This window comes from Syngnathus leptorhynchus, chromosome 4 (assembly GCF_054491065.1).
Source record: "Syngnathus leptorhynchus isolate UIUO chromosome 4, UIUO_Slep, whole genome shotgun sequence".
Classification (NCBI taxonomy): domain Eukaryota; kingdom Metazoa; phylum Chordata; class Actinopteri; order Syngnathiformes; family Syngnathidae; genus Syngnathus; species Syngnathus leptorhynchus.
Genome location: NC_141198.1, coordinates 6,580,721 through 6,652,809, shown reverse-complemented (window position 1 = coordinate 6,652,809; position 72,089 = coordinate 6,580,721). Strand labels below are relative to the sequence as shown.

The 72,089-nt window shown below is 40.2% G+C and overlaps 3 protein-coding genes across 9 annotated transcripts in view; 2 read left to right on the top strand and 1 right to left on the bottom strand.

Annotated features, from left to right (window-relative positions):
- Positions 1-4,642, top strand: part of txnrd2.2 (thioredoxin reductase 2, tandem duplicate 2) — an 18,328-nt gene extending 13,686 nt beyond the window's left edge. Inside the window, exons 14-17 of the mRNA XM_085910132.1 lie at positions 1-18; positions 2,522-2,593; positions 2,672-2,769; positions 2,849-4,642. The exon at positions 1-18 is cut by the window's left edge and continues 75 nt beyond it. Coding sequence (XP_085766258.1) covers positions 1-18; positions 2,522-2,593; positions 2,672-2,769; positions 2,849-2,978 — 318 coding nt within the window. The 3' untranslated portion in view covers positions 2,979-4,642. The remainder of the gene's footprint in view (positions 19-2,521; positions 2,594-2,671; positions 2,770-2,848) is intronic.
- Positions 4,643-12,809: 8,167 nt separating this feature from the next.
- On the top strand, positions 12,810-33,912 carry gnb1l (guanine nucleotide binding protein (G protein), beta polypeptide 1-like). Of its 5 annotated transcripts, XM_085910235.1 has the most exons (9): positions 12,810-12,893; positions 14,426-14,527; positions 18,599-18,753; positions 19,569-19,694; positions 19,779-19,986; positions 21,820-21,912; positions 26,839-27,054; positions 32,835-32,930; positions 33,024-33,912. In XM_085910235.1, exons 3-9 carry the CDS (start codon positions 18,644-18,646, stop codon positions 33,111-33,113), a joined length of 939 nt encoding a protein of 312 aa, XP_085766361.1. In that variant the 5' UTR covers positions 12,810-12,893; positions 14,426-14,527; positions 18,599-18,643; the 3' UTR covers positions 33,114-33,912. The 5 variants fall into 5 exon arrangements, with proteins under 5 accessions (XP_085766361.1, XP_085766359.1, XP_085766358.1 ...); XM_085910233.1 differs by having other exon boundaries at positions 18,639-18,753; positions 32,835-33,912; XM_085910232.1 differs by having other exon boundaries at positions 32,835-33,912.
- A 3,512-nt stretch (positions 33,913-37,424) lies between these two features.
- On the bottom strand, positions 37,425-46,043 carry tbx1 (T-box transcription factor 1). 3 transcript variants are annotated; one of them, XM_085909954.1, is made up of 8 exons: positions 45,601-46,043; positions 44,132-44,510; positions 42,327-42,428; positions 41,911-42,082; positions 41,133-41,288; positions 39,964-40,031; positions 39,315-39,415; positions 37,425-38,522 (listed from the first exon to the last, which is right to left on the bottom strand). In XM_085909954.1, exons 1-8 carry the CDS (start codon positions 45,785-45,787, stop codon positions 38,140-38,142), a joined length of 1,548 nt encoding a protein of 515 aa, XP_085766080.1. In that variant the 5' UTR covers positions 45,788-46,043; the 3' UTR covers positions 37,425-38,139. The 3 variants fall into 3 exon arrangements, with proteins under 3 accessions (XP_085766080.1, XP_085766081.1, XP_085766082.1); XM_085909955.1 differs by having other exon boundaries at positions 44,132-44,459; XM_085909956.1 differs by having other exon boundaries at positions 44,132-44,548; positions 45,601-45,720.
- Positions 46,044-72,089: the final 26,046 nt, after the last annotated feature.

Below are 72,089 nucleotides of genomic sequence, written 5' to 3'. Positions count from 1 at the left end.
GGCAAAGACAACATAGAGGTAAGAGCAGAATAGCAGACCTTTGGAACGTCCCAATGTATTTTTGGTTACAATTGCAAGCAACGCACTTAAAGTCCAGTCAGTGAATTACTTGAAATGGTTAAAACTAATCTCAGTGGTTTATTGCCAGGAGTTAAAAAAAAAAACGAACTTCAATTCATAATTATGCAAAAAGAAAAAGCAACATAAAATGTGCAACTCCAGTAAAAAAAAAATTAAAAAAAATGCTTTTTTTAGAGGGGAAGTAAAAATAAAGAACGGCTGAATTAACTTATTTGCATTAGTGTGCACACCATCTTTAAAATGGGGACGTGTCTGTGTTCAGATTTAAGCCATCATTAGGCTGTTCTTGTCAGAATTCCTTTTACCTTAACTAATGCTCCAATTCCAGCTTAAATCATAATGTTGACACCACCATACTGTAGGCATGGTGTTCTTTTGGTGATGAGTTGTGGCCTTCATTGTACTTTATAGCTCTTAGCTGCCTCCCCATGCAATTTTCTTCACGGCTTTTCATCAATTTTGGAAAGTTGTTCACTTGTTGATGAAATGACTATTTTTTCCCAATGGTACAAGTTATAGATCACATGAATAAAAAAAAAAAATCTAAATTATATATCACAAAAACCTAGCATTTGAGCAGGGGTGTGAAGCCTTTTTTTTTTTTTTAATATCTGATGGATATCGTGTATTCCTTTAATGATAAGGTGCACCATTTGCTCATTCTGCCTGGATTTTGCTTCGGTAGGGAAGGTTTGAGTTTCAATATGTTTTACAAATGTGGACCGTTAATTTGTTTTGTTTTGTTTTTCATTGTTGCTATTATTGTTGTTGGATCGATTTGCTTGTGACCTTTTAAATTTAATGTCATACAATGTGAGTGTGTCTAAAATGTACAGTCAAGATAACATTTTGGGCTTGACTCTATTTAGTGTATTTGCAACAGGGATAGGCCAAAAGTCTGGCCCAAAATTATTTGAGCTTGAATAATAGTATCTATACCAAAAGTGCTATACTCATTGTAATCAAAGTCTTTGCACAAGTGGGAGGAAAAAATCTATTTGACTATTTTCTTCTCCAATTCTTTGGCATAAGAAGTGTAATGTAATAGCATGCAGTATTATCTTACTTGGCAAACTACTTAACACATCAGTCAGAGCTTGATCACAATTCAGTCCCCTCCCAACATAGGAGAAATTAAGCAACGCGACACTTGAAAACATGCAACTTAAATGTTTTTGTTTTGTTTTCCCACTTCTTCCTTTACATAATAACATGGAGGTCTTCATATTGTTATCTGTCTTTGTTGTCCACATTGTCTTTTATACTGTAAATTTGATTAGGGGTTTGGGGGGGTGTCTAAAAATCCATCATCCGTGCAAAAGCAACACTTGCCAGGATTGTCAGTTTCTGCTTCCTCCATCCAAGATGGAAAAGAAAAACATAAAAGCCAGAGCGAGAATGTCCCGTAACTCCTAAAAGCACAAGCAGTCCTAAAACAAACAAGTGTGTGTTTTCTGTACTCGCGTACGTGAGCAGGTTGCCAGATGCCGGCCGACACCTGCACAACAGCGTGGATAAATGGTTTAGCCGCTAAGGTGGGGCTCTTGGCAATGAGTGACAGGCGAGCAGGAGGCCTGATTGAGGTGTGTGCGCGGTGATGACAGGCATGCTTAGATCTTAGGAGGAGCTGCTGCGCTGGCCCCCTCTACAGCTGCATGCTCCTTCAAACTTGTGTTGGCACGCTCGCCCATTGAATTAAACGCATTAAACACACATTGTCAGTCCCCGGTTTGAAATCTGTCAACGGAACGAGCAACCGGGATTTGTTTTCCAATGTTGTATTTCTCTTTTCAATATTAGGATCACCTTGTTGAGATGAATTTGTGGACCAACGCAATGTTAAATCTTTTTGTTGCAATACAGTTTTCTTGCTGTACTTACACACGAGACAATATTTACACAAGATGAGATCTTCATCGCAGGGTTTTTTTTTTTTCTCCTTGATTAGCAAGGGAAACAAAAGCATGAATATATAACAAAGATAGTGATTTGTTGTTACATGACAAGAGAAAAGGTGGCATGATGCAGTAATGGCATCCCGTATCACATTTTGCATGTATATGCTTTTTTTATTTTTTATATATTTTATGCACCGGTAAATTTTCATCTGCAATTCTGACTCTCCTCACATACACTGCCCAACAATTATTCTACTCTAGGGTGTGCAAATAGGCTGTAAAAGTATTTTTTTATAACATCACATAAGCCATGGGTTTTATTTTAAGAGCCTCTGATCGAAGGTTGGTATATTGTTTGTTAATTGTCTAATCGTGTACAATAGGTTAATACCAAATTTACAAACCCTTGACCTCATGTGTTTTACAGCTGTCTGACAATTAGTTAATGTTCCCGACACCCTGCATAGGATTGGCAAGCACAGCATTTTAACAATGAGACATTCCGTCCTTCAATTTTTATTTATTTTTTTATGCCTCTACAGGTTTACCATGCCTTCTACAAGCCTCTGGAATTCACTGTGGCAGAGCGTGATGCTACCCAGTGTTACATGAAGGTAGGCTTAAAATACATCAATTGCTTTGGAAAGGAAAATTGTTGACAAAACAACCACTAACATCGCAAATCATCTCAGGTGATATGTGAGCGGCATGGTGACCAGAGAATCTTGGGTCTGCACTTCACGGGTCCAAATGCAGGAGAGGTCACACAGGGCTTTGCCATGGGGCTCCAGTGAGTCACTCAATGCTTTTATTTGTAGAATATGACATCTGATGTAAATGAATAAAGTGACAATGTGTACGTTTCGCAGGTGCGGTGCCACATATTCGCACCTGTCGGAGACAGTGGGGATCCACCCGACCTGCGCCGAGGAGCTAACCAAGATCAACATCACCAAACGTTCTGGACTGGATGCCACAGTCACCGGTTGCTGAGGTTAAAGTCCCGGTCTCTGAACACTGAGCACACAGGCTAGAAATAGGTTAGTTGTGTCCAAATTATAATTCTGGTTCAGCCTGCTCTTTCCTACTCATCCATCTAATTGTAGGTTATGGTATGCCAGTCACTAACTGTTGGTAGTCAAGCGTATATTACAGGGATTTCATTTTTTTAAAGCTCACCAATATCATGTATTGTTGCCAGTTGAATCCGTATATTCATTCTCATGGTGCAAAGTTTCTAAATCAGATTTGCAAAAGCCTCGGCCGCAGAGAGACTTTTGAAGGAAAGACTCATAAATCAGGATTAAACCCTGTTCTCAGGGTGTCGTTGAAATTATGCAAGAAACACAGAGCAGGTTCGCACATTTTTCTTCAAATATATTCTCCAAATATTGTTGTTGCTGTGGCTGTACTTCCTGTCCATTAGTCTTTAAGGTGACACATACCAAAACGCCCCCCTCCCCCCTACACTCCCTCTATGACACTGATGGATGGCCCCTGGCCCGTCGCCGCAGCGACACCGCCCCATTTCCCACAAAAGAATCGCTGGTCAGTTTGGTCAGGCATCCTGGAAAGACTTGACCAGAGAGATGGGCCTCTCGTACGGTTTGGAAGCCTCTCCTTATCATACCAAACTCTCTGACGCGACATAAAACAATACCGCAGAACGGTAAACATCTGCAGGCTGAGAGCATGCAGCAGCACCACCGCTCTGCAAGTGCTGTCTTACTCATTGCTACCCAAAGGTGGCACTATTGCCTGCTAATTTTCATCCGGAGTGGAAAAGAAAGGATAAAGTTGTCAGCAGATAAAACCTAAACTCCACTACATTTGTCTTGTAGGTTTAATTCCCTTAATCCCCCCCACAAGTGATATGCTTTTTGTTGAAGTTGGAGAGTAGACTGGATTGATTGGTGCTCCAACCGCTGAGCCTTATCTCGCGTATTTACATGGATGGAAGGTTCACGCTCAGTAGTCATCACCTTCTGAGATAAGCTAAGTTGTTTATATCAATAGCCGTAATAGCAGATAAAAGAGTTTGCCCGAATGTTTCATCTGCTGACTAAAGTGGAATTTCTCATTGTGGGCTTATTGAGCAGAAGGGGAGGAGTGCCCAAACTGGGTTGCTACACAAATTTGGGGGCTGAAATGGTGGGTGTTAGTTTATTTTTAATCTGCCCGGTCTGATTAATGATTCCGATGAGGGGAGTGACAGCGTGCCTGGCGATGGAAAAAGAGAGAGCAGGCTACCAGGTTTATTTGGACCTGGCCTGGGAGAGAATGAGCTGAGTTTCAGCTGGGTTGGGGAAAGATGGGAAGGGGGGTGGGATTCCTGTGTGCTCTGTTCAGGGCCCGAGTGCTGACAGAAGAACCCTGACCTCCGCTCAGCAGGAACAGCTTGACTCTATCACTCTGAGGACAGAGGGCTCACGTGCTGTGGTGCCGCGAGTCGGTTTTCGATACCGATGACCGCAACACCGAGCTGATAATTGAGTCTATATTCCTTTGCCTAGCAACACGGCGGATCAGGGTTCAACATTTCAGGTAACCAGCTAATGATGACCTGCACTAAAACCCAAAATTGGAGAGTGCTGGGCTGATGTCTTCTGGCTACCAACTTCAACTTCAAATGTTGTTAAAAAAAAAAAAAAAAAGAGAGAAATCTCATTTTCCATGAAAACTGTGTTATGAAATGTATATGTAAAGTAATAACACTGGCTTGCATTGTGGTTATATTAAGTGATGTCCACTGATTATACGTGTACATAGTACATGCATGTACATACAGTGTGCCTTTGTCTAAATTATTGTATAATTAACATATTCCATCAATAAATAAAAGAGTTCAACAGCTCATAGATGACCAAAGAGCATGTGGGAAATTAATAATCATGTATGGTGTAATTTGTGTCTTAGACTTATTTCCCACCCCAAAAAATAAAAAGTCCAAAAAAATTGTGGACAAAAAAAAAGGCCCTTTAGGCAATGAAATCAGCAAATGTGCAAATGTTTTCCATTTCACAAATTTAACAGCTCAACAAGATTCATATGTTGAATCACGAAACCAGAAAGAGCCCTGAAAATACTTAAAATCTGCACGCACAGGGTTACAAAATCACTAAGCATACTCCAAAAAGAATACATTTTTCAGCTGAATTTTTTTTTCTGGAAAAATCCTCTTTACTTCCAAATCTATTTTGTATAAGAGGCTATGTTTCTATTAGTATAGCGCCGGCTGTGTCTTGCCTGAGGGTCAAACCAAATGTGAAAAAATGGCTGATACATGCTGTACCGTTTAGTGATTAGACTTCCAGGAAAGGGCTTTGTAAGAATTATTCCCCCTCATTATTCCCAGTAAAACCACAACTTGGTGTTTTTATGCCTTGATGAGAAATTGTTCAGCAAAACTAATCATAACTTACCAATAATAATGACCCTAAAATGTGCTGTTTGGCAATTTTTAGTTCATAAATTTGCCAATCTTTTTAAATGTATCTTATTTCATGTCATTCTGTAACTTCATAATTACTGCATATTTTGAATTGCGCACAGTCATCACTATGAACGCAAAACATGTTCTCCAAGGGTGAGTACAGGTAATCTCAATTCGCGCTACACGGATTTTCCTTCATATGAAACCGTGTCGCCAGGGGTGGTCACACTTTGACCCCGACTCGTCTCCGCTGACAGGTTCCTCTGCTATGCAGCCCTGTCACTCAACCCCGTGCACCAACAATGGCAGAAATTCCAGTATGTTTGTTTGGTTAAGGATGGCTCTCTGAAACCCCTGAACCTCTTCGGGATCCACAGCGGCCTCCGTCACCCAATGTCAGTCCAAATCCAGTCTGCAGGAGTAAAGTTCACCCCGTGTCTCAAGAATAGGCAAGCCATTTAGCATTTGTATCGCTTATGTTCCTCAACAATGGAGCAAAGCGACTAAATCCACCTTGAAATGCACTTAGTAGAACATGTCAACATGTCAGTCTCTGTTGGCTACTACGTTCCGTCTTAATCCAGCCCCATTGAATGCTGACAGTTGTCTGTGAGTCAGACATTCACGAGGCCTTTGTCACCTCATCTTTTGAGTCGTAGCAGCTCCGATGAAGAGCGGAATCCTCGGACGCACGTTCAAACACACACGCTTGGGTATTAAGCTCCACGACGATGCTAAAGACGAAAGGGGAGGAGAATGCGATACATACCTTATGTAAACAGAAGAGCCAAAATGACGCAGAGAAAGAGAGAGAGTAGAAAAGGCTCAACCGAGGGCGAGGATTATCCTTGAGAAATGAATAGAGGCCAATTATGAGTGCTCTTGTGCTGCCAGTATCTGTCACTCTAAGATCCCTTCAGGGCCCAGACAAGGTATGGTGCCTGAGAACGGGGGTCTTTGGTTTGCTTTGTTTACTGTATTTTTTTTTTTAACTTACATGAAGTCAAAATTTCAAAACTATATACTGACATAATTTAGTAGGCAATATTTTGTGAATATTGTCTTTTTTGCATTTCAGGGCAAAGAAATTGTAGTATATAAAACTAGGTGTTTCCTTGTCTTGTTCCCCAGCATAAAGATATAAAAAAAATAAAAATGAAAAATAAAAAAACAACCACAAATTTCTTTGGAGCCAAACACTTACTTTTTTCATTTTGTTCACTAACATTGTTGCCATAAATGTCAATAATTTACATTTTGAAGTTGTTCCAACTTAAATGAATAAACTAACGGTAATTTTTACGGTGTCAAAATTGTGCTCTTGGGGAGTCTCAGCTTCAAAAAAATCATTTAAAAAAAAATGGTAAAAAAAAGAAAACACTATGAAGTTGAGGAAGAGTAGCTGTCCACAGTCTCCTGAATCCAAGGACACCTTTTCATTTTTGCTATCAATACTTCCTTACAAAAAAAATATGAAGGTTGTCTCGTTTGTGTTTCTCTTATTAGAATGTGCTACAATAGTCGCCTCGAGAAAGATTCAGTCAGCAGAACTTCTCGCCTCTCCTTCAACCAGAAAAGGTCAGCTCTTGTCAGTGGAGAGGAGCCCCATTGGTAGCCCAGTGGAGGTGGTTGAGGGCTTGTGAAATGAGCTTATCTGACCCCTGATAAGAACAGGATACCCTTAGGAACGGCCTAAATTCAATACACATGGCGGCCACTGTGGCTTTTATCAGAGGGGATGTGGCTGTTTGAAAAAGCAGTCCGCTGTTGCACGGTGCTTGCGTTGGGTCTTACGAGAATGGTCCGACACAACACGGCCTGCGGAACACAAACGCCCGTGGCCACTGGCCAACAACAAGAAAAGGGTGTGTTGTGTGACTATTATGTCATACAATGCAAGTTTACTCCTTAGACATTTCTGAAGAAGTAATTATGTTGGCAGACTGATCCAACGACTAAGGTGTTTTCCAACTCGGTTAGGTTTCATTATTTTCCAATACTGAGATTGATTACGGGGACACTAAATAGATCTGCCAAACTTCAGTCCCTATGGTGATTTTATTCTGATTGCAAAAGCTGCTGAACTATTAATTCATTATGTATGTCTGGATTGCCATGTTCCATTTTTGCATGTCATACAATTATGTCAAGATTCTTTCGATGTCACTGTATTTCATTTTTGGAAAGACTTTCTTGAATTATCCTAACAAACATCTAATATTAGAATATTTCCAATTGCTTTAGGGAATGCTTTAAAGTTTGGTGGGGTGGGGGTGGTTCACATGAAATACAATGAAACATTATAGTTAGCCGAGTAACATGCATTCAGCATTTCTATAACTTTGTTGAGTGCAAGTTTTACTTTCATGTACAGTACATCTTTTTATTTTACACTAATCGACAGGTAATCGAACTGTGCTGTCAAAAAAAGTACAATGATACAACTTTTAATAGAAATACATTTTTAAATGTAGGTGTTAGTGTTCAAAAGGTGAATAATGTTGCTATAATGTTTTTTTTTTTAAGTAACTTGGGTTTCTTAGCATTGTATTTTAAAGTTGGTCATTGTGTTGGTACTTTGAGACCTAAGTATATTTTCTGAGTGGTACTTGGTGTTTCAAGTTTGAGGAGCGACCGCTCAGTGAAGGATTTTGCTATCATGTGTCAAGCCTGCGTTTTATGAGCAAAGCATTTGAGAGCTAAGATTTGATGTCACTACAATGTTTTGAAATAAAAATGACACAACGCTGATACTATTATAGAATTTATTGTTTTAAGTTGTACAGGGGACAGCATTAATCATAATATAAAGAAGTCATTTAAATTAGTGGGCTGCCAGAAATTCTGGTATGGTCTGGTAGTGTTTATCACGGTAGCTTTCCATGGAATGCTTCAACAACTGTGGGATAGATGACATTAGGAGCATGCATTATTGGGGATCTTCTAACTTGTCATCCATCACTGTCATCAGTAGGCTGAACGAGATACACTCAGACAGTATTTAATTGTGCTTGTCGAAGAACTTTTAAAGAGAAAATCTTCACAGCATTTACCGTACAGAACTGGAAAATTCTATGGTTGGTATCAAAGAAGCAGAAACAACAACAAACAATGCTTGCAACTGATTCGCTAACGGCTGAGGAAAATTAACAAAAAGAGCAAATACTCAAGAAAGATGACTGATATAGTTAGTGTCCATTATGCTTCCCACGTTTTTGGCATCAAACAGCATTCTGACTGCCAAATATTTTCAGATTTGTTTGCTCTGACCTGTTATGACCAGGGTTAAGTGCAAATTCTCCCACCACTGTCAAGAAGGGGAGATTATTGTTACGCTTACCGCTGGTTTTCTAAGAAAAGACTAAATGTCACGGTAATTGATGCTCTCCACTCACATACGCTGGCTTTTGCTGCTGCCGATTGTGCGTTTGTGAACACGCACGCTAAGGCTGAGCTGAGCTGAAGGGTCGGCTTGTAATGTCACGCAGATCGACTGCATGCAGGATTGGCCCCCTGGCTGCTGTCGATGTCTCCCTGATTGATTCTCTCTCTCTCCTGTTTAGGCAATACAATCTATGTGGTGGGACAAGTGGCTCGTAAATAAATCACACTCACACACAATGCAGTGAGGATCGATGTCTGTGGCTCACAGTTAGGCAGGACTCATTTATTTGTTGAGAGACTGCTTTTATGGTATTTGTTGTTGATGGTGTGCGTTTCGTGTATGAGTGTGTGCGACATGGCAGCAGGCATGAGAGTGTGAAAGTGGAGTTGATGCAGAGTTTGCCCGATTCTCTCTTTCCAACAAAATTCACCATGATGAAAATGTGCCAAAATAGGCTGCTCTGTACGATCTTTTTGTTCGTTTGTTTTGATGTCAGCAAATGTTTGTCATTACGGCGTAGCTCAATGTGAGACTGCATCGCTTGTTCAGAAGACCCTGTATACAATGAATACATCTGTTGTCTGCACATTTTCTCTTGCAAGATATACATAACGAAACAACACTTGTGGCCTGATTTTTACAAATTTGCACGTGTAAAAACAAGATTGTATCCGCCAAATGGGCAATATCACAAAGTAGTGTAAGTGTTGTGGAAGGAGTAGCTACAGTTTATGAATTTAGCACACACAATGTGATTGATCAAAATTGAGGTTTATTTTTGTGGCTGGTTTTACATCAAAAGGTTGATGGGTACAAGTTGACACTACCGGGTAAAATAAGTGGTGATGTGGCGGATGGATATTTTAATCTTTTGTAAATATTTTCCATCCATCCATCCATTTTCTGAACCGCTTTGTCCCCACGGGGGTCGTGGGCGTGCTGGAGCCTATCCCAGCCGTCATCGGGCAGTAAGCGGGGAACACCCTGAACCGATATATATATTAATATTTATATATTATATATATTATTATATTATTATTGATAGATTAATTAATATTTTTCAAATTACAATTATTATTCAGTCGATGTCACCGAATGAGACAGTGAGACACTTGCTGCTTAAGGTTTTGAACAATTTGTGACAAAGGGCAACTTTGGTGCAGTCTAACCCGAGCTTATTAAAGTTAACAAACAAAACAAAAAAAAATGACTAAGGCCATGAAAATTTAAACAAACTCAATTCAAAAGACTAAAGTCAAAACCAAATACAAGCTAATGAAAAATCCAAAACTATCATAAGCTTCACTGGAAAGAATTTGTGCTGTGGACCCAAGTTTGACTCAGTTATACCTACAAAGGGGTCCAGTTCCTCGTACTCGTGGGGCACCCCAACCATAGAGCTCCCTGAGAGACATGATTGAATGCTTTGTCCAAGTCCCAGATGTTCTTGCAATATTGCAGAGGCCTGTCAACCAAGACTGGAGTTGCCTGGTTGGAGGTTGTAAGGCTTTACAACCTCCAACCAGGCAATTCTTGTCCAACCCTGGAGCACCTGTCAACAAGGACCTTTTTCACCACCTGTGCGACCGCAACCCCAAAGATAGACGAGCCACCTCTGTTGCATACTGACATGTCTCAGGCCTCCAAATGATAATCGGAAAGCCATTCGAAAGGTTATTTCTTTGACAAAGCAATTCAAGTATTGTATTCCAGTTGACAAGAATTGGAACTAAATTACTGTAATGTGTGAAAACATGACAGAAAACGGATTTATCACACTTTAATTACTACTGAGAAATGCAGTCTGTAGCCAATTTTATAAGAACAAAATCAAATCATCTGACCATGAGAAAATGCTTCATCTTTAAAAGGGAGGGTTAAAAAAAAAAAAAGAAGCTGATAAGAATATGAACTTAATTCTTTAGGTTACCTCCCTCATTACTATTCCAAGGGAGGATCCTTGAGATAGTGCTGGGCATGAGCTGTCTCCTTCCTTGCGTGATTATTAAACTTGTACGATGGGCAGGCCACTCACTCCTCACTCTCCTCGGCCTCTTCATTCGCACCTAAACGTTTCCCAAGGAAAACAGGAAAGGGAGTGTTTGAAAATCATGAGATGATACAAAGCGCATCCAACACACTCCAATGCACGCTATCCTCTCAAACAGAGGGAGGGAGGAAGAAGGTCCATACAATGTATTTGAGGGAGTTTATCAGTGTAATTTAGAGTTCCCGTTACTAAGATAAATGTGACTTCACATTTATTTTCCCATTCAATTGTGCTCATAAGAATTTCATTCACACACACACAAAAAAAAAGGCAAGCCCAGAGATGCAGAGAGGGCATCTCGTTTCACAAGATTGAAAAAAAAAAAAAAATCTACAGTGTTTCATACCTTAAAGGCAACACGGTAGTAAATTGGGAACTTCTGATTTACAAGAGTTGTTGGAACTCTAGAAGGATGATTGCAAAAAGGCAGAGAATAGAGTATTTCAATTTTACGACTAAAATTGGTCTTGATCCCCATATGCCTCTCTTAAACAGTTTAATGAAATGATAAATGCAATGAAGTCAATAAGGACACCACCCCCCCCCCTTGACTTGTTCCCTCACTGTTGTTTTAATGCTCGAATGCCAAATCTCAATTGCCAATGGTTGAAATGTCACTTGCCCATCTAAATGTATCACACTGTGGTCCGGCTGTTACTCAGCCTTCTAATTCGGTGATGAGCTGTAAAGTGACCTGCGTGTTAGACTGTGTGACTTAGTGGGGAAGAGTGCCGTTCCAGGGATTTCCTTTCACACATTCCCTTGGGTGAATATTTATACACACCCCCAATCCCTAAACTTCAACGTCACTGGCTCCTCGAGGCCTTTAAGGGGGCTCTGTCTCTCAAATGCATTGTTCCAAGTATCATCTTTGGCCTCGAGTAAACTGAGAGGCCAGAAATAATTGATGATGATCTTGGCTAGGCTATCTGTTGGCAGGGCTGCCAACACTTTCTCCTACTTGCTACTCAGAAGGTTTGTTCCTAAAAATTTCATTTGCACTAAACGACTAGAGCTCTAAATTTGCATCTCATTTTATGTGGCATGCTGTGTTGCATGCATTACACTGGAAACCATTCAAACCAATCTCCAACTATACTTAACATCTCTGGAATGATGAACCTGGTGTTAGGTGACGTGAAAATATATGTATTTCAGGCAGTATTTTTTTTGTTATAATGTACCAATTACCCCCTTTTTAATGCCTTCAGATTTAATATAAATATATGTATTTTAAGCAGTATTTTTTTTGTTATGATGTCCATTACCCCCTTTTTAATGCTTCTTAGGGTAATGCCTTCAGGTTTCAAGCTGTCTATGCCTTGCATCATCTCCCACTGATCCAGCCAGACCCTTTATTGTTTCATTTTGGAGCACAGGTATCTGATCACTGACTTTAATCCATGGCCACAGAAGAGGTTTAAAACACTCTGGTTTCATCTAATCTTCAAGCTCAAACCAATCCGAGCTTGAAACCCACCTTTCTCTGTGATTGCAATGGACAAATAAAGGGCTCTCCCAGAACTCTTGTGAAAGAGGTCTGTGTGCTTTGTGGATTAGGCCTGTGCATGTTTTCTCAGTCTCTCGTTCTCAATTAGACTGAAAAGAATGCAAAATGACTCACCTGTTCGTGGAGTGCGATTGTTACCACTCAGCTCATTTCAAGAGCTTCTGTAGTATTATGGATGACAGGTCTGAGAAGGCAGAGATCATTTAATAAGAATGGAAAAAAGGAAATACATACAATATAAACACTTATAAACCTTACACAGTGGAAAGGCGATTTAAAGCATGATCATCTCTCTCTTTCTCTTTCTCTTTCTCTTTCTCGTTCTCTCTCTTTCTTTCTCTCTCTTTCTCTTTCTCTGCACTTGCACTTGCACGCACGCACGCACACGAGCGAGAATACGCAAGAGGCGCGAGAGGGATTTTTGTACAGGCATTGTAAGGACAGCTCACGTGATGTAAACAAAGGTCCTTAGGAAACCGGCGCATGTTTTGTATCGGAGATCTGCACTGTCAAAACAACATTGTCGTCCAGAATTGGTAGTGCCAAAGTTTCTTTGCTACCTACGTATATTTATTTGATCTAAAGACTTTGCCGTGCCCTCTGTGCATTTTTGTTGTTTGCTTCTGCTGCCGATTCTCTTGTAAGATCGTTCGTTCGGTGTGTCTTAGACAAGACAGTATCAAAACAGAATAATATAAATTTATGGCTCACTGAAATGTAATGTGACATCTAATCGACTAAGTGTGGTAATTAATGGTCCTAAAAAAAATAATGAATCGCTCGTTTTCTCATTGCAAACAACGTCTTAAAGGGTTTTACACAGTCCAATGCAAGTCTTATGTTTATTTGTATTTCTTAGTTGTGTGCTTAAAAGTATTCTGCTGGTGTTCATTTGCGTACATAGAAATGCGGGATGGAACATGTCAGACAGAGTTAAAGGGCCTCTCAAACAGTGCAAACCTTCACCTGCATCTGAATGCAAAAACAGCATGGAACCATTAGAACGTTTTATTATTATTTTAAAACTATTTTTACAAACTGACAATCCAAATGTTAGCTATTAATAAAGAATTAGTGGCTCTCAATTGGTGTACCAATCAGTATTGCCTGAAAAGACAGGCAGCAATTGTTTAATAAAAAGATTGATTCTATAGACTGAGGTGTGTCAAAAATGTCGGTGCCCCTATTTGTGTTGGTGCAGCAAAGAGAAATAGTTTTGTGCACAAATGCAACCAGTGTACAAAGTCAGTCTGGAGCCCTGCCTGACTGTGACCTCTCACTTAGTTCCCCTCTATACCTCCATAGCGAAGCCAAAATAAAATAATTTTTAGGGTATTTAATATTTTTAGAATTGATTATTGTATAGATGATTCCATCGATTAATCAAATAATGTGATCCAATTTTATTTGTGTTAAAGTGCATTTAAAACGTTTTCACCCAAATCGTTCATCATCCAATTATTTGTGTTTATTTGGTATTATTTAGTGAAATAACTAAAAACAACTAAACAACAGTTAAGCAATATCACACAAGAAAGATGTATGCTTATTATTTTCCAAAGTAAAAGCAGATATTTGCAAATGTCTTATTTTGATTTATTAATTAAATACAAAAGAGAAAGTCCGCTTTCATGAAGGACGAGAGAATACAGATAATTATTACTTTTGAGCATCTGAAATCAAATTTGAACAATCTTTAGTTATAAAATGGCTCTAAATTATTACTCGTTTATTAAAATACAAGGCAATTAATTTGATTATCGGTTAGTTGTTGATTAATTTATTAATTTTGACACCTCTAATAACAATGACTTACCATCTAGGACGCTGCCATGTCTCTCCTAATGTGTGCCCAATAAAGATGCATTATGTGGCAAGCTAAAATAACCTACACATATAGTATAGGAAGCACCTGTTTCTGCTAAGTGTCTACGTGTAAGCAGTGATGGGCAAAAAAATTATTTGAAGCAATAACTGCAACAAGCCAATATATAATTAATAAATTGAATAATGGGCCTGTTGGTTCACATTGTACAGCACAGTGATTTTTTTTTTTTTTTTTTTACAGGCACATCCCTGCTGATTTTCAGGCGATCGCAGTGAAACAAGTGTTGATGTATGACACTCAAGCTATTGACCCTCTTGTGTTCACCTACCCCGTAGTGTCCAGGTAAATGACTTTATGGAGGAAATGGGTGATAATGCAAACAGATAAGCACTCTGGTACCTGTTGACCACAGACAGGAGCTGCTAAATCAGGACCCTATGACACGGTGCTTCATCAATGCTTGCCTCAATGACACCCACAAGGCATTGAGGTCTTATCTCCTGTGGCCCCTGCTTAGCATTCACGCTATTCACGCAAACAATGCCACCTCTTCCCGTTCAGTGGATCTGTGACTGACAGTGGGTGTTGGTGCACTTGTGTCTGACTTCAGCATCTATCTGACGCGGGGCTGTTTATCCAGTCCAGATCTCCCCACCAAGACACAATAATGGGTGTGTGGCTTCCTAACCATTTCCCATGTTGTTTGTCTAACTGGACTTTAATAATGGACTTGCCTCTCCTTTCTGCAAGTTGGTTTCCTCCTCAGAACTATCTATGGTGGGAGGTCAGGGCACAAAAGTTGTCCAACAACCGATGCAAAAGTGCTTCCAGGTCAGGACAGTCTAAACATTTACATGCGTAAAGAAAACAAAACAAAAAAACGGGATTAGCACTTGTGCCATTGCAGTTTTCTGATGCTGAATAGTAGTGCTCACCCCGTTAGTTCTCATCCTCAAGAAGATTTTGTTGTGGCTAGGCCATATGTCTTCCATAGATGTAGTTGACTCCTTCAAATGTTGTCCATTAGAAGGCCTGTTTTCAATGAATATCTTCTTGTTTCAATTTGTGTGCAATCCACGTTCATTTGTTCATCATTTTTGTCCAGACCAATTTGATTGAACTGAAATCAGGGGAGAGGATCTAGGAATCCGATGCTTTCATAATGATGCCTGTCAAACAGGGCCATAATGAAACTTGTCTATTAAGCTCTTGTGGTCAGCATACCGCTCCTGCCCGCAGTCTTTTTATGAATGGCAGATTTTGACAAGGCAGCAGCTCAGGTGGGGAGCTGCTGATTCTGGCGATGATACCAGCACCAGAGTCAAACGAGGAATGTGGACATGACTCCCCCATCACATCTACCTCCAAAACCCCCAAAGTTGAGTGCCTGGCATCATAACGCTACCTCCTCATGTGGTGAGGAGTAGAAAGGCGCACAGATAGTGGCAATGTTTGATCTGAAGGTCGCCAGCTCCTTTGCTGGCAGTGAGAGATTCTTGGCAGATGAGGCAGGCTCTTATTTAATAACATGAAGGGGAAGCGGACCCTTTTCTCATAATTAGGCCTAATTACACAGAAGGTGTGGACAGACAGCCCAAGAAGAGACAAACTGCCTTTATCCACAGACTTAGACTCAGATTACCTAGAGCTGTCTTATCTGTTACAGGCAGCAGAAGCTTCAACCCTCCTCTACTACCTTCTGCCCCTATCTGACATGTTATTATATGGGCATTTTTAATGAGAGAAGCAGACAAACCATATTATATTGAGAGATTACTATGGGGCTGTAAAATGACGGACATGTTATTACTCAGCTTCTGCTCACAGTTATAACTGTACAGTTACTTTGTTTAACCAAGGTGGTTTCTGGCATTTCTAATCTGTGGCTTTGCAAATAGATCTGAGTGACATCCTGCTGCCTTTTTGTTTACCTTTGAATAGCTCCCCACTAGAGCAGTTTGTATTTAGGTTTGTGGGTGACTGGAGCTGGCACCAAAACAGGGTCATTGTTCAGCAATGCTCAGCAAATGGAAATGCTGACGCCTGGTTAAACACAAGACGCAGTCCACCGGGAAGTCATGACAGGGGAAAGTGGCCATTGTACTCATCTTGCGAACATAGTTTGGTTTGGCAGCTCACGGTCCCTGCACAGTGACACCTCCATCGATGTTGTGTTTTTGTGAAAGGGAGCAGTGGAAAGTTGAAACCCCGCACCCAACCAATCAACCCACCCACCCACCAAATGTCTTTAGACTGAAAACAAGCTACTCAGTTCATGAGTCACACATACACACGGCCCTTCTGCAAGGAAGACAATGAGTAACGCCTAATCCACCTGTTATCACGGTGAGCCTCCTCCTGTCACATACTCACAGTCACAGAAGTCTTGCAGCTTAAGTTAAAGACCCTCACAAAAACCCTGTGTTTGGGTTTTGCCATTTTCTTCGTACCACAGGAAAACAAGTTTGTACAGTTGTTGACCGAACCGTTTCTTGTCAGGGTTCTCTATATTGGATACTTGAGGGAAGTATTCGAAAGGCAGAGGAGCCCTTTGGAATATGGAAAATTATCATGCCGTCACATCAAATGTCAAAATAGGAATTGAAAGCGTATTAAATTAACTAAAGAGCTTGGTTGTGAGGTTTGAAATAGAATCAACAAGCATAACTGGACACTAACTATAACTCTATGACTGTATAACTGTACGTATGTGTAACTATAACTGTAGCACTAAAATAACTGGTGTGTGCATTGCCTGTAAAAAATAAAGGTGGGTCCAATTATTCCTGTCGTAAGTCCAGCTACCAACGCCTGGATAGAGTGAAAAAAAATAAAAAATTTAAAGCTTGACCATACGCCATAATTTCGCTTTGTCCAAATTATGGCAATCAGTAAAAATTGAAGACTTTATATTATTTCAAAGTCTTAGGTGCAGAATTTCCGTGTTTTTTTTTTTTTTTTTCAGGTAGGGAGGTCTACTGGGGTGTGGTTACATGGGGGTTGTTGACAGGTGTGACTGGAGAATGACTGTTGCGCAATAACCGGTCATTCACTGTTTTTGTGGCAACTGACTTTTTTGTGGGCACATAACACAGGGACATTCTTTTGGACAGAGATGTCGGGATGTTTTTGTTAGTGGATGGCAGGTATGCATAGAAGGTTGATTGTCCACTCCCTGATGTCCCTAGGTTTGATTGTGAGTGTGAATGGTTGTTGGTCCATATGTGCCCTGTGATTGGCCGGCATTCAGTTCAGGATGTACCTCCACAATGGGGATAGGCACCAGCCACCTGTGACCCTTGTGAGAAAGATGAATGAACGAATAGCTTCCTTGACTCCGCTCTCAAACCATCGGTCCTCCTTGTTCAGAAATTTAACATTTTAACATTGAATCAAAAATTATGTTCATATACAGTATCGTTGTCGGTTGCTAAAAAATGTGAGGTTCAAAACTTTGTTGATTGGTTCTACTATACAGTGTCTTCCCACTATTAAATACATCATTGTCATTTCTAAGTACGACCATAAGTGCCACTTTCCCCCAAAACAAGCAAGATAAAACTTTGGAGGTTTCTTTTGCATTGATAAAAGGAATCTGCAGCAAATGGAGTAATGTGGATCCATTTATCAACGCTATTAAGTGGAAAACTGAAGTATTTGGAGATGAAACAACATGACAGTGACAGTGTCAATACCTGAGATTTAAATTGTCATACAATAATTTGGTCTGCATGCAGTTACAGTGAATTGATTATCAGCACTCTTAAATAATTATTGAAAGGTGCCCACATAATCCCACAGCAGTTTTCTGGCAGATTACCTGTGGTCGGATGGGTTTCCTCAAATGCCTAGCTGACATAAAAGTCTCACCTCTTACATATGCCTCAAGGAGTGAGAAGCCAGAATCTGTTTACTGTAATTAAGCTGTCACAAGTCGTGATTTATAACGTATTGAGTAAAAGAGGCGTTATACTATCGACTGGAAGGAGGAAGTCGACAAGAACGAGAGCCTCTGCAGAAAATAGCTGCAGGCTTTGTAGCCACTACAAATAGGGAAAATACAGACAGTACATGAAACTGTCTGGTGTGACAAATACTTGTTACATTGTTGTAGCGGTGTCTTCTTTACCTGTTTCCATCCAAATCGCTTCAGTTATTTTCAACTGTTGAGAAGTGGACGAACATAACCGATCGCTGTATGCATATTTGGCACACCTATGTTTGGCTGTCAGTTTTACCGGCTTGATAGGTTGCAGTCACTTGATAAGAATTTGCAGAGCCCCACAAGTGCAAAATGAAGTTTGAAATGATACAAACGAATGTATCAAGGGAAAACAAACAAAGTTAAAGGAAAACAAATGTATTACTCCAGTAACAATAATATTACTTGAAATGTTGTCTTTTCTGTTTCAGTAAACTTCAGATTATGGTTTTGTTGTGACCTTGTGAACAGTGGAGATGTCTCAGCCAGCTCCATCCCCAATCTACACCTTGAGAGGTGCCAGTGGAGCCTTCAACACCATCCACTTCAGATGCCATGGAGGGGACAGTCCCCTCCTCTTCTCTGGGTAACACATTCAACTCATTTCATCCCCCGCAAAAAAAGTACTATTTTATGCTGATGATGCTTTTGACTTAACCCTAGCAAACAGCTTTTGTGATATATCCAGTACAATGTTGCGTTTTTAATCCAGAAAACCAGGATTGACTAGAATTTATTTTTAATTTTGGCTGTCTTTTCCTTACCTTTCTTTTGTGTCTTTTCGTTTAAACGTTTTAGCTTTTATTCTTTTCATCAACTATTGATTATTCCATCTATTGATAGAATAATCTATGTAGTGTAGCATTTATCCCCATTTACAGTTGTTTATATGGTATTGTTTAGTTATAAAAAGAAGTAAATAACAAACAATACTACACAACAGAGATTGATTTTTAAACCGATCCAGTTTCTAGTGCGGTTTTCTGTAGACAAAGCAAATGTCTTGTTATGAATAAATACAAAACATAATCGAGCAGTTTTCATAAACAAGTACAAAAATTATTGATGAAATACCGCCGTGAGGCATTCAAAGATTTGGATGATTATAATTTAACAAGTGCCTCTTAAAGATTACTTGATTATTAAAATAGTCGTAGATGACTCTGATAATTGATTACTTGTTGATTAATTGATTCATTTTGACAGCTCTACTTTTAGTTCTTGAACTTAAGCACAAAGCTTGACTTTGTTAGGTTTTCTTGGCATCAAGTATTGTAGTGTGTTGCTTATTTAGGCAGTTTGGAAACTCTAGGTCAGTGATTATTACTTGGACCCCTATAGATAACACAAGTACAAACCAAAATGTGCGCAAAATAACTTGTCTTCTCCTCATTTTTGCAGATCAGCGAAGGGTGCCATCCATATGTGGAATTTGAACAATAGGAGGGCAGAGAGAATCATAGAAGGTCATTCTGGGAGTTCAGTTCTCTGGGTCAATACACTTCACTCAGCAGATACACTTATTAGGTCAGTATGCTGTTGTTCATTCTGTGGTCCTGGTTCCCTTCCATTAATTGATGAAACCGTCTCTCTTTTCTCTTAACTGATAAGTCAGGGACGGGACACGAGGGTCTGTCTTTGGAATCTGAGTCAAGGTCGCAGTGAGCCGATGGACTCTCTGAGTACAGGAAGTGTTGGATTCTGTCAATGCTCCTTGCTGGAGACAGGAATAAAGACCTCCCTGCTCGCCTTTGCAGGACAGCAAACTGAGGAGGTGAGACCTCATGGTATGGAACCCCGTGATCGCCAACCTTTACAGGTTGGTTGATTGAGTCCTACCCTCCAGTGGATGGTTGAACTGCCCTAACCTCTTCAGTTGTTGGGATCAAAATGATCTGTTGCCTTCGAGCATTTGTTTTTGGTGGCGGTAATATGAAACGTTATTTTCAAAAAGTATACACCTCGATAGTGTCATTGTCTAATTCCCTATTGCTGCTTTCCTGAGTTTTGCGCATGTGGTTAAATCCCTAAATGCTGATGGTGACGTAGCTTTTCTGGAGCATTGATGGGAGCACCTGCTTTGGAGGATTTGTTGTGAATAGACTTGTGATTCATTGGCCTAATGAGATTGAGTGGTCGATAAAAATCATTGAGACTGGTCATTTGTTTGGTCATGTGTCATGCTCAACACCCAGTGGCCTGTAATGTCTGGTGCCGGGCCAGTGTCAAAGTGGGTACAGGGCAGCCTGCTATTCAGGCATCTTTTATTGCCTTCAGATTCATGTTACTTGCTTTGCTGTGAAGGAGCCACACTTGAAAGGGACAGAATAGTCACCTGATCCAGCCAAATGTGCCTCAGCTAACCCCCATCTTGTGGACCAGGCACCAGGGCGCCTTTGACTTCCCAGCGCCTCAATAATACCATTGTCCCAATAGACACGCACAGAAACACACACACACATGCAACATCCCAGGCCAAGAAGGAGGCCACTGTTGATTTTGCCATTTTGTCTCTCCACTCAATTACACAGGCATAACTGGTGCAGACAGATGCTTATCATGCTCAAATATGAAACCCATGATTAGATGCAATGAGTGTGAATACACTTGCCAGTGTGCAGGAGCGGTGTTTTTCACAGACACGGATACAATATAGTTTAGTTTCGTATAGGTGAAACCAAGACAACAAAATAACTTGTTAGTCGTTACTCATGTAATAATTTTGGTTTCTTGGCTGCTCGTTTTGAAATTAATTAATAGCACGGGAGATTTTGATTTATGGTCCAGGTGATGAAGCACACCAACAGCAGATATCCTGGGGCAATGACATGTCCTTTAAGGACCACTTTATTAGGTGTGTATGTAAACATGTTGGACAGAAAAACAGATTGGTTGCCTAAAGGGCTACTCATCGTGAAGCCTAATGAGAATGAATACGCAAATCATCAACACGGATAAAGACGGGAGGAGGTTTTGTCGCATTCTGGGTACGCCTGCATCGCCGCAAGCCTCACTTGGGCAATTTGGAATCATCACCAGTATGTGCAGGAAAAGACCATTCGAGGCATGTCATATGTCAGCTCCAGCTGGATTTATTATAGACAGTGTGGTGGCTGCTCTGTGATGATGAATGCTGCTCCACTGTGGAGGTCCTGAAGCTGCAGTGACAGATCTTTTTTTCAATTCAGTCAAATTAAGAATTGCATGTTTTTTTGATGTACATAAACACTGATTTGTTTACTAAATGAGTCTAAATTATGAAAGCATGCACAATGGAAAGATAATGAGGTTTCTGACTCACCGAAGAGTGTGAAGTTGTTGTCTCCAACTATTGAGGAAAAAGCAGGTTAACGTTTTTTTTTTTTTTTTCATCCATATCTGAAATTCCATTCTCAGCTGCTATGTCTTTTACAAAACAGAGAAAATTGTGAGCCCCACTGCTCACTAATCAGCATTTGTAGAGTATTTAGACTTTACACAAAAATTTGCAAATGAACACTTGTCACACGAGTCGAGATCAAGTTACTGTATATGCCTCAGGCATCGTTTCACCATCAAATCTTAAAGTATGCTGAAAGCACACAGCTATTGTTGAGCTTTTTTTTTTTGCCACTCATTTATTGTGATTTTTGAACTTTCTGTTTTTTTATAGCTCAAGATTGTTGAGCTACCCAGTAAGACTCTGGTGTGCAGTCTGATACCAGATTCGAAAGTGGGGATGGTGATGTGTGTCAAGCTGTGGCAGGTAAGCCCCAAGATGTCCTCACGTAAAGTTTCAACTCACCATTAAATGCTAAAGAAATTAGCTTGTGTCGGTGTACGCGAAATGTATTTTTATTTCACATTATTTTCCGAATGAGAATTTACAGTTTTGGATTTTGTCTTTAAATCTGTTGCTCATTTTACAAAACACCAACAGTTATCTTTTGATTTCATCCAAGATACATGCCGAATTGTGATTGTTGTTCCATTTCGAGCACGTTTATGCCGAGATACCTTTGCATGTCTATCTAATTAAGCGTATTTTGGATGCAAGGGATTCGCCCTGTCAACCTATATGAGGTTGAGAAAATTCTACTATTTTCCTTTCCCTTGCTATAGCTTTTTTTATGCGTCACTCCGATTGGTTAGCAGACCATAACAAAGGGGCACAAAGAGGAAAGTCAACAAAAATGCACATGCAAGCCGTGGCACATAATTTGGAGCCCGACAGCTCGTCCTGGGCCATTTTTCCAAGCATTTCTTCTCCACTTGCAAAGTCCCAACACTGTAATTAGAGTGTTTGGAATGGCTGGGGGTTCTCAGTCATATATCAGCCTGCAGCTGTACATTCAATCTGATCCCGGCACAAGGTTGCGTTCTGTTTTGTAAATTAACGTGTCCCTGTAATTATTTTCATGGGTAATAATTGTTGTGCTTAGTTTTGAGCTTTGCGGGGGGTGTTGTTTTGAAAATAATGTTTGAATAAACACATCAAATGTATACTCCATTTAATTATTATATTTATTTTTCAGCAAAGACACATTTGTTTACCTTGGTTTATGGTTTTTGTCATTTTACTCCTTGCCTATGATTTGTTTATGGGCCATTAGTTGCACGATCAATGCCGAACGCTAGCAAGCTTAATGATCGATTATATCATACTAAGTTAATAATGTTGTCATCGAGGACACGCCGCCATCTAACTTCAAAGCTGAAAGCCGCCAGTGATTCTAAATGATTTCAGGCTGTTGCTTTGTAAAGAAGTGATATATTTCTTCTCTACACAAAGTCATTGGAAGGCAGCACTGTATGGCTCATCTGAAAGGGCTCATCTGTAACCTTACTGAGTGGAAAGCTGATTTGAATTATAATCATCTCTCTCTCTCTGTCTCTCTTTCTCTGTCTTCACAAATACACACACATGTAGTTTGTGAATCAGTTCTCTTCTTAATGAGCGTAACAGTGGATCTTATGCATACAATATACATGCCAAGCACATGGGCACTTCCCAAGTTGTATCCAAAACTGTTGCTCAAGTGAAGGTTTAGATGGCGTAAACGTGCAAGGCCCTTTCAACAGAGATTAATTGCATGAAAAAATATAAAAGTAACATTTCGTAAAAAAAATACCCCTGGGAGTTTAAGATCAGGGGATGTTTGAGAATAATTGTCAATTTTTTGTATATGTGAAGCCCTTTGAGACTCGCCTGTGATTTAGGGCTGTATAAATAAACTTGACTTGACTTGACTTGACTTGACCCTCTTAGTCATGAGATGCAATTTACTTACACTACAAGGAAGACAATGACACTGTCAGCTAATGAGCTAAAGTCGGGTGAGTATAACTCAATGTACTATAATAATTTGAGTCGGCCTACTTTAATATTTACATTTGCACTAAACATACATTATTGACTACTGCAGTCAATGATTTATGAAGCTATGACAATGGCAGGTTTAGCGTTTTTAAGGTCATGCCATAATAGCACAGTGATCTGACTTCAGTGTCCTTTTCCAAAAGTAAAACTCCCGGCCTCGTCTTGAAGTTGAGCGAACGTACTTTGTATCTCTGATTTGCCGTGAAAGCGAGAGCTTTGAAAAGTGTGGGAAGAAAGTGCCTCCACATGTGCGTTTGACTTCTCTTGTGCTGTAGGGCTCGACCTGGGGAACGGGAGTGATGTATGATCTGCAAAGCTTTTGTTGTGAACAGAGGCTGGCGAGGAAAAGGAAATGTTCCGATACAGATATCCATCACTCTCAGCTCATCACCTTGATGCCTTGTAGCCATGACAACATAGTGGACAAAAACCCAAGGAAACGGATTAGTTCCTTATGTTGGAAGAGTCTCACGCTGGGCTTCGACTGACCACAATAGCAAACATGCTGCAAACATGTTTGGCTGTTTATGATTCCTGACAGAACCAGCAGCAGGACAAAATGATGTAGTGGTGTTACCCGAATGAAATGTCATGTCTAGTATTCATTTACACTTTGTGAACAATCGAGACCAGGATGCATTCATAGTTAGGAGATATCGATACATTTTATTACCAGTGATCTTGTGCAAAATGATCAAATTTAACATGAAATAGGGTTGAATTGAGCATTTGGGATGGGCATAAGTCACTCAATTATTTGTCACCATTAATCGTTATGCCGACTCGAGAGATGGACATAAATCACCCAATGAATTATCAGACAATTACTTGATCAACAAGCACTATTTGTCTATAATCACACGTTCCTTCATTCGCCCTCACCTAGATTGTATCAGACATGACGTCGTCTCCACAAAGTTACACTGACATCCGTTAGAGCACAACTTTTCTGGTCAATATTATCCTGCTCAATGCAAAATCAACCAAAGGAGGATTTCAGAACATTCCGAGAGTTAACACCTAAGCCTGAGTGTTTGAATTCTTAAAAGTTGACTGGACAAACTCGGGCTGTTCAATTGGAAACCAAATTGTTCTTGCATATCTTAGACAATGACACAAAGAGGCATTACTAACATAGGAAGTATATAAGTGAACAGGTCGAGAAAGATGATTGAGAATAGCTAAGGAATAACTTTGAACAAGCCCAAGTCAGCTCTCACTAAACCCGGAAGACGTCTGTTGGTTGAAAAGGCATCAAAGGCTCTATGAAGAAGTGCTTGTGTTCAAATTCGCAGACTGGGTCCTCCAAAGTTAGCGCTGAATTTGGACAGTTATCGCTGCTTGACCATCTAATTCAGTGAAGCCATTACTGAAAATATGTTATGAAATACTATTTTCCCAGCTCTAGTCGTATCCAAGTGTTTTGGACAAGTCTTTAGAGATGAGCTAGATCCGCATGTTAATGGGGTTTTTCATTAATATCAATACCGCCTGGAGGTCACAAAAATGTAGACATTTGTTTTTTTTTCATCATGTGCAAGTGGCAAGGATTTATTTGTCACCTTACGCAATTTTATGGAAAGAAAAACAGTGTTCTTGGCATTGGTTTGATGTGGGAGTTGAAGGAAGGATACTTTTGGATCAAATGTAAGGCAATGTTCCTTTCTGGAGCCAACGACAATAATCACTATTCAAATTAATTTGCAAAAGTAGTAAAAAAAAAATCCTCTAGTGTTTTATTTCGCTGTAATATATTGGTAGCCGCCAGTTTTTACTACTTTTGTTTAAAATAATTTTAAGGAGCAAAACTGACTGGCATTTGGGGATCTCAAAATCATGTATTTGTTTCTCAAAACCAATGACACATTCTATAAATGCCATGTTGAAGAATTCCAATATTATTCGGTCTTGCAGCTCCGCCTAGTCACCATCCATCCATCTTTCCAGCTATTGTGCAGTGATGAATCTTCTCCCATAAACTCAGCCCCATTCCGGCAGAGAGCCCGCGTGGAGAAAAGCCTTGTAGGATATAATGAATTAGGTGTCTACCCAGGGTTCCCTGACCTATGACCCATAACATCGTCAATCAAGGAGGTCCTACATTTAAGTGAACTGGTGGGCCCCAAGCCTGGAACGCTTAGCCCAGACCTTGGTGGCGAGCAGGGGCCACCGATTTTCACTTGTTTTTATTTGTTTTTGTAATCCCTTCGTGTTCATCCTGGATGATGTGTTTGGAGGGAATACATGACTCTGTCTATAATTTGTTTAAAGGTTGAACAAGAGAAATATATTGTGTTAAGTGAGAGGAGGACATGAAGATGGATGAAAATATCTTCTCTTCTGGCACATATGGAAAAAATTTGATTCTCTCCTTGTTGCCAGTAATATAAAGGCACACGTTTGTGCTGTGAATTTGTCACGTTTAATATGTACGAAGGTAAAAACATTTGTTCTCTGTGAACTGTTTTTTATGGTTATTCAAGAAAACTAATTTCTAATGAAATGTCACACCTTCCGCCTTCTCCATCACCAATAATTCTCCTTACTACCCCCCCCCCCCCAAAGAGAGATATGAAGCTCAGCTTTTTATCAGCTCACCTGTACATTCTCTTTCACTGGAGTAATTTACAAGCGTTGTGCATTGGCAACTTTGCTTGTCTGATCCTACACACACTATTAAAAGGAGGGTTGGGGTTTACCCAACCGTAACCTCAGGAGGTACTTCAAGGTTATGGCTGACTACCAACTTCATTGAGACATCACTTCATCATGTCTCATTTGCATCTCATCTCATTTGGTAGTGTTGTTGTCTTAAGAATATTTGCAACCATCCTGTTTTGGCCACATCAATTTTAAATTGAGTTCAGTTTGATGAACTGCATGAATATAAATGAATGTACATATAGGAGCAACATGGGAGACACTACTGCAGTATTTTCATATGACATTTTTAGCATTTACCGATTACGTTGGGGTATTGGTAATAAAAAGTGAACGGATTCCAAATCTTTGGCCAATAAACACAATTATTTGAGTCAGCTTAATATCGAGGTCTTTGTCACAGTAATATAGACGAGGAGTAAAGTGAGTAGTGGTGTAATGGAATGATGTTAAGAAGGAACAGCAGCTTGACGAATGGAGCCCACAGTGACTCTGTGGGTGTCAGCAGGAGCTTCCAGAAAGATAACCTCTGCTCTTCTCAGCTTCCAGTATCGCATAGCGGTCGAGGCCATTTTAGCAAGAAGGTTCTTTTGAGGCTGAATCCTCACTGACTTTCTCTCTCTTTCTCTTATCATCCTCTCTCACCTTTAGCCACAATCAGGTCCTGGACCCCTCTTGCTGGCCGGGTATGAGGACGGATCACTGTTGTTATGGGACATAACCCAGAGGTCCATATTGAGCCAAACCAAAGTCCACCTCGAGCCTGTCATGTGCCTGACCTTCGACCCAGAAAGTCTGAGGGGCATATCTGCTTCTTCAGAGAATAAACTTACCTCATGGATGCTGGATGGGCAAAACAACCTGCAGGTAAGTTTCAGTTTTAATTAAAAACAAATTTTTTAATAGTTATTGTTCCCACAGTAGAGATTGGTTCTCAAAAAGGCATTATGGGATTATTGCAATAGAAGTTGTTACGGTTTGGAGAACTTGTCACGAACCAGTTACAATCATGTTTCTGAATCCATTCATATTTTTCATTAATTGGTTTTAAAATAATATTAGGTTGATGAAATGGAAAAGAATGTTGAACTCAGATTGCTTAGGAGGGCCTTAGCTATAAATCAGTGGCTGCTTATGCAGTTTGTGTGAGGCCTGGGGCAAAGCCCAGAAGGGCACTATGGATGTCATTCAGAACTGCAACCACCCACAAAATTCACATCGTCGGTCATTGATAATATTATTACAGTGGCGAATCTAAAAACATATCAGGATAAAAAAAGAGCACTTTGAGATAATAGGAAATTCCTTTTTGCCTACAGTACCTAATTTATTAGTTCAAGTAAGCTTAGAGATACTGACTTTTTTCATTGTGATTTTTTTCATTGCAGCAGTGACAAATTCACATTTATTTGTAACAAACTTGAAAATATAAAACATTTTCATGCACATCTATGCCTTGAGAATTATCCTCCTTTGGATGAGGGCGATGCAGTGCTGGATGTTGTGTTTTCAGCTAATAATAGCGCAGTCAGACCAGCCGCCGCCGTGATGCATATCATTCCATAACAGCATACAAATAATACAACTTTTAGGTGAGTTTCCCAGCTAAACTAATTAAATGCCACCAATCGAGTCACGTGTTAATTTGGCCAGTGGTCCTGTAAGTAAAATAAAAAGAACAACAAAATGATATTCTTGCAGCGCATTTACTTTTACATAGCCACCCACACTTTTCACTCATGCAAGACCTCGACAAATTCAAAAAGATCACTTTGAACTCATAATTCTTTGGACGTAACAGACCTAGCGCCTCATTAGAAACCATATATTCTTTCCATTTCATGAGCAAAAGGGAATGCTCCTATTTTTGAGCCAGCTCCCATGAATCAGAGGCGGTGAGGAACCTGGAGTTGATCGAATACACTCCGATAGAGTGAAGGGTGTTTTTCTTTCCAGGGCTTTTCACAAATGAATGCTTGAATTAGAACTATTTGCAAAGCCTTGTTGTTTTTTTTTCCACCCTTCAAATATGTCTGCAAATATTCTATTGTGGATTTCATTTGCTAAACCAAAGGAGAAAGAATGATTATTTTGTTTATTTTGCTTGAGCAACAAAATATTGATTCAGTATTTAATCCAGGATGAAGATGACAGGAAAAAAGCACACAGCGAGCAAAAGCATCCACCAGGGGCTTTTAAATTACCTCTAAGTGCAGCTCAGTGTGAAGTCCAGACAGCAATGCTCAGTTCCTCCCACAGAAGTATTTTTGTGTGGCAGTAGTCGGAGGGTGGGCAGCGAGGGAACTGCCGGGTGGCGCACCCGGGCCTCAGGTCCTGACGGACGACCCCTGAGAGGTAATAAAAATATCAAAACCTCGGAGGCCCCTAAAGCAAACAAAAAACACATCTGCAGTAAAGGGAACAGTAGACTCAGTGGGAAGCTGCAATAAAGGTTGACGAGGCCGTAAGTGCCACAGTGTCTCACTCTCCGTGAATTACTGCATCGACATTGTGGACTTGGCTGGCAGGGCAGATAGATGCTCCGAGTTGTGAAATGAAGGGAAAACCTAATGAGACAAAACACAGCGCAGTTGTGATTTAGTGAAGCTGGATGTTTTTTTGAAGTAACCTTATCAAGGCCAGATAAAGACGGATATCTTCAGGAATTGAGCTTAATGTGATACACATGGCTCTCGACCGCCTTTATCTGCTGGATGACCTGGCTGGCCGCTCTGTGCTTGTGGTAATGACGCATCGTCCTCTTCAGCTTTTTTTTTTTTCTCCCCCGGGTTTCCTGTGAGCTTACGTTTGTTGCGCTACACTATACAGGTGTGGATTTCAGAATTTACAAGCTGTTAAGTTGAATGGACGCGTATTACTAAAATGCACTGACAGAGGTTTGATAGGTCCCGACATGAGGGAGAAAGAGAAAAAGGTTACCGGTTGGACAAAACAACAGGAATCAACAGGGGAAGATTAGCCGTATAAATCAAGCCTTCTCTTAGACACTTTTCTACGAGTGGAAGCCCACGCCCTCATTGTCACGTCAAATCCCTTTCTACATTATAGTGTTTTCCAAATTTTAGTGAGCGAATGTTTCACTTTAGAAAATTGCACAGCACATTAATAAATAAAGAAAAATATCACACAAATATGGTCTAATTTTCTTACAAATTCCCTGACTTTGCCTGTTTTATTAAACACGTACTTGGAGGAATTGAAGAAAGAGCCAATAATCCCGCGATCATTTCCCACAGCACACCTGATAATCTATTGTAGCACTTTGTACATGGGAATCACGGTCTAGTGTCTTGTGCGAAATTGAAGTTAAATTAGCTGACAATGGATCAGGGGGAGGCAAGCTGTCATAAAAATTACAGGTCTTCTTATTGAGAACCTTTCTGTCCTTTTCTGAATGGAACTGCTCACCTGTTTGACACATCCATCTCTTGTCAGCCAGAGCCAAGCTCTGACAGGCAAGGTGATAAAAGGCTGTAATCTCCTTCGAGAGTGTGATTCAGGGCCAGGGTGTGTCAGAAATGCCTGTGAAAAGCCTTCCAGTCGATAGGCTCGAGTAAGTGAGTGAGCGATGACGGGATGATTCGGTGGATCAACCTGAACGGCAAAACTGAAGCAAATACATATGAGGGGGAAAAAAGTCAAGCAAGGTTCGACCGATGGTTGCCAACTGGACGCTTCTGAATGTTTCTAATGTCCATGAGATGCTACAAAGAGATCATTAAGTGTGAGTTTATGTTGGATGTGTCAGGGTTTAAGGAATGTCTCTGAGCCTGTCCGCTGAGCACCACTGTTAGCCCCAAGACAAGCGAGGAAGCCAACATTTCAGCTGCAACCAGAAATGCAGTCAAGGAGAGGGAGTGTTTATAACAATGATGAAGTACAAAGTTTCTATCAACAATGACACTGGAAGACAATAAAAGGAAAACTTGTGCTGATGAAAAATTGATGGCAGAGGCGGTTGGTTTTACACAGTTAAAGAATTACACCTGCATAAATTCGGTGTATTTATAGTAAGTCATAAAAGCGGGTAGATTTTGTGTTTCTGTCTGGAAAATAGAAATTGTTACGGTCTGCTCATAAAAAGATAAGAGCATCTTTTAATGAGAGGCATTAACAGAACAAATGCCAAATTCTATCTAGCAAATGATCTGCTAATTAAAGAGATTCTACTTTTCAATGACAATTACACTAAACTACAGCAAATGTAATTATTATTTTTTGACTCTTCAGTCAGTTAAATAGTAGTGCTTGTTACTAATAGTAAATAGTAACAAGAGATCATATGAGGTGATGTTCAAATACGCGAGATAGTGTTAGATTCCTCCATCATAGCGTAGTCTTGCATTTGTTTTGCTGTTCCATCACTTAACAAATAATTATTAAAAAAAAAATGTACCCAATTGTAAATTAAAATATCTTTCATTCACACTAAAAATTACTCAAGGGCCATTAGTGCATCATTACTGCTTACAATTGACTCTTAAATAAAACAAATGCCCTTTTCTGACGCAAATTTTGGGATTGAAAACAAACACAAACAGACACTTTAACCCATCATTATCAGGCCTCTAATTCAAACCAGATGGAGAGGGTTCGTGGCATACCAACTTCTTGAGGTAATAACAAAGCTCCAAGCAATCTGTCACCCCCAAGTTTTCTCTGCATCAAGTGTGCGTTGGTTTGTTTTTGTTTACGCGGCCACATACTGACACTGTTGGTACCAGTGATGATGGCTTGATTAATATTATGCCCCAAAAAAAAATCATACGTGAGCAAAGCTGGCTTTTTTTCTGAGCAGTGACATTCCTCTCTGCTCTCTTTCACTTGCATTCCCCTTTATCCACTTGGGCAGTGAGTACCTGGCTTATATCTTCCACATGCAGCATGTGTATAGTTCCAGTCCGGAACAGGAGCAGATAAATTCGGCAACATATCTTTCTATGCAAGGCCATTAGTCTCCTAAGACACAAGCCATGAAGTCAATTTTACGCTGTCCAGTTGGATTTCAGCCCCCCCAAATCCAGATGTGTGCACTGCATGGTGCAATCCAACTGAGATCCCCAGCTAGCAGCAAGAGCACGTTCCTCCTCCAAGGAATGCCCACCTCCAAATGGTCCTTCAGATTGGGCTCATTTATTATAGAGTGTCAAAGGGGGTACCCCTTAGCGAGGCTTCTTGAAACACTGTAGCTCGTGGAGGAAAAGAGCTGTGGCTAATCTTTAGCAGGCAGACGTTACAAAATGCGTATTAATCAGGTCTCTTCTTTTGCTGACCAGACCTTTCAGTGCAAGTGTCATTTATCAGAGGCGCTTAAAGCAACAACTCGTCTGCAAACAAGCATTTCACCAAGAAGGCTTCTCGCTCGCTCGTGACAAGAGGAACTCAAACCCCGTCGTGCTTCCAATGTAGCCCCCCCCTTAACTCCAAACCAAATAGAGCGACGCCGAGAGATTTGGTCTCGGCCCTCATGCTGTAATGTTTTATGCTTGACGATTGAGGCTCAAGAGTTTACGGGCCAGGATCAGCAGAAATCTGGACATCTGGCAGTGTCTCTGTCATTGTTTGTGTTAGTTATAGGGGGACCGAAAGACATTAAAGTCATTAATTTTTTTTTACCTATAACCTATTGAGTATATTAATTCTCATATCTTGTATACATTTTTTAAAATGTTTGAATTGAATGTAATCTTAATCCCCTTTTTCCCATTTGCTTGACAAGACCAGCATTCTTTGTAAGTAGTGGTGTCACTATACCAAAACTTTTAACTGCGCTAAGGATGATACCGGTACTGAAACAATATCATGGCAAAACCTAAACAGGGTTCAACACTAACAGTAGCCGAGGCCACTACTTGACTTTTTCGGACCTCCCAAAGTTTTCCCAATTGGACCAGTACAAATAAATCCTAGATAAAAATGGTGAAATCATCATCTTGTTCTTTTTAATATTTAATTATATTTATTCAATGTTGGGTGTTTTATCCTTGATCTTGTTGCCACCCTTTTTTTTTTTGCTCTTTAGGTTAATAAGGAATTGCTTTAACAAGCTATAAACCCCCCAAAATGTTCAATATTCAGTTAGGTATTTTGCTACAAAAAACATCATGCAAAAAAAAAGTAACTACACAAAATACAGTAGACACCAAATACTGTGTGACATTATAAGTGCATTTACAACCCCAAATTCTTTAAAAAATTATAAACTACTAATAATTATTTTTCAGGAAAAAAAACAGGAGTTGACATCCCCATTTAATAAAGCATTAAACAAATAAAACACATTTTAAAAAATTAGGCAGAGAACTGTGAATAAGTAAATATGTGGGTTCCAATAAGTGAGGGGGTCCACCGTACGAGCTTGATAGAACTACCACCCAAAAAGTTTTAGTAAAGGACCCTGCCTAACTACTGAAGTTGGAAAATAGTCCATTTTTATTTAATGTTGTAGAATAAAAAGATTACGGAACTCATCCTGTCCGCTATGAGCAAATATTAACCTTTCAGACGATAGACAAAGTCCATTCCAAATGTTTTAAAAATACAAATACATTTCTCATTTTGCTGAAATTGTTTTTCGACTGAAAAGCCTTCAATTAGATTTTTTCCCCTTCCTTTATTCTCCTTAGCTCCGAGACTGTGTGACTCTAACCAACCCTGGTGTTTCCCAGCTGAGTATTCGAGGAGATGGCAAATTGTTAGCATCAGCAGGCTGGGACCACCGGGTACGGATATTTGGCTGGAAGAAGCTTCGACCGCTTGCGGTATTGCAATATCACAGTGACATGGTGCTCAGCGTTGCATTCTCCGACCACAAGGACCCCGAGCAAAGACTTCTTGCTGCTGGATCCAAGGACCAACGCATCAGCTTCTGGTCAATATACAATGACGGACCTCACACTGGCTGAGCAACTGTATAGATTTGGGGAGAAATATAAAATTGAACATATTGTGACAGGAGTTCTTAACCTTTTCAACCTTGAGGTACAATTTTTCCTTTACAAAATGGCCCAGGGCTCAATCAAAAATGATGATTTGTGTTGAGACTGACAAAGTATAATGTTCCTGCACGCAAGTCTGTGCTTGCAATAGCTGCTGTTCATGACTGTGGATTTGAACTGCTTGATCAACCTTCTTTTTCTCCTGATATGGCAGCCTCCGACTATTCTTTTTTTGCTCCCTAACATGGGGGCGAAGCACTAACTGGCCAATGATGAAGTCCTATTTTGCTCATTGAGGTCTTTTTTCAGGATTGGAATGAGAGTTTCCATATCACAAGAATACGAGAGCTGCAACACCAATGGACAAGTGTGTTTATGCAGAAGAGCTGATGTTGACAATAAAAGAAATTTGGTTAAATTTAGCCGAGGAACTTCTTGTCGGTCATTTTATATCCTGATATTGATACAATATCCTTCCAATTGTTTTATTTTATCAGTAGTAAGTCTCTGACTTGCACCCTCAATTCCAATACATTAATAATGGCCAAAGATAAAACCCAGGCGAGGTTTTTTTTTTTTTTGCCTGTCATTACTCTGAGCCCTGGCTGGCTGGAACCAGCTTCATCTGTCAGGCCAGCTAGCTAGCTCTCTAACCTATTTAATGAAGAATTGTGAAGTCAGGCACTTGGTCTCGCCTGTGTATTTGAGCACAAAATATACAAATTCAGCAATGTTGACTATAAAATAATGGCCATGGATTGCAAAATAAAATGAGCATAACATAAAGCACACAATTTTTCCAAAATTTGATTGAATCATTTCTTGTTTCTTCTAACTCTTCATTATGCAAGCGAAACTCTGACTCCACTAAAATCACATCCCATGATAATTTGCCAAACCAGATTAAACAGTGTGATGATGTTTACTAAAGTGCAGTGTGATTTGCCCTAGTGGACTTGAATATGAGGTGTACGGCACACCTGAGCAGCCGTGTAATCCTGGATTGTTATCTTAGCAGGATTTTGTTTAACACAGACGTCGCGGCCTTATTTGTCAAACAAAGTTAATCACAGCAGGCCTGGAGAGTAGAGCGCCCATAGTTTAGTTGTAGTTTTTGGTCATCATTATTTGTTCATAAGTAGGGAATATTTGTCTTTTGACAAGGTTTCTTCAAATTCTAAGGACAACTATGAAATATGAAAGATGTATTTTATTTTATTTAAGAACATTTCACAAAGTATTGGCCAAAAATAGTCAAGTGTTGTTTTTCTGTCAGTCTAATTAATTACAATTGATGAGTAAATAAGCATCTTGGGAGCTGATGTATTGGAGGGCCACACAAAGAAGACAAAGGCCACGGCTTCAAATGCTAGACATGCTTCATATAGGATTTGTTTCCCTGAGATACTCGTCATTCTGTACAGGACAGGCCTGTAAACTCAAAAAGTTAGACAATGTTGTCATTTTAATGTAAAACTAAATTTTGGTTGACCTCCATTAAGATTTTGAAGATTTTATCTGCAATCACTTACAAAAGGTTTTCTACTAATGTTAAACTGATTTTTATCAACAATCATTTCAATTGTATAGTTTGCAATGGTGTAATATTTGGTAACCAAATTTCTTTTGGATTTCATTCGGCGCATGTGTGTACCTCAGCAAGTGTAAATGTTATAAAGGTTTTGCGAACTTCTCTCTCCTCTCGCTCGTTTGGTTTCCAGGACATGTTTTCCTTGTACCCCACAGAGGTCCGTCTATGCCTTTTGTCCCTGACCTCTCTGCTGACATCTCCCATTCATAATAGCTTCCTAAGTCTCATGTTGGCTTTGAACAAACACCAGCGGCGGCGCGAGCCAGCTTCCGTCCTTCGTCGGATAAATCAAATGCCGGGTCTATTGGTGCAGATGTCTTCTGAATGGAACAGACAGCAACCTGCTGGTCGCCGGCATTGGCGGCCGGTGGACCTCGTAAATCACTTCATAATGGATCTTTTAGGAAGTCAATAAATGGACAGGGACACCCCCACTACAATAGACCCTGTGCTTCACTTATCACCCGACGTGTGTCATTTTTGGCATTGAGGGTCAAAGTTCAGCTTCACTTTGGAGTAGGATGTATTCGCGTGGTTGGTGTTTATGTGTACCAAACACTCTGTATTATAAATTTTATATATTGTTCACTACATGGCATAATTGGCTTAGTCATATGCCTATGTTTTTTGGAAACAAAAAAAACCCACAATTGTTAGGACATACTATGATGTTTTATATGTTTTCTTATTCCTTATGCTTGTTCACCTATCTGGTTGAGATTTTTGTTACAATATCTCATACATCTAATAGGGCCGTGCAGTATATCGGAAAAATATTAATACTGCAATAACGGCCTATCACAAAGAAATGCAATATTTTTGTAATGAAATTGTATTGAATTTGACCAGTCATATGCAAACTTAAATGCACATCAACATGCAATATCCATCCATTTTCAGTATTAGTATCCTGTTCAGGGTCGCTGGAGCATATCCCAGCTGACATCGGGCAAAAGGTAGAATTGATTTGCGGCTGCCCCCCCCACCCCCACACACATGTATTTTTTATTATAAATATATATATATATATTTATATATATTGCATTGTATAATTCAACCATGTGCCATAATGTATAAGGAGGACTTACCTGACTATCTTTTAAATAACAGTCCCAACATACCTCGTCTTGTGCCTAATAGAAGCCGCATGCAGCAGATGTTCCACATGTAGATAAGTGTGACATGATGCTTCATGTTGCATTGTCATCCATCATCGATCTCCTCATATTTCAATGGCACATCCTTGGCATCCTGTCACCGGAAACTCCAGGTATCCAAGCTCTGTTTTGTGGTATGTATTTACCTGATTGATTCATAATATGCACTACTTTATGTAAGTAGTAGTTTTTATGCAGTACAGCACAAGAAAGCACACTCAGTTGCAATTAATGTCAGTGCAAAAGCAAATTGCTTGGCTGATTTCTAACTTTCTAATAAACTATCGTTGCTTTGACTTAGAAATGCCCCAACCTATGAGTTTTTCTAGTAACAAACCTTGCTTTGTTTTTGTTTTGTACTTGCGAGGAAAAGACTTGAGTTTTACAATCTTTAAATATATTGATGAAGGGGGCCGACATGCGCTGAATAAATATACTTTTGTATTATACGTATTTCAAACAGTTATTGTCAAGGACGCGTGCGATTCTATGCGTGTGTCTTTGCATGCGCCCGCGTGTGTGCGTGTCTTTCGGCCTAATTGACACCCAATTTATTTCTCGCCGTGTATGTTTTGGAATTTTGCGATACAGGCCTTTCTTTCCTTGAGTTTTTGGGGGACGCTGGAACTAATTAATAGCTGTGATTATTAAAGAAAAGGCAATGTGTTTTTGGTAGCTTGTGATTTCAAGATGATATCATGGATCACTTAACTGCAAAGAGAACAAAGTCTTTACAGAGGATATCCAATAGTCAGACATTACTACATACATTAGTCGTAGAATTAATGAATCCGTGTCCTGGAAGCCATCATTTGTCTCGATTGACCTTTTTATAGCACCATCCGACTGCGGGAGCCCCAGCGTGAGCAGCAGGCCGGCGACAGAGCGCACGAATATATCCAGACCTCTGCTTCCTGACCAGACAAAACAAGTGACGCAAAACGCATTGAAACAGCGTGTGGCACTGAAGACAATAGTAAAGTCATAAAATTGGTTGCGCAAGAATTATTATTTTTGTTTTAATCATTTGCGAAAAAAAACCCAATATTAATTATTTTACAAGTAACTGATGGGAAAACTGGCATGAAATCAATGAAAATAAAAAAAGGCCTGAAAGGCTTTGGAATCAACCCCAAACAAAACAGAAAATGATACAACCAATTAGTCCGAGTTTAAATGAGTAGAAACATTATTTAACCTCTGACACCTTTATAATTGTAAAGCCATTAAGCCATTTAACAGTCAGAGGTCAGGCGCCCTTGGGCACCCTTTTCCCCTTCCTCCACCTTTATTGGCTGCTCGTCTTGTGGCAAAATAAATAAGCTCAATAAATAAGCTACTTAAAATGAAACAATTACCTTGAAGTGGGAAATGGCTGCATGGAAAGGAGGCATTGTATGCCTATAACTATTGTGGAAAGATCTCCAAAGTGCTCAATTGGACATGAGCATGAATATCTTTTGATGCCCTTGTGGAAGCACCGATTTGGTATAAAATGCTTTTTAATGGATAACATTATAATGAGTGTATTTGCGTGTGTGTGTGTGTGTGTGTGTGTGTGCATAGTGTATTTGTTATTTGGCTTTGTCTGTCTGTCTGTCCATCGATCAGTATCTTTCGATCAGTCAATGGAAGCTTCATACAAAAACATGGTTAGATTAATTCGAATTTAATGTTCACTTTACAGACACAGAACAAACATTCTGCTTCATTCATTTACTTTGAATTGCTGCAAGTCAGTGCCATGGTACAAGCTTCTCAAAGCGGCTCAAAATGTTCATGTTTGATGACGCAACCTTATAACCCTCCTCAGACAAAAACATTTCGACGTGTTTCCACAGCCGCTCCGATGAGCTCAGCATGCAAACATGTCGTCTACCTACAAGGTGGAGGGATTATACAACGTATGGCTTTTTTGAAAGCATTAGAAACAAGACAAATCAAAAAGTGCATTCAACACAAAAATGTTCAATTCCAGTCTGTGATCAAACATGTTCTCCTTGGCCTGCTGGCTCAGTGACTGAACTGCTCATGCAGGTTGGCTGATGCGGAGCAACCGCCCTTGAGTTCACAGGTCACAGAAGACCTCTTGCAGGGCTTAACGCGGGCGTCTGTGCTTCCAGCAGAGATTCTTTAAATAAATACAGCAGGGTTTGTTTACCACAAAGCAGTTTCAGTCTGTTAACACACCCTGCAGGTTGCATGAAAAGTTTCAAGGCTGGCTCCATTCCCGCAATTGCAGTCATTATCTGGGCCCATAGTCGTAGTTTGTGGGCCCGCTGGTTGCCGAGTACATGTTAGCTGTGGCCGGGTTCATGTGGTGGTGGTACGTGTGTCCTCTGATGCTGGGTAAAGGGTAAGGAGATGGCCTGGTCTTGGCTCCCAGGTAATGTTCATAGGTGGTGGGGTACTTGTAGGGATGGTGGTGGAGGGTGTCCGGGGGTAGAGTGTGAGGGTCTGGCCGGAGGTCGTGCGGAGGGCTCGGGCGGCCGCCGGTAAGCGGGACGGCGTGGAGGCCTCCCGGGACGGGCAGAGCGGGACTGAGGACGCGGGACATCAGCTGGTGAGCCGGGTCAGCATGTATGGGTGTGCCGCCGGGTTCTCGCTCATAGTCCCGCCTACTGTCATCTGAAGAAGATAAACACACGGGGAGACAATCATGCACTATTTGCATATACTGTACAAAGAAGATGCAATTGAAATTTAACTCCTGAATTTCGCAGAACCATACTTGTTCAATTTTTCACACTGTGTCACTTGTTCACATCAAAAATCAACTTGGAAAAGTTGCAAATGCTTTGGCGATTTATTCCGGGCTGTTGACAAGCAAGTTGACAACTATCCCTACACAATGACACAAATACTTGTTGTGATGCCACTCACATGTTCACTGACATGAATATTCACTTTTGAGCAAGGATTTTGAGAGAGAAAATATTTTTTTGCTTGAGAACCATGATATTTTCCCTTTTTGTTTCTCATCTGAGAACTGCACCAACGCGACTGAGAATAACAAATCAAACTTGGTCTTGAATTTGCCTAGTTGAGACTGAAGCAAATAAATGAATAAATAAATAAATAAATAAATAAATAAATAAATAAATAAATAAATAAATTTGATTCACACAAGTGTTGGAAATTTGAATCAAGATGGTTGTAAGTAAATAATGCATGATAGGTATTAATAACCAATATAAAGGACCTTCATTTGTTGTCAGCGACTGGCTATTATTTGTTGAATTAAAGGCCAACGTTTGCCCGATCCTTCAAATGTATCACTTTTTAAGCCGTAAATTGGATGTAACGTGGCTCACATTGACAGTAAGCCAGTTGTCAGGAAGACAGAAGCCGACTCGGTTTGATGTTGGCCAGCAGAGTGGCAGGCGAAGCTAAAGTCGGAACAAAGAGGGAGCTGCAGACCTTTCTCTGTGCCGTTCTGCTGAGGAGGAGATGACATTGGGTTTCTTGTTCTGGCAAACGCACTCATTATTGGCAGGGAGCCTGGCCTGTGATTCCTGGGCCTGCGGGAAGGGAGACAGGAGTCATTTCATGAACACCAAGGCCACAATTTCTTCAGCATGTATTCAGATGGTATGGAAGTGTTCATGTTTCGAGTCCTTCTACAATAGCCGATCTTCCATTTAGATCAATGAAAGTTGAAAGTAAATCAGTCAGAAGGTCCTATTCAGTGATTAATAAGGCTTCACTTCAGAGTAATCTGTTTAGTTAAACCTTGAAAGGGAAAAAAATGAACAGCATTTGGAAGAAATTGAGTCACTTGTTTCCGTACCAGATGTGTGGACGTTTGTGTATGGAGAAATTTTGCTAATCTATCAATGACTGAAAAGCAGCCGATAATCTTTGAAACAATATCCAGTGTTTTCCAACGCTCACAGCCTTCATTGTGTACTTTTAACATGCAAGTTCCACCCATCTGGCACCTATGTAAAAACAAAATACTCAACTGTTTTCCTAATGCCTGCAAATGTCCCTTTTGACTTTGTTGCACCTCATATCATGTACAAACATGTCAAAAGGACTTTTTGTAATAGTGTCAACAAAAACTCACCAATCCTCTGGGTCACAGTCCCGGAAGCCTTTTGCAAAAGGGTTACTGGCTATTTTCAACTGGGTGATCTGAAGATACAAGAAAATCAAAACAATGTCCTTAATGCAGGGGTCACTAACTTGTAACTGTAAGTTACTTCTTGTGTACTACCAAATATGATACACCATTCTGAAAATAGCAAATTTGCTCCTACTAGCTTTAATAATGGTATGATTACATGTTAATGATTGATGATATGAATTTATGTGCAGTTTCATGATTATTTGACAATAATTAGGAAACAGACACATTTCATTTTTTTTATTTTTTTATAAATCTCTGCAAGTGTTTGTTTTCAAATGACCACTTCTACAATATCCCAAGAAAATCACACTGTCCCATAACCAGTAACATTATTGTAGGACAGACTCGTAACTACTCACTAATCACTCATTGGGAGAAATGTTTTTGATCATTTGCAAAGTAATCATAACAGCTACAACTCTTGCATAATTAGCCTGGACTTGACAAGAAAGATGATTGTAGGATTTTAAGAACACAAGCTTAATATTTTACGTATGTACGTCCTTTGTATTTGATGTTGCTTCTTGAATTACTTTATGAGGGCATCAAGGTACTTATTTATTTCATGAAAATACTTGGGTATTTAAGTTTTAATCTCTGCTGTATGACAGACAGACGGTCAGACAGACAGAAGTAAAAGACAAAGAAAATCTGCTGCATTACTTAACATCATTTTAAAACACGTGATGTTCTATATAGGAGGCCTACACATGATCACCAACAGTTTTACGTATTAGTGTTGATGTGAAATACATGAGATATTGGCAAAGAATTAGCTTTTTTTTTTACATAATAATAATAATAATAATAATAATAATAATAATAATAATAATAATAAAGCTTAAGTAAAGTCTCACAATGTGGTAAGATCATATCCGAGTTGAATTATGTGTTTAAATGATATTATTATTTGCACATCAAAACAATATTAAGCAATATGATAATATTCATTATTCATTATTTATTCAAATTCATTGTAATCTACCTAGCAAATTGTAAGTGCATAGACAAAAGAAAGAAGTGTATTATCGTGATCTCTTCTTAGCAGCAGATCTTCATCAAATTTGTTGGAACTTAACAATCATTATTTGGAGTGACTTTCTTACCCGGTGATTCTGGTACGCCGTAACTGCTGTGAAGCGGGTTTCCTCGAACACAAAAGTTTTATAATTCTCTTCTGCGTACTTTTCGCTGTCCTTGCGAGGGTCCACGTAGACCACGTGGAATCTGGGCTGGTAGCGGTGCATTGAGTTGAGAATGATCTGTGGATAAATAAATGGTATAAATAAATAAATAAATAAATAAATAAATAAATAAATAAATACATAAATAAATACATACATAAATAAATACATAAATAAATAAGCCACATTAGCAAGCTGACAGAGAAAGGCACTCATAAGAAACCAAACAATCAAAAAGTAAATAGATAAAATAAAAGATCCTAGCTAAAATGTATCGTATATGAAACATTTTTATTTAGTATGAAGAACTGTTATGATTGTTATTAACACAAAACCACACAAACGTATTGAAGTTGTGGGAAAGAAAGTTTGCTTATATTTTATGGCGACATGGAAGGGCAGTGGTTAACAGACAGGCCTGTCTCACAGCTGAAAGGTTTTGGGTTCGGATCGTGGTTCAATGACGTCAAACATTGATGAATGGATAGATGTTGATATTTTGATATGTACTAATTGATGGTGAGTTGAAAGCTTTTCAAAACTCCAATGCTTTTCTCGCTCAGTGAAATCACAGTTATTTGAATCACAAATCCGTAGGCCGAACCCGAAATTGGATTTTATCATGCTGCCATTGCTGCAATAATATCATGACAAAAACATATTTTGTACATATATGGAAGAATTCACTAATTGCACTCACATGTCCGTTATCATCCAGGAGGTTGTTGGTGAGTTTGAGTTTGTCAAAAGAAACAATCTGCTTCATCCACTGGGCGCCCTTTGCCGGAGAGTCCGGGTGGTAGTGGACTCTTCCAGGGGTCGCTGGGTCAGCTTTGCCCGCCACAAGCCACGAGGAACTGTGGAACGCATACCTGTGGGGATCACTGGGGTCATTTATCATGATATTTGTTTTTGATTCATTTCTATTCATATCAAAACGGTATATCAACTCATGCTTGATCCGTGTGTGCGTTTCACTTTGAATTTGCATCGTCACGTGTATTGATTTTTTTTTACATGCATTAGTTACATTTTCTGGCCCATGAAATCTGATGTAAATCTTGTGTGCATTTTTTTGTTTTTCAACCTATGCCCAACTGCTGTAAGGAGGCTAACCTATAACGTTTGTCGTCCACTGGCAAAAAGTCCATTAGGAGCATGTAGTCCGCCATTGGATCCATCCCGAATATTTTCACTTGGAATGTTGGAAACATTCGCCTGGAAAGAGCCCAGAAAATAGACATTAAATTCTCAAGTTGCTATATTGCCTGCTTAAAAATAATAATAATTATGTCAACACATTTATCCAACACATATTGTTCCATGCTCACAGAAATGCATTTATAAAAGAAAAGTCGAAACGACGAGCTACAGTGGGAAAGACGTAATAGTTTGTTGTCTTTGAATTTGCTCTTGAGCTTTAAATGACTTTTTTTGTTTTGATATTTTCCAGACACATATAGCTATCGCAAAACAGGCCAACTTTTCACTTTCTTTCATTTACATTTTCCACACATGACCGAGTGTAACGATATGCCCCCACAGATTTATGACAATTCCACCCAGAAGCAGCCTTCTACCTTCCTACTGCACATGACGCCGCGAGTGCACTGAAATGCAATGATACCCTCTCCTACGACGTTTCTGTGCTTGGCCAGTTGAACGAGCTGACTAATGCCCATGTCAAGGGATGAAAAGGGATGCAAATCAACGCTCAATTAACGTCACTGTTTGGCTTTGCCGAGGCTGAAGGAGCCTCTAAAGTGCTACTTGTCACACTGCACCAGTGGTGCCTCACTTTCAAGATGATTGAAACAGGCGATGCCTCTCTCTTTACCATTGTATTTTCATAAATAAATAAATAAATAAATAAATAAATAAATAATAACAGGCTTGCCACCTTGCAACTGATACGAAGTTCAGACATTCGAGGGGTAAACGCTCACTTTATGACAGGGGCCAGCAACTTTCCTGAAACAAAGCTATTGGGGTATTGCAAAATGTTGGATACAACTTTGCTCAAATTACCTTTATTCATATGAAATTATGATATCTAATTATTAATAATTTATTGTATACATTTGTGTGACTATACTATCATCATTTCTCACGATGCGGAGACAAAGAAAATAAGCAAAACTTTATTTCTATAGAGCAAGCGAGTGTTTACATTCTCAAACGATCACGTCAACAATATTCCTAGAAATGTTCCAGTCGCTATTAATGTATATTTTTTTTATAAAAGGGCCAAGCCTATATTAGCATCACTTTGTTTATATATTAAATAAAATAGACCAACCAACAAACAAAAACTTTTCGGTAATCAAAATCGAACGAACTTAATTAAAACGGAGTCCATTAAAAAAAAAGGTAATAGACGCAAGTATAGGCCTTTATACAAAATCCAAATGATCGAAATGAAACAATTTATAATTGATGACAAATTGTGTTTAGGTATGGAGCAACAAGCGTGCGTAAAGCTGAGAGGGATGCCATGCGGGTTAGAGGTGAAAAGCAGGCTGCAAACGCTGTTTTTGCAGTTGCAGACGCCTGTCACATTACGCGCTCCGCGCACACGCGTGCTTGCTGCACAGCTCAAATCTGCCAAGTTATTCCGTGGCTTATTTTGCAAAGATTTCAGATACTTTATGGAATCACGTGTCAATAAATGTCGCTCGTGAAAACGCGGAAAGTTATTTGCATGAAGACAAGCATTTTAGTTTTAAAACGAAGAACACAAACTGATGAGGCAATAAAAAATAAAAAAAAGGAAAGCGTTTGTAAACCAATTTCTACTCGACAATTAAAATGTCACGTAGCCCGATTAAACAATAATGGTGGTAATATAAATTGATTTGACGCTACAGGCTATAATATCAAATAATTGCAGCCTTTATAATGAGCATCACGCTCTCTCTCACCTTCCCGCCTTGGTGACGATCATCTCGGTGCCCAGCTGATTAAACTCGTCCCATAAGGCCTTCATCTCCAACTGGACGTTAATGTTCGCCACTTTGGGGTTCTTCTTGATGATGTTTTTGCTGTTAGGTGTGGAGTTGGACGAGGACGACGAGCAAGGGGTCCCGGCGGGGTCGCTCGACGGGGCCTGCCCCGCATAGCCGTAGTTGGGCTGTGCGGCCGGGCATGGATCAAAGTGGGCCTCGTGTTGGGTGTAAGGGTCCCCGGGGGAGGGGGAGAGGTGGTATCCCCCCGGGGTGTTGAGGCTGCTCAGGCTGCTGGTCGTGAAGGCTGCAACATCGCAAAAATGGGACAGCTGCGTCAGCCACGGGCTGGATATGGCTGAAATCATCCCAAAAAGACTGGATTTACTAATAGGTCTTGTAGTCGGTAACACAGACAGAGAAAGAGAGAGAAAAGAACAGAATAAATGACTTCCAAGATGTCAAAGTTTCCCTTTCGGTTTGTTATAAATCCCTGAGGTATAGCATCCAAAAGCTAAAAACGCGTCCAAAGTGGAGCGAATCCCGCGGGAATCCGTTTCGTGTCGATAGTGCGCGTCGGTGTTGTGCGCTGCTGCTGCTGAGCGGGCGCGCATGTGTGTGTTGGAGCGCAAGACAGCCTGGTTCTCTTATCTGGCGCGGAGGGCCTCCCCTTTGCGATAAAAACCGGTTCTTATTTCTATTTAGATAAGGAACTGCAGGTAATGTGGCTTTTCCTCGCCTCGTGAAGAGACTGATTGACACATAAGTGCGCCCCTTCTTTTTAATGGGCTTTCCGGCACCCAGTCCTATTTTGGATGGGGCCCGCATCTCCCCCGTTGACATAAAACAATAGGAGGTGAGCAATGTAAACGATGGACTGGGTAAACATATAGTGATTTACATGAATGAATGAATACATAAATATGCAGACGCTGAATGTTGCTTATATAGAGGACAAATACTATTTAATCATAAATAAATAGCGCGTATAGTTGAGTTTCGCCGTTATGCAATAGACTGATGTTTTACCCACTTTCTATATTTCCATTTTGTTACAGATTTTTAATTGTGCTTAAATTCAAAATGTAGCCATCGGTAGCAAAATTTTTGTTTTATTTTAGCGGGGTTTTTAACACTGCATGATTTAAAATCGTATATGTAGCCTGTATTTGTTTGTGAACAAGTTGTGATGTATATCCCAAGAAATAAATATGCACCAAGTAAAATCTAACAGATGGTTTTTTTTTTTCAATTTTAAAAAGCACCACGTTTGAACAGTATATATTTTTTTGGGGTGTGTGTGAATGAGCAGAGATTCTGGCTGCTTCGGTGTCCATTTAAAAGTCGGCAGTCAATAGTTGTGAAATCAAAACAAGTTTAGGCTCCAACCGCGGATCTGAATGTCGCGTTCCATCATGCGTGGGCATATAATCAACAAACATGTTTACCTTCCATTTCCCGGGTCACAGTGCTGTAATGCATTGTGCAGCAGCTGTGGTTGTTCCCGTCTGGTTTGTCCAGGCCGGTGCTTGAGCGCTTGTCAAACGCTGCGTTTCCTGCTTGCTCTGCAGCACAAATCAGAGAGGCAATACTAAAAGCATTTGCCCTGGGAGACAGGGGACCACCGTCGTCCATAGGCAGGGGGCTCAAGTTAGGGGAAAGTCGTGCCTACTCCTCCTCCACCGCCTCCCCCTTCTCCAAACAGCAGGAGAAGGCTGCGCAAAAAGGCGAAGAACATGCGCGAAAAAAAAGCCTTCTCACATGCCCACACTGGCCAAAGTCTGCTTGGAAAGTATTCCCGCTGCTACGGCGAAGACGCCCGAACTTCCCTGGTCGATAGGTTCATTTATAGAACCTCGAGAGGGGAAGCGGTCCAGCCTGTGTCAAACCATTGTCGATCCACAGAGAGCATGCAGTGCGAGCGCGCGTTCCGTGTTTGTGCTCGTTGTGTGCGGTGGCGGGTGTTGTCATGTGAAGGCTGCTTGCCCGCCTGCCTCCACGAGAAACTGCTGCTGATACGAGAATGTCAGAAGGCAGCCACATCCACATCCACGCCTCCCCCTTGCGAACTGCGCGCAAGGAAAACGCGCGCGTATGCGTGCGTGCGCGCAAATCGGCGTGTTTTATTTTAATAAGACTGGATGCCGTCCATGTCACTGCAATGTCCGGCTGAACCATAAGAGCTACTTTTTAACAGTAGAAACAAACGGCATTTACTGCGAGTAACACGCACCGAAGGCTAATTTTTTATCGTATATTTTACGTATTTATTATTATTATTATTATTTTTAAATCACACGTTGCCGCTTTTGGGGAACTATTGTCGAAATATTAAATTATTCAACATTTCAGTCACAGAAATGTCCATTTTTTAGTTATGTTTATAATGGTAGCGTTATAGTGAAATATGTGGCTTCAATATGTAACCTAAACGTGCACGCATTCTACTTGTGATGACGATGAAGATTATGATTATGATGATGATGATGATGATGATTATTATTATTATTGTCGACGATGTATAGTATTTTTCCACTATTTATCATGTTTCATTTCTCAAATGTAACCGTGTCTTTTCTAATTCGATGTGGACGCCTGAATTATGTTTTTATGCATCATTCATGAAAATGGTATATGCTGTTATAGCAAACAAATAATATAAAAGGAAAATCGTATCTCACTTCTCAACAAAGTTGCACGGAAATCAATAACGGAAGGTCGGTTGACTCATATCGATTCTAATGTATAATTTAACTAAACAGACAAAACAACCAATCGTAATTTGAAAAGTATACACACTCGGGGAGTGATGCTCAGAAGCTTTATTCCTGTCTTTGCTAATGATGATAATTCTCTATCACTTATCGGAGATTTACACGGCACTCTGTTTTACTTTGCGTGAAGCCACTGCGACAGAGACGCGCAATACACGTGTCAGTCAGTGAAAAAAATTTTTCTTTTTTTTTTCAGACGCATAACACCTTGGAGGGAGCTGGCCTTGACCTCTTGGACCCTCGTGTCGCCTTGCGGCCTCTCAGCTTCTCTGTAGTGTCCAAACCGAAATGTGTTTTGTTGGACATTAACCGGATAGAGTCCAATTTACACATGAGGTCACCGAATGAAGCCGGGAGGCAACAGCAGGGGTCTAATGGGATAAATCAGTTAGAGGATTAGCTCTATTTATTTTGGATGTTTCTCCATAGGAGGCAGAGAGCATGAATAAACTTGTCCACTCTGAGGATAGACAGATAGACAGACAGATAGATAGATAGATAGATAGATAGATAGATAGATAGATAGATAGATAGATAGATAGATAGATAGATAGATAGATAGATAGATAGGTAGATAGATAGATAGATAGATAGATAGATAGATAGATAGATAGATAGATAGATAGATAGATAGATAGATAGATAGATAGATAGATAGATAGATAGATAGATAGACAGATAGACAGATAGACAGATAGACAGATAGATAGATAGATAGATAGATAGATAGATAGATAGATAGATAGATAGATAGATAGATAGATAGATAGATAGATAGATAGATAGATAGATAGATAGATAGACAGATAGATAGATAGATAGATAGATAGATAGATAGATAGATAGATAGATAGATAGATAGATAGATAGATAGATAGATAGATAGATAGATAGATAGATAGATAGATAGATAGATAGATAGATAGATAGATAGAGACATTTTTTAGTAGCTCTGCCAACTTTAAAATATTTTTTTAGTTCATTGCAATAAAATAATTGTCTTATAATAATTATAATATTGGTGATAATAATGATGATAATACTATTACTACAACAACAACAACTACTACTACTACTACTACTACTACTACTACTACTACTACTACTAATAATAATAATAATAATAATAATAATTATTATTATTATTATTATTATTATTATTATAACACTACTTCTACTACTAATAACACTAATAACAATAATAATGAAATTAGTAACAATAAAAAGGTCAACAAACTGATTAATAACCACGACTAAAACACATATGAGTAAAGTTAGTACAAATTTTGTCCAACACAATAAGGCATTTGTACGAAAGACTGACTTTCAATGAGCAAATATTTCAATTAGAATCCGCATAAGGTTATGGCTAACAACTCAGTTTACAATTAAATTTTAAGTGTAAATGAATAAACAACTTTTGTAGCCCTCCAGTGCTCAACCAAAAAGTGTTTTTTTATGTATTTATTTTATTTTAATTTTTTTGTCGTGCGCAATTACGCACGATTAAGATCAAGGTTGTTTCAGTCAAATCGGCAACAGTTTTTGAGTTTTTATTTTTTTCAAACTGTGGCAGGCTGTGGCGTTTCCACGTTTTTTTTTTTTTTTCCACATGAGAGGCCGGGCAAGCAGGCAGGCAGCCTGCAGGCAGGCTTGCGTCTTCCCTGATCGTCTTGCTGCACGCTAACATGACAGATCCCATTCAATGAATGGCACGTATCTCGTAAAAGTTGCGCAAGACTCATCTGATGCTAGTTTTGTGCATATATGTCTTTATTTCAATTGGATATATTAAGCCCACTTTTCACCTTAATATAAAGTCTCCTTCTGAAAGATGTCAGCTCATGAAGATCCCAATTTTTACATTGATGATGATGTCCCACTAACATAAAGATCAGCGACGTACTCCACAGATATAACCCTACCCTATCCAAATATTAGTCCACATCCCAGAATTAGCAGGAGAGGAAGTGAACAGTTGACCGTTGACAGAAGAGGTCTCTGGGTGTCCCCACTCTCCGCGGGGATGGATGAAATAGTTCCACGCATGCTGCGTGGAAATATCGGCTCCCCCATTTGGTGAGCAGCTTGGAAAGTAACTGAAAATAAAAGAAGGAAAAAGGCCAAAATAAATAAAATAAAAATTGAAGCGACAAATTGATCAACTGTATGCAAACGTACAAATAATTGCATTTAAAAAAAAAAAATTTTATTCTCTTTGTAAAGGTTTATTAAGTGTTTTTGTTTGAATTGCATCAGAAGAAAACGACTTTATTCCCTTATTTTTGGCGTATTTCCAAATGACCTGTTTTGCAAATCTTTTCATTCAATATCAAATTAAAAGAAAAAAGGAAAACGGAAAAGCCTACAAATGTTCAAAATCCACAGTTTCAGAAAAATAACCACGTCTTGAATATTTCCACGGGTCACAAAGTCTGTTTATTTTAGTTCTTATTTGCAATTACTATCGTAGTTTTTTCAAGTAGCCAATGTGCCAATTTACCTTGAACGGCGCTCTTTCTATATGAAATCTTAGGGAACAATCATGCACGTGATTGTTTTTTTTCTCTCCATAACAACCTAAATACATAGAGGCGACTACGGAAATAACGAGAACAGATTCGTTAATACTTCATAGATGAACATCAAATTGTTAATCCCACGCATGATAAAAAAAAAAAAAATAATGTGAGCGTCTGTGGGAAAAGTGTTGGCCACACCCATCCTGTTTAGAGCGACAATTTATCGTCATTTCTATGGAAAAAGAGGATTTACATGAAACCGGGAAAATGTCCTGAAACATTTCCTTGTTGGCATATAAATGTGGCTTTCCTGTTCAGCTCTTTCTTTTTGAACTTTTTTTTTTGTCATCATAAAGGGACATGTGCATCAAAACACAATGGAAATGAAAACAATGGCTGAGCAAAGGTGAAAATCATCATTCCCTGGTGCCCGTTCCTCACAAATTCCAGCATATATTCCCACACATACAACACGACGCATTTTCTATTATATATATATTATGCCACTATACTGATAATGATAGGTAGTTATTCATACGGTAGTGATTAACAAAACATTGGAATTTCCAAAATTCCCAATGCACAAAATGTTGAAAAGTGTCCCTATCTATTAGTAAGTAAAACCTTTATAAAATGTATCCTTCCCACCCATTTCGGCTCACTCATAAAAATTAATAAAGAAACATACAAAATGTTAACATTCCCTTTTGCAGATACCTGCATGGTCCGGGATTGTGTGTTTGTTTTTTGGTGGGTGGTGGGGTGGGTTCTCTTTCCACATGTATGCAAGCCTGACAGCTGGCAACTGTGGCCTTCAACAGGCTTCAAGCTGGGCCCCCGCTGCTTCCATACCAGTCTATACCAACACCAACGCTCTGTGTGTATCCATCTAACATGCAGCAAGGTGAAGTTAGGAAAAGGTAGGAGTGATTTAGATCAAGGCATTTCCTTGAGTATTTTTTTTTTCATCAAGTGGAGAGAAAAGCACATTTTCATACAGCACCCTACATTTTGCGGCAGGTTGTGTGTGTGTGTGTGCCATGGCAGGGAGAGGAGGCGTCTTGAGTGAGATCACTTTTCAAAATCAGTCTTTCTCTTCCCCTTTCCTCTTTGTTTTAAAACTGGGAAGCTTTTAGCTTTTGAAAAGTATCCTTTTCCTATCTGCGGCACAGCGGCCCCAAACGTCATCACCTCGCGTCTTTCCGCAGCCTGTTTGGAACGCCGGTAAATAGCTGGCATTCCTGCCACAAAGGGCCGATGATGTGGGCCAGGGGCCTCCGTGATCCCCCCCAAATTAATTAGGGCCTTTCTTTTGTCTATAAGCAGCATCCGGTGGCCTTGGTCACCCCAATACGTCTTTAGCCTGGTATTATACGTAAGGTCGGAGCCTCTGCTCATTTATAAATAAGTCTGCTTTGCTCTTTCTTGCTCGTGCCTGTGCTCCAAAATAGACTTCAGTAGAGAAAAGAAGTGAACCTCGAGTCTTGCTCTTGCCCCTTATACCTCCTCCTTATCTGCTCCCCACTGGCCTGGTATTTATTTGAATATGAGAAGGCCCGCTTGTTGTTTCTGGCCGAGGGGGCTTAGGGCTGAGAAACGTCCCATTCTCCACCTCCCCCTCATGTCTCTCAACCCCCGTCAAGTTCTTCCATCCCCGATCACTCGCTCCAGCTCTCCTTCCAGGGCAATCCAGGCTTGTTCACTCCTCACCAGCCTCTCTCTTTGTGAACTTGAACTATATAGACCTCTGGTCCAACGCCAGTACAGGCTGGTGGACTGCGCATATGCATAAGTAAGCGCCGCTGAAGTTATTAGCCATGTTAAATGCAGCCAAGCCAGAAAGGTGGCTCAAGCTCGCAAGTTTCCGTCCAAATACTTCAGCCAGTGAGTGAATATTTCCTTTAAAACCACTCCAGCCTCTAAATGTGCCTGTCAAGAGCAAACCATATTTGCCTACTCACTGGATTCCTTTATGCCATTTGAATAGAGGCTTAGGATTCCTCCAGTAAAATCTCCAGTTGGAAACACTGAAGGTCTTCTAACATGAGATTTTTTTATTTATTTTTTGGTGACATCAGTCGCTTTTGAGCAGCAGGAAGCGGCTAACATGTCCATTAGAGTGGGCCCCCAAGCCCAGACAGTGAAATTAAGGGATCAGTAGCGTGCAGAGATTTGACCTTGAGGAATGCCTCGGGTGGAAACACAGAGTAGTGGGGACAGGAAAGTGAGCTAGCTATAATGCAACTTTTTTGTTTGGGAGTACAGAAGATTTTAGTTGTGAGGGGGTTGGGGTGGCAGTTCTGGTTCTTTCGTGGCTCCTCTTCTCAGCAGGAAGTCTCAGAGGAGGCAAACAATGTGCAGGATGGAGTCGGAACCAAACTTTGGAATGTACACGCTCATAATCATACGGAGCTCGGCCCTTGATGATAAGGTACAAGGACACCCTGTTTATTTTGAAAGAAACGATACACTGCATTGTTTGATGGACGAAAGCATCATGGCGGTTTGAAACATTTCTGAAGCAGTGATTAATGCTCCCTACTTTTCGTGGAATTCTTCTTTTCAGTTGTCTGCCCCACATCACTGCAACACTTAAATACCCTCACAAACAAATAATGAAACTCACTCCATTACCCTAATGTCATCATTTAGAAGTGAAGGATACTGTAAATGACCAGTGCACGTATTATATGAATATTTTATTTATCGTGTTCATGGAATGCATGTAACTAATGTATGATGTCATTATGCATCTATTTCAAAATTTACAGTTTGTTGAATATTTACTTTTATTTGGCTGAGTATTGTACAAAGAGAAATTATGTTCTCAATAGCCTTTCTGGATACATCAAATTGAAATGATAAAAACATAGTCTAGTACATTTTTATGCACACACTACATGTTTCCAAGTGAGAGTTCACAATTATAGGAAGGTGTTGGCTGTAATCTGAGGCGTTGAAATTTTTTTCATTTGTAATTTGATCACGTCTTGTGATGTTACAAAGTGTTTTTTCAAATCTATTTACTTTGTGAAAAACTCAGCGGCCGTTTTACTCAAATCGGTACTTTGTAATAATTCACGCTAGCGTCGTTCTGCGATATGCGTCTTGTCCTCCAAAACTTTGTAGCCTCAGCCAATGAGGGTGGATTCTGGCCTGCCTGATGCTGATTACTGCGATTCATCATGTTAGTCACTCCCTGCCACCACATGTTTGTTTTGATCTCTTCCTGTCCAGCTCGGTGACAGTGAAAGATGAGGGAGCATGTGGCCAAGAAGGCACCCTACCGTAGGGACCCTCACTCCGAGGAGCCTTTGGTAGTCCCAGTAATGCACAATGGATCCGGTCCGGCTCGCGGCTCCATGTCAGGGCTAAGAAAGAGGGCGTGGGGGAGACTTGGTTTAGCTAATTGCAGACCCAAAAGTGTAACTCTAGGTGATGCGGGGATTAAGGCATGTTGACTTGTGTTCACTGGGGGACTCAACTGACACTCAGTTCCCCCAGAGCGGACAGTTCCTGAAACCTCCAGGAGTAGGCTGGGGGGTCCGGGTCACATTCGGGGGCCAGACCACATGACCAGCTCCTCTAAAACAAGCACTGCTGTGTCCGCAATGTCAAACACTTCCTCCATCGGCATCCATTAGCCTGCTCTCGAGGTGGCAAGGAACATTTGAGAAAAACCAAGGAAAACAAAGGCTCCGGAGATTATGTGGCCTTTGCATAATGAAAACATTCCCTTGCCGATCATTCTCTTGACTCCAAAAATACTCAAGGAATCCATTAGGGTATTGTAAATGTGTTCACATTAAGCGTAAAATTGCTAATTATTAGAGGAAGAAAATATTGCGATATTGTATTATAATAAATTCCATTTTTTCCATTTGTTGTAATTCTGCACAGTATTTAATGTTGTGGATATTTTTAAGATGTGCATTTATTTCCCATTCACACATTGAATGAACTTGGTCTGAAATAATTATGTACTTTATATAATGGATGGAAAAAAAAGGTTGCATTTAAGCATTTCAAGGCCAGACATTTAAACAGTTAAAAAAATCCTCAAATAGGAGTAGAATGTATTTACTGAGCATTTCATTGAGGAATAAACTCAACAAAATTTGTATTGGAACATTAACTGAATGAAATAATAAAAAAAAAAAAACGTTATTCTTTCCCAAAGCAGACAAAATCTTTTTGATTGATTGTCTATGTTTAACATGTTTATTAAAATATCCAGTATCACTTGATGTGGTCAATGTACAATCACAAGCAAAGACCACACAATGCAGTGTTACTTATTTTCTCCTTTTCCGTCATTTTTTATGAAGGTATTTGAAGGACTCCGACATTTCTGTGGATTCTATGGGAAATTAAGCAAACAATGTAGACGAGAAGGGAAATTCAAGTAAAACTTGTATTCGGGTATTGTTTGTCAGCTCATATGTGCTCATTTTTTAACCGTGTCCTGAGTATTTACAGTGGTTAGAAAAAAATAATTTGCAATGGTTTCATGTGTCTCAATGTATTTTTTTATTCAGATTTATAAGTATTGTCATTTATGTCCTTCAATTGGCTTCAACAATATGTATTTTATTATGTGTTGCAATTTATAGCTATGACATGTTAAGAAAATACACTTATTGCTGAACCTAACCCTTAATCAATTTATATTATCATATTGTATTAATATTATTGTGATTATTTAAATATTATCATTATAAAAATCTGAAGTACTACACAAAAAAACAGGGCAGACTCAGAATCAGCACAAAATAAATCATCTAGAAACGTTTATTTGGAGCTCTGATTTAAAAAATTTCTAAACATTTGTTGACCAGTGCTAGCTCTACTAGAATACTGTATATCCTCACTTGCTGAATCATCTCTGTATTATTGTATCAAATACAAACAATTATTTGTTCATGGAAACAGGAGCAGACGTTTGAATGTCATTCATTGCATTCGTGCTAGTTTACACATGTGCCACATGATTATGTACCTGGTAAAATAAGATTGTGAAAAACAAATAAAATAAATCAAAATCTACTCAAAGGGCGAGCAAATCCAGATTAGAATTGAGAAAACATGAGACGCTGGTATGAATGATTAAACTACCTTTTAAAACAAGCCAACATTTACAATGACTGAAGAGAATGTGTGTCTGAAAATACAAGTATTCTGTAAATATTTGTGTGTGTGTGTGTGTGTGTGTGTGTGTGTGTGTGTGTGTGTATGTGTGTGTGTGTGTGTGTGTGTGTGTGTCTGGAGGTCTTGCAAAAAGCTGTAGCTCCACTGTGTGGTGTGCTAGTGTAAAAGCAAGGGGGGAAGGTGGGCACGAGGGCACAAAAACATACCCGGTGGTCCATTAACAGGAAGGACTAACTGCTACTAATGCCTGACTTCTAGAACACTTCAACCACATACAGGATTCTTCCCTACCTTCCCTCACATAGTATGTAATATTATGTAGAGAACAATGAGAGAGGAGAATATGTGACTAATAATGAAACAATCAAAGAATAACAGTAAGGAATGACAAATCTGCCAAACCATGGAGGTCATTTCCTTGTTTTTGTATTGTTTTTATATTTGATTGTGTATGCTATTTAATCTTTGTAGGGCGTCCTTGAGTGCCTTGAAAGGCACCTTATAAATAAAATGTATTATTATTATTATTTGCCTGTAGGCTCTTTGGTGCAAGCTTGTGTTTTGGGTGAACCGTGATGGTGCGTCGCTTCAGAGGCAGCCTAATGCAAGATCAGGTGTCTGCGTCCATAACAAATGCTTGGTTGGAGTGCACAGAGAGCTTCAGATGGCATGTGCCCCCCACTGGACACTTCATCGCCTCTCTCCCTTGAAATATTTAAGTGACATTTCTCTGTGGGTGGTAGCGCATTTAAAGAAACATGAACACATGCAATCACGCTGATGGATTTATATTATTCTGGCCGCACACTTTCCTTAATGAGATTCACTATAAAAGTTGGAGCAAAAGTCTACACTGAATTATTAAAGAAAATAATGTCAGTATTTTATTGCATCGACAGTTTGAAAATGTGCCGTAATACAATATAAAAAATAATGTTTGTCTGACATATTGCCGACATTGATCAGAGAGAGGCTGATGACCCCGTGTTAGGGAGTTCTTCAGGCTGGCCCTGCTGCGGGCCAGGCCAACAGGCACTCGCCATTGAGCCCCACCTTCAGGTTTGGCTCCACAAGGGCGGAAAAACATGATCCAGCATTTTTTAGTCATCATAGAGGGTTCCTGAGCTGTGCTTCATCTGGTTCCTCAACTAAGATCCATTTGACCTTAGTGACCCTAACAGGGGCATAAAACTCCAGACAACTTAGCTCCTAGGATATATTAAGACACACAAACCTCTATACTAGGATAAGGTAACAGTGACTGGTTACAGAATTTAAAATTCGCATTCAAATCTCCACTGCCTGCTCATGAGTGTGAAACGATGACATTATCAAAGCTTTTATTTGATTATCTTTTCCAAGGGATCATACAGCTCCACGGTTAGATGACCCTCATGAATACAGCCATGGAAGAAGAAAGGAATTGTCTGTAAGTGAGTCTTCGACACCACCATTTTCCTCTTACTGACGCAAATAAAATGACCAGCCACATTCAGTTGCTGCCCTGCATTGTAGCTGGCACGCAAGGTGGTTGGAGCTTGTGGCGAGCACCTCAGGGTTCAGTGCATGCTTGCTATGTGGTAGCAAGCTGCTGTGGTTAGCAAGCACATCTGCTCAACATTGTGCATTCTCGCCAACAAAAGTATTGTTCATTGTGGTAAGAAGTTGGAAGAGATGTGAACTCACAATGTCAAATGACGTTAACAATAATAATTCCTTTATCTGGATACAGGCTAAACTTGAATGAGGACTTCCTTGAGTGGAAACTGCCTAATCAGTTTGCGTAATCTACAGCACCACTCGTGAGACATGGAACAAAAAAAAGCAACCTATTCTTTTTCCTCCTCATCTTCTTCTTATTGTTATTGTGATTTGAATCTCACCAGACTTTTGTTCATTCATTAGCAATGAAATGATCTGATGTCTTCATATTTTAGTCCAATCTACATAAAAACAACTTGGTGTGCTACAAAGCCAATCAAACGGAAAACGAGGCTAAGGCAAAACATTCGGAATCGCCACTATGAGACCGATCGAAACAGTTGATCCCGCGATGGTGGAGAGGTGCGGAACACAGCCCCCATGGGTGAATGCTCTCCATCCTTGTGTTTGTTTACATTTACATTTTCATTTATTTTTACTTTGTTTGGATTGTAGTAATGTTTACCAATGAAGGTATGAATACATTTTCATTTATGTTTAGTTTCGGGGAGGTTGTAGTAATATTTACCAAGGAGTGTATGAAAATGTAAACTCCTTGGTATAGGTAAAAAAATGTGTCGCGCTATCCTAAAGCCAGCTGATGCCATTACATTTAAAGTTTTGTGTGGTCATTGTGGTAGAGACTTTACGGTTAAGCTTTGAAGGCAGCTCATTACTGCATAACTGTGGACATGGATTATTTGTGATTATCACACCAAAGTTACCCACCCTTAGTGGACACCGTACACCCCCATTTCCTTCTAACAGCCGTGAGTGTCACTCACTTAGAAACGTGTGCGTGTCTGTGCGTGTGTATATGAGTGTGTGCGTGTGTGTCTGTGCACACGTTTGTGACTGTTTGCATTAGGCCAAGTAAACAGGGTTCAAGTTACCTCTGAAGGCTTATCCATGATATTCATTTCAATTTAAAAGTGGAAAAATGCCATTTGGATGACAAATACTTGGCAGCAAAGAGAATAGTTAGTTTTCATGTACAGTGAGGGGTCAGCTCATATTTCCTTAAATGATAATGCTCAGAACTCTCCAAAAGCATTAAATGGGTGTAGACTTATCAGGTAAGGACCCATGGAGCATTTGCTCTCAAATAGTTGAGTGCAGGCTTTAAATGGACCCCATGTGACGTATTTCAGCCTACAAAAGTAAAAATAAAGAAGCAATGTTCGTTCTATCTGTCTGTCTGTCTGTCTGTCTGTCTGTCTGTCTGTCTGTCTGTCTGTCTGTCTGTCTATCGATCTATCTGTGACTTAAAAAAAAAAAATAACAAAGCAAACTATTTCTCGTTGTGTATTCCCTGAAATTAGAGAAGTTTTATTTGGGTTGAATTGTTGTTCTCAGTCTATGTATGCTTTCATAAATATTTGAAAATGCACGTTGACTGATTTTGACAGGCTCCAAAATCTGTCACTTTTGCAATTGAGACTTAGTATGATTAAAAATTATGCCGTCCAAGTTTGACATCACCAATATTCACATGATCGTTAATAATCATGAAATACTTTTTGACCTTTAGGCTCATTTTAAGACATTTTTGATGCAGCTATAGATAGCTAAGGGGCTGCTGTGTCAATAGTCAGTCTACTCATAATTTAATTTTATTTTCAAAATGAATGCTCAATCTTTGGCTCCTTTGCATTTCTTTCTCCTTCTCCCCCACTTAGTTGATTTATCCCATGTTCTGTTTTCCCTGGCCCACGCAGCTCGGCAGTTTGCCCGAGTTGCAGTCACCCAGAGCTGATGTCATACAGATTCAGCTAAACAAAGGTGCTGCGCATTCACTCCAATAATAAGCCAGAAGGCGGGAATGTGGGTTAAATCATCGTATGGGCAAGGGGAGTGAAAATCCGTGCAAACCTTAAATTGCAGGCGACTGGGGCCAGTGTGAGAACGCGTGGCTCCGCGGTGGAAGAACAAGGTTGAGTACACATGCGTCTACGTGAAGGGTGTCGGGAGTGGGGGTGGAGCTGTCATAGAGAAGGATGCAGAAGAGTTGGATTCCAGGCTGCTGTCTGTCTCTCTACCTGGAACGAGACTTTGGGGACACAATAGGTCAGCCCACCCAGACGCAGAGACACCAATCAGGTCGCTGTCAGAATCGACTAAATCATGTCTAGTGTGCTGCGAGTACGTCTTTATCACTTCATGCGGAAAGGAAAGGATTTCGGCAGCAAAACTCAAGAGATGTTGGCTACTGTGTTTAAGCACTTATTATTTGTGCAGCAATTAAATCGGGCAATTTCTAGTTCGGCCTTACAAATAGGCATTCGGGGTTTGTGCTAGCATTCGACCAGTTATGTCTTTAAATGGAATATTAAACAATTGTGCAATGTGGACTATTCCGATGGGTTGGCGGGATAATGGTACAACAAGGAATTGTGACGTGACTTCAAAGGCTTGGTAACCAGTTCCACAGCCACACTGCCCAAAGATCACAAGGATAGGATCCAGCACACCTGCGAGCCTTGTGTGCATGAAATGGTTCGGATAATGGATGAATGGATCGGGATAGCCTTAAAAGCATATATATACAATCATAAGCACCAAATGCTAGGGCTAAGTCTGTAAGCAACCCACAGCTCAGTTACCCACACTGGCTTCAAGTTGGTATTGTTTAGAAAAACAACAAAAAGGAATTCCCACAGACACGGAGGTTCTGAAGCAATGTTGTGACTGTGTAAAGCAGGAAAATTCTTGACCCCCTCCCCATCCTATACTCCTTTTCCTCTAACCAGTCCAGTTTCATAGCCAAGTGACTGGACCAGTGTGTGATACTAGTGACCCGAAACCCAATTACCGCTTTAAAATTTCTGCCCCCGTCTGAAATATCTTAGTTCCACTCCTTCGCCTGATCACCAAAACTCTTGTTGGTTACTGGTTAAAAGGATGAAAAATGACCTTCTGTTCTGTGGCCGGGCCCAAGTTCCCCCATGTCCACGTTTCCTTCTCTTTAACCTGCCCTGCTGGTTAGTGAAGGGATTTTTTATTTTGTAATGATGCTGTGCACACAGTCAGCCTCATCTGTTAACGTCCCCTATTGCCCTAAACCCTACGATTTGTGAGAGCCGTGTCTTATATCTGAAAGAAATATGACCGCTTGACATAATGTGTAAATAATTGTTAATTTGTAGCTAGGAGCAGTCTCTTGTTTTTGTGTGTTATGCCACAGTCCTGTTGCATGAAATAGTTCATCTTAACATTTGTGTTTGCATATATATATAACTATGAAGCTTGTGTTTGCATACCTGAAGCATGAATTGGTCTATTTGTGTGTGCGCCCTCACTACAGAACTGCCAGTTTACTTGTGCGGCAGTAAATCTATCATTCATACTTGCGTTTACTTACCACTTCACAGAGCTGTATGCCCAAGGTAAACAACGTTTATCACGACATGCAAATGAGGCTGTATGCCGCAACCTCAACAAAGAGCTCATTCACTGTGTGGATGGCCTTTAACCAGCGTGCTAAATTCGATACCTTAGATTACAGGCTTATTCCCAGGCATTATGCACCACTTTACTATCCCCCCACACACAGCAACTCATTCAAAGCCGCATCCTACGGGATTTTCCGAAGCCATTAGTGATTTTGTGTTCCCTTAAACCAGTCGAAAAGTTTTTATCTCGTACTCGTCATTTAGGTTTCCATGTGATGCTGCATGTACAATAATTATCCATAGACTCAGTGTGTCTCTGGAGAACATGATCCATAATGCAGTTTTACCTTATATTAAATGTCAAAACTACCAACAAACCAAGACTAATTTTGAATTTTACACTGGAGTCATTCCATGTGCTTCAAATCCTCCAATATTGATTGATTTCTGTAGTCATGAAACTTGTTTTGTAGTCAAGAAGCTCTTTCTGTTCCTCCCCCACCGTAAGTTATTCATTGTCCTCCTCCTGCACTCACTGCAGTTAACCAACAGATGCATCGATGCTGCCAGGGACAGGCAAAGCCTTCGGCACACTGTGCATTCTGGTAACAAGGTCGCATCCATTCAGAAGCAGAGTGTTTCCTGGACACTGGCTTGCAGTTCAGATTGAAGCTGAACCTTACTCACACTGGACTTGTTCGACCCTTTGATCTCAGTCAAGAGGCTACCGTCAATTCGGAACAGAACCTCCTCCTTACGATTTTATACCTGCAGTATGCGGGATGTATATTGCGCATCGTTTAGGCTATTGCACATTGCCTAGGCAAGAGTGGGTGAATACAAGTCGGCGGGGAGGGGCAGGAACCACACACACGTGTGAGATATAATCTACACAGATGTGACAAGGCCCAAATAACTCACGCATGAAAGCCCAAACTGGATTAGTTCGAGTGGTACTGTTGGTTCTTGCTCTCACTTGAAATGGAAGAAAAACTTATTTTGCATTTTCTGATCGTGAACTGGTCATAAAATCAGAGCTCCATTCGTTGGGTAAAAAACGTTTTCTTCAAAGAAGAAACTAGTGTGGAAATAATGTGTGTTTCTGAGTAGAATGTATGCGCTTCCTGTCAGCAACACCTTTGGTTTTACATCTCTGGTAAGTTTGTGCTGTCTTTGACAGAGTCCCGATCGCATTCAAATGGAAGTCGTTTTCTTTGTGATAATATTTTCCATGTGCCCTCGCTCATTTAAGAAAGGGGATGACTTAGAGATGGAGTCATCGTCTCACAGCCCAGAGAATGCGGGTTCAATCCCTGGCTATTGTGACCATGTTAAAGAATGAAGATACTGACCTCCCAATGGCTCCTGATGCTGCGTCATCAGTAGGTGATTCTGAATTCACTGTGAAGCACTTTGAGGGCATTCAGAGGTGGGAAAGCACTATAAAAGACCTATAACATAGATTTTCTTCCACAAAGGTTGGGTGGTTCAAGCCTGATGAGGAAATGTTCTTTCCTGTGCTTGATGGAAACGTAAACATGCGCAGCATGGTGAAATAAATAATCTATACAATATGTACAGAGACTGGGACAGTAAGCAAAAGGAGCAGGCTTGGAGAATGGAAGGAAGAAGCTGGCATATCTGGTGACTGTATTTACTTGTGTAGAGCTGTTGAACGGTGAAACAAGATAGATTTAACATTTCCACACAACCCCCTTTGCTAGTTCACTTTTTTGTCTGCTTTTTAATACATACGGGCAGGAAGGCCTGATAGACATTACATTCTAGCAACATTGAACATGCATATGGTTCCCCCGGTGTTTGAAACATATTTTTAGAATAAATACATTGCAGCTTTTGCTATAGGCAGCATCAGATAAAGACGATATGCACATCTCGGGTTCAGTTCCTATTTAAGTCAAATGAAGTGCTAATAGACCGAATGTGTTACTGCATGTTTGTAAAAGCACATCCAAGCCCTTATATTTGCTTATATTTGTTGCACGTGTGTGTCCCTGTCTGGTATTGTGTCCACCTGCAAGCACGGCTATTCATCAAGGTGAGGTGAGCTCATGAGGGTGGGTCTGACAGGGATTCATGAATGTATGGGGCTTTTAGTCCATTTCAAATCCAAGTTAAATCCCTTGAATGTTGGAAATATTCCCTTTACGTGACACGCTCACATTCACTTTTGAGTCATGGAAATTTTGCAGGTCTGCAGGTGAGATCAAAGATGTTAGATCTTACTAAAAATGCATTCACACATCTTGCTGAAAGTCCCTCATAAGAAACAGCTGCAAGTCTTTGTCACCTTGTGTGTGTGTGTGTGTGTGTGTGTGTGTGTGTTTTTACACACATTGAGGATAATAGGAAAATATCTGCATCAAAGTTGTGGAAATAGAATAGAATAGAATAGAATAGATCTTTATTATCATTGTCACCTGTACAACAAAATTTAGAAGTGCCAACCGATCAGTGCAAAAAAAATAAAAAAGATAAAAAATACCCGATAGATACCTGAGTGTGAAATAAAGCCACTGAACTGTAATCTCAGACACATTTATGTGTTAAGGGAGTTCAGCCTCATGATCCATCCTTATTTCAATGTTTTGTAAGAATTCCCTTCATTTAATCAAGACATCTTGATCCTCAAATGATTGTCAGCAAAATTATATAGCCCTTGCTCAACATACACTTGGAATAGGATGCATATGCTGATCTCTGATTTAATTAGCCCTTGATAAGGAGTGCTGTAAACATGTGCCTCCCAGGAATACAGGCTGATGTCATTATTGGCTTCATATACAAAGCAAACAAACATTCTTCCGAAATGTGCCAGAGTCAAGCCTAAGTACGCAAATTGCGATGACAAGATTTGAATTTCTTTGTGGAGGATTCATATTTCCAGGGAAAACTACTCTGTGTGCAAGGGATAGCACAGTGAGTAATTTATGGAAATCCCCATAAAACGTCAGTATTATGCTTGAATATCTTAATTTGTTTTGTAAAGACCTAGTGTATGTCATTGTGTGAATATTACCAGAACTGCGTTCTTTTTTCCATCTCTGCATTATTGCTAAAATCTGTCCCTTTTCTATTTGCTAGTGGTGTGGAGATCACGATTCATGTGTTTGTTAGGTTGACTATCGTAATAAGATGCTTTTTGGTTTTCACATGTATAGTATTAAAAGCAAGCTGCACCGCGGTTGGCTAGTTAGCACATCGGCCTCACAGTGCTGAGGTTGTGGGTCCGGCCTTCCTTCGTGGAGTTTGCATGTTCTCCCCGTCCTTGCGTGGGTTTGTTCTGGTTACTCCGGTTTCCTCCCACATTCAAAAAACATCCTTGTAAGGCCAATTGAGCTCTCCAAATTGCCCGTAGGTGTAAGTGAGTATGAATGGTTGTTCGTCAATGTGTGCCCTGCAATTAGCTGGCAACTAGTTCAGGCTGCTGGGATAGGCTCCAGCGTGCCCGTGACTATCGTGAAGAAAAGCAGTTCAGATAATGAATGGATGGATACTATTAAAAGCCTGCACCGTAAAACATGCTGAGTGTGTTCAATTGTGTGCATTGAAGTGCATATGGAAGTCAATACCCCGGTGGCATTATGGGGTATTGGGGTATCCATCTAGCCTACATTTTACCAGTATGTTCGAACGACTTTACCACTATGTTTGTCAATGCATTTGAACGACTTTACGAACTTGTTACCATGTTAGATAGCAAAAATTGTTTACTCCACATTGGCAGTTCTACGGTTCCGTCATCGAAACGTTGTTTTCTCTCAATCTCAGGGCACATATCGACAAAAAACAGTGGACATGGACAATTTAGTCATCAACCTAACATGCACGCATTGTGAATGTGAGAGGAAAAAGGAATACCTGGTTAAAAAAAAACATTCAAGCAGATGGAGAACATACATGTAAACTCCACACATAGAGGTCCAAGACCCAACAGCATAGTTACACTTGGCCATTAATTGCTGATCATTTAAGGAAAGTGTGACCATGTCTCTTTGCACAGCAATTGTAGTTATCACACTGTGATTTGTGAGGGACGTCCTTTTCGTCAGTGTTAAAAAGACAGTTTCCATCTCTTCTGGGTAATTTACCCTCAAAGCTAGCCTCATGAATCATTCTTGTTATGTGCAGCTACCTGACAAGTGCTTGTGAGTTATAGTGAGTGAGGTACATTTCAGACATTCATTTTAAATGGCTTTAATTACGAGAAAAGTAAAGAGGAGGGTAGGCGTTATTTTCTTCCAGTAATTTAGCTCCACAGGCAAAATTATACCAGTACAAACAAGTTGATTAGCATATCATACTTAGAGATACATCTGATGAGCATAATGGGAGATGGGGGAGATTATCTTATTTTCTTTTGGAAAACTAATAAATGACCGGAAAGTAGTGGTTTCCATGTTGCCACAAACAACACCACATCATTTAAACCCAATTATTATGATACAGGTGAGGGGGGGGCCCATGAAATTGAGCGCCCTCCCCACCGTTCATCTTTTAAACAACCAGTCACGACGACATTCAAACCTATGTTACATAAAATGGCACATCAAAACACCAGAGCGGGGAATCAAACACAATGTGGATGGAAAAGGAGGCCTTTTCTGGTGAAAAAGAAAAAAGTCTCCCATTTTTCTGCAATGGAATCTTCTTGAGTATCTGCATTTGAGATTTACTGGCCCACTGGGTCTCATCTGGCTTCCTGTAGGTTAAACTGGTGTCCTGTACAACCCCAGAGGGTTCAGGGGAAGCCTGTTGGCAGGAGCTCTCTCTATGTGTTCTTCTTCCAAATCCCTCTCCATCTGGCCCTCAACATCTCAGGAGGTCCATCCAGGCCTGGCAGTCTGTCAAAGACGCCCTTCTTCTGCTCCACGTCCCTCGGGAAGCAGGGCCCCCATTTATGCAAAGTTAGTCCTAATTGTAGGATCAGCTTACAGGCTAAATTCTACTTGAGCCCATTAACAACTGCAGTTAATTGTAAGTCAAGCAGAGGTGAGTGTGATACAGGAACCCAGTGGAATAGCGAGGATTGAAGTGTCACGAGGGCATCTTACATCACAGAAACTACGCGTACGTTCATTCCTATGGACCTCCCACACAACAGTAAATCTCCTCTTTGTTGGGCTTTTTTGTTAATACAGCAGATCGCTTGTGAAGATCAGTTATGCATTGTCTGTCTATTTTTTCTCCATCGAAGCAAAGTGTGTCACTTACGGAATTCAGGTATTTGCATTTGAACAGCACATGTTGACTTAGACCTGACAAGGATCCAAGCTGTCAGATGGCAAACATGCAGTGGAGGTACTCGATGAATACTAGTGATTTGTTAGGGAGGCTTTCGTTGCCTACAGGGGGAACTTTTTCATAATTAATTCATTCATAGTAATTCATAATTAATTCATAAGAAGGGGTGAAATGTGACATTGGTAGACTGACTCGTGGCTCTAAGCTTGCTTGATTGAATTCTTTGTTTTCTTTACGAGGCTCCGGGTAAGACGGGGCAGACAGGTGGTTGTCTGAAGTGAGATGATCATTAGGACTTTCCCTTTGACCTGGGAGGAAGCTTGGACAGCTGTGATGTCTCTGAGTGCTTGCGGACTGACTAGATGGACTGAGTTCATCTGCTCAGGTTGGTTGAGGAAATGAGTAGACCAAACGACGACAGCTAAATAAGAGGATTGATCATAGATATAGACATAGATATATCATCTTGGATAACTTCAAAACTCAATGGACAAGAGTGGGAACACATCTACAGTGATGCTGCCATGTCTGAAGCCATACTCAGTGTCTGTAAAAAAGTCTGATCATACAAGCTTAGGCGTGAACATGCTTATTTGTGCATGTATCCCAGCTTGGGTGCGCCAGCACTACTGCTCGATAACATTGTTTTCTTGTACCAGTTTCGGTACTAATATGTTATCCCTTTCCAAACGAAAACAACTGTAACACGATAACTGAGAAAGGAGAATTTATGCTCTGACCTAGCTCTTGTTTTAATTGAGAGTGGTTGGAAAGTTTGTATTTTTGTCTAAAAACGTCTGCAAAGCAGGTCTTACTCATTTTTGCTTCTGCGTGTCTTATGACGTGCGACCTCATACTGACGAATTGTTCATGTTTACTTTCAGTGATGTCACCTAAAACTCAGACTCAACAAGATCCTAAAGATTATTTATAATGCACTCCATGATCTCATGCTTTGAAACATCTCTATGCTGAGAAGAACTGATAGGATCAGATTTCTGCCATAGGGAATTTTATGCATGTTGACTATTACATTGGTCAACTGCAAATTTTAATCAGATGGCTTTGGGGGGGGGGGTCCCTAAAACGTATTTTTGACACGGCCAATCACGGCTCACCTGATTTCCGGATTTGGTCATGTGACGTTCACAAGCTGAGACCCTAGACGCTGAGATGACATTTTCACTTGACAGCAAGTGCCAGTATGACTGCTGGCTGAGATTGACAAAATGGGTACATTTTCAGAATACATGTGTTTAGACTACAAGGGCCGCAGAGAACATATCAATGTAAAGATTTTTTTTTCAATCAACTTTCCTTTAAAGATGCTGTACCACACATCAGAAAAAAAGTGTCATAGCGTCAAATAGTGTCATTTAGCTGACACAAACAATTTCCAGCCAAATGAAATGGTCACTTTCCTTGTCAGTGTAGCCTTTAAGTACGACAGTATGTTTTTAAGACTTTGATGAGTAATGTTACATTAACAAATTGATCAAAACCAAATTCCTAATGAAACTCATCAGTGCAACAAACCACACAATTTTTGTGTAACATGTTTCCTTGTCAGTAGGCAAATGAAATAAAAATATCGGCGGCATTATATTTCAATACCGTAATTCATGCCTCAACCTTTCCATATTTCTCCTGAGCCTGGGGTGTGTTGTGGCATGCATGGTGAAAAAAATCACACCTTGGCCATTTTCCAAGACACTCAAAGAATTGACGCACTGCCCTCTGGGCTTTTCCTGCTTGTCTTTACACCGACGAGCATAGAAACTGCACAGCCAACAATGATTACATGTCTTCTTGAATAGACACCACTCTCTGCCAACTGCTACTAAAACATCAAGGTTGGAGCAGAGAGGTTGATGGTGGATGGGATAGGCCACTTTGTTAGCAACACAAACACGGTGCAAAAAGTCCTTGGCTGTGTACGGACCTTGCTGTTTTGGAATGATGATTCAGCTGTAGAATGTTTTATGGGGATGACAAATTCAGGTATCTAAGAGTGGATTGGGATGAGTGTTTCAAGGCTGTTTGCCAAGATGCTGAGTGGGATGGAGCCTGAGCTTTGATTGACGGCTACACCTGACCGTGCACAATCTTTGAGATCAGCCGCCGATATCAACAGCCCCAGCTGTCTAACAATGAAAACGACTGTATATGTATGATACCCCAGCGTGATAACTAACTCCAATGGTGACGACTCTTTATAAAGCGTATCCATGCATTTTTTATCCCTTCTATAAGCCTCTGTAATAAGATGATGAAGGATGAGATCTCACAGCAGGACGGCTACACACAAACGACTATGTGAGGCTTAGACTGTTACAACCACACTGTGAGGCTTCCAACCCTTTAGTGTACTGCTGTGCTGTCTCTGCTCTTACTGTCTGCACCTAAATTCTGCTTTCCATGTGTTGCGGAATTTCTGGAATAGAGATGATTTGTTGAACACGGACGGTGTGCAAGAGTATTGCAGCTAAAACTATGCTACATTAACTCCTTGCCAATGCGGTTTCCTTCTTCCAGTTTCTCAACGTATAATGTGTTTTCTACGGGTATGACGTCATGCATGACCAAACAATAGACCAAATGGTCTTTCACACCTGGTAATGTGGAACATAGGGGCAGTACTAATCCATCTAAATTTTAAATCTTGAAAGTGGAACAACATTAAAGGAATTAATAAGTGCAATGAATACTAAAATGACTACAGCCTATTTGGGGAATACAGTTGATCGCTGAATGAATTTAATCAAGTTGAATCCATTTTACCATTGAAATGACTGGAAATGCCTTTGTTCTGCGCCCAATGTGGCCTATAAAATTGGCAAAAGTCTGTCTGGCCCCAACCTTTCGACATTATCGCCGCGCCATGCTCTAGACTTGTGCCTTGGATGAAAATAGGGCCTGGTGTGTTTCCTACCAAATCACAGCCCAATGTCTCTTCACAGTGGTACCCATGGTGAACATTAAACAAGGCTATGTAGCAAAGATATGTTAAAAATAAAATACAAAAATACTAAAAAATACAATGTCCTCTCATGGAGCCCTGTTAAAAAAGTCACTTTGGGCTCCATAACCACAAATTGAAAATATAATTTCCTCGGCCCACCTCATAGCCACCCACAATTGCACTAACTTTTGTATCAGCCCATCATTAATACCATTGACAACCAACACTATTTTCAATAATATAATTCTGACAGTCAGAAAGGATGTGTTGTATATCTTCTGATGAGTCTTTCACAAAATTTTATATTCACACACACATACACACACGCACACAACAGAATCACACACGAGGAATCATTGAGCAAAAAAAAATACATACATTTTGTGGTGCTTCACGTCTTGGTACTGTTTTAAGTTCAGTTATGTCGAATGTTTAAACCAGAGATTCGCAAGTCCGAACTGAATGGTAATTGCCTCTTCCCTGTGCAATGGCCCAACGAGACCACCCGTAGTGAAGTGAGTGTGCATTTTAATAAAGCGTGTCATTATCTCCCCGTGTGCTAGTGCAGCACTTAAAGACAAATGCAATAACCTCCAAGATGTCTGTAATTTAATACATCCAATCTCTCTCTCTCTCTCTCTCTCTCTCTCTCTCTCTCTCTCTCTCTCTCTCTCTCTCTCTCTCTCTCTCTCTCTCTCTCTCTCTTTTCTCTCTTCTATATATATATATGCACGCACACATACACACACACATACGCACGCACATACACACACACACACGCATGCACGCACACACACACACACACACACACACACACACACACACACACACACACACACACACACACACACACACACACACACACACACAATTCTCAGTCAAGGATATATTTAGACAAGACTGTTTTCTGGGTCTGGCCATGCAGGTTTTGCAGGCATAGGGAAGACTTGGGGGAAATGCATGACTGGATGTAGGCGGTGCTTGAGGAAAAGATTTTCCTCATTCTTTGGCCAAATTCTGCTTGGCCCTAGGTTCCTCCCCTGTGCCAAGGCTTGCTGAGAGGGGTCTAAGTTAAACCAACAACTATGCTACTTGATGAAAGGGTCGAGCAGCATGGGGGTGGACATGAAACCAGAGTCATCACAAAATCCTGATGACTCTATCCAAGGTCCCCCTTTCTGGTGTACTATACCTCTGTAAACTTTACCAAAGGGATCTTCTGGTTTTTTTCTGAGCTAAATAGCAGAACTGTCATGAGATGGGCTGGTCAGTAAGATCCAATATGGAAAATACAGCCAATGATATTAAATGGTCTTTTTATTGTATGTGCCAAAAGCATGCATGCATGATTCTCCACTGGCGGGGCGGCAAGTCGCCTGAGTTCCTCTCTATGTGGAAATCTCGTTTTGTCTCATTTTTCATCCGTGATATGTGTCAAAAAGCAAGATGGATGTCCCCCCGCAGCTTGAGTGACCTGGAACTTGACAGTCAACTGTGAAAATGTGGGTGGGGCTTGGTTTCCGTCTTGCAGATGCAGTATGACATGAATGTGTTTCATCCATGTAAGGAGAGCGAGGTAGAAAGAGCGATAGTACACTTATCGTCCAACTTGCACACACAAAACTTCAGGAGTGACCATGATCACAGTCAATGTAATTCATATAATACTGCAAAGAAAAGGACCACCCAGTGTTAGCACCACATCACCTGTGACCAAGAGAGATCCCGGCCTCTGACATGTCCCAGCAGCAGGCTAGCAGACTTCCTAAAGATAAGATAAAGTATTCCCGCAATCTACCATGAAATAAATAAACAACTGAACGAAAGCTTGGATTTTTGGCTGCGTCAATGCTCGCTTTGGCTCATGCGATTCCCATTAAAGCAGCAGCCACTAACACTGTGTATTCAGACACAGTCGGTATTTGTTTTCCTTCATGCAGACCACCACATTGTACTACGCCACAAGTGAGGCATGACATTCATATGATTTTATTTCTCTGATCAGAGGTTCTCTTTTCCCTTTCACTTGATTGTATTTTTGCATATGGAACTCATCAAAGCAGAATGACATGTTAATGTAAGAATCCCTCAGCTGGAACGTTGGTTTCAAGTACTCAGCCAGCGAAGAAGAATATTGGAACAAAACACTCGCCATGCAGTAAGGCTCCACAAAGAACTTTCAAAACTTTTCCTCTGTTGAACAGAGTGTTGTAACACCTTGATGAGCAGACCTGCATCCGTGTTGCTCAGATAAAGATCAGGGGTATGATTGTACTTGGAGTTGTGCCACATAAGCATGTGGACGAAGGACGAGCTTGTCTTGGTTTGCTCGCTGACATGTTTACAAATGCACAATCCCTAGGGGTTGCATCAAGGTGGTCTACAGTTAGCCTCGAGAGATTCATTAGTGATGGCCAATGCAAATGCATTTGTTGGTTGTGTTTTAATCTCTGAGCAGCTGCCACATTAAATACTCTCATGAGGTTTGCATGCCTTTTTAATAAGTTGCATAGCATAGTGTCCCCATCGTAGTGTCCCCAACATGGTAGCTCCCATGGGCCACTTGAGGAGCCCATGGACCTGTCCTAAAATTAGCTCAACAGTGACATTCGTCTATTTTTTGTTGTTGTGTATGCTGCTATTATAAAAATAAGATCTCCACGTGTCTTTAAGATGCATGACAGCTTATTGTTTTTAAATCACGCATAGTTATCACCTTATCCCTAATAGATATGAATTATGACACATCTTAGTCATCCATCCAGCTATTGGCTAAACCGCTTATTTGTTGCAGGCGTACTGGAGTCAGCTGTCTTGGAGCACTTGGCAAGGTACATCCTGCAGGGAACCCTGATTTATTCTGTCGTCGGTTGTTGTTTGCCAACCAAATGATGACAATTTATTATGCCTGCCACTACATGCCGTTGGCATACACGGGAAAAACATGAATAATGATGTAAATATTAATAAAACAACAAAAATAATAGTAATTAATAATACTGTCACTGGATGTTGTAACTTTTAGATTTCCCCATTATTTGTATTTATTTGTTTAGGCAGGCGTGTTAGAACTAAGCAAAATACTTTGGGAGAGGCACAAAAAAAGAGATTGGATTTTTTTTGCGTACTCTTAAGTGTTCCTGTTAGGCACTATCACAAGTATGACTTACGCACTTACACAAGCCATCACACACACACGCACACACGCGCACACACGCACACACACGCACACACACAATGTATGTTTATTGTAGTATAGTGTTCATTTTGGATGACATCTGCATGACAGGCCGAAGGAAGAAAATGGGGAATATTTAGTTCATGAGTATTGAAATGTGCCTCCAGGAATCACTTGGTCAGATGTGTAAGATGCCAGTCTAAACACATTACCGTGACTCTACTACAAGCACAGTTCCCCTGAGATCCCCTCCAGGTTTATTTAAATTCTCCACAGAACAGTAGTGACATAACTTGGTTTTGTTTCCGAGGATATGCACTCATTTAAATACGCCAATGCAAGCGACAGCTTCTTTTCTTCTGGACAGTGGAAAAGCTTTGCCCGAGGACAGTAAAATGATTTTCTGGTTTCATTTCCATCTCTTTGTCTAAATGTTTAGTAGAATATCTGGTAGTTGACTCATGCTCTCATTCATACCCATTCAAAAACATGAACGTGATTCTTTGGAACTCACCTGCCGAGATGAGTGACAGTTTCTACTGGCAAGAGTGTAATTAATCTCAACAAAGCCATGCTATCCTTCTGACAGCAATGATAGATTGAGGAAGTTGCTCAAGAAGAAGTCATGACTGTCATTTGGAATGTATGAAACGAGCCGGTGACAGTGCACTGTATGCTTGATTGATAACACAGGTGCTAATGGCTATTTGTAGTCTTTTCTGGAATGCGGCGGCCTGCAGCACAATGGTTATCCACACCAATCAATTTGTCTGGTCTGAAGGGGAGGGGGGAAGGTTCCCTTCTTTTTTCTTTACCTTTGTACCGCACATGACATCCGCCATGACATCACTTTGACATATCAAATATGACATGTAATAATCGTCAGTTTTGACTGGCAGAGTGAAAGATGTATTTGTGTCCATTATTGTGGTTAGAATTTGCCGTGATGTCCAATTTCACTGAATATAATATTTTTAATCCCTTTACATTGTGCT

Excerpts from the sequence above, each read along its gene's own strand:
- tbx1 (XM_085909954.1), bottom strand. The coding sequence starts at position 45,787 with ATGGACGACGGTGGTCCCCTGTCTCCCAGGGCAAATGCTTTTAGTATT. Across the intron at positions 41,289-41,910 it reads TCCTGGATGATAACGGACAT|ATCATTCTCAACTCAATGCA; the intron begins GTGAGTGCAATT and ends ATTTATCCACAG. Across the intron at positions 38,523-39,314 it reads GCAGAACGGCACAGAGAAAG|ATGACAGTAGGCGGGACTAT; the intron begins GTCTGCAGCTCC and ends TATCTTCTTCAG.
- gnb1l (XM_085910233.1), top strand. The coding sequence starts at position 18,644 with ATGTCTCAGCCAGCTCCATCCCCAATCTACACCTTGAGAGGTGCCAGT. Across the intron at positions 19,695-19,778 it reads TCAGCAGATACACTTATTAG|TCAGGGACGGGACACGAGGG; the intron begins GTCAGTATGCTG and ends TTAACTGATAAG. Across the intron at positions 19,987-21,819 it reads GTGATCGCCAACCTTTACAG|CTCAAGATTGTTGAGCTACC; the intron begins GTTGGTTGATTG and ends GTTTTTTTATAG.